Raw genomic sequence first — 72,089 nt, forward strand, 5'->3', positions numbered from 1 at the left:
AACAGCATAAACAAAGACATCTAGGCAGGATTTATGGTCACTTTGGCCATGTCTTGGGCAAACACACCTAAGCAGCAAAATAGGATCATATGTAGGGGTGCCAGGCTGGCTCAGTTGGTATAGTACATGACTCTTGATCTTGGAGTTGTGAGTTCAAGCCCCACACTGTATGTAGAGATTACTTTAGAAAAAAAAAACCACATAAAATATAAGGCCTTTACATATCAATAAAAAACTGAGTATCAATTTTGGAAATGAATGGGAAGCTCTTTAAAGCTTTTGATCGGGGAGTGAAATAGAACCGTAATTTCAGCACATTATTTTTCTTTTCATTCTCCCCCCCCCCCCACTGCCGCCGCATTACATCCCTAGGACTTATTTATTTATTTATTTTATAACTGGAAGTTTGTACCTTTTGACATTAACTTGCATTATCAGCACATTATTTTGACTGTGTTGTTGCATTACCACTTGAGGAACACATGTAATAGTGTGCTGAAGAATTCAGAGGTTCTGAATTGTAATGAGAGAATAGGGAAAGAGGGGCTGATATGAGCTATGAAAGTAGACTTTTTTTTTGAGAATTATTTATTTATTTTAGAACACAAGCATGAGCCAGGGGGAGGGGGAGGGGGAAAGGAGAAAGAATTTCAAGTAGATTCCATGCTTGGTTGATTAGATGGTGGTAAGTGGTGTGTGTAACAAATTGCTCCTGAAATTTAGTGATTTAAAGAAGAATAAGTATTATCTCTTAACATTTCCTGAGAGCAAGAATTTGGGAGTGATTTAACTTGGTGATTCTGGCTTGGATTACCTCCCAAGGTTGTGGACAGTATCCTGAAGACTTGAACTAGGTTGGATACCAATACCTAGTATCCTAGGTTGGATACCAGTATCCTGCAGTATTACTTGACATAGCTGGCAAGTTGGTGCTGGCTGTTAGCGGGAGCCTTTAGCTCCTCTTCAGACATTCCATAGGGCCATTTGAGAATTTTCTCAACATAGTAGCTTGTTTCTTCTTGAGGGAGCGGTTCAGGAGTCTAAAGTGAAAGCTGCATTGTTTTTTACAACCTAGCTTCAGAAGTCTTATCATTTCTACAGAACCCTATTAAAGTCACATAGTCAGCCCTAAATTGAAATGGGAGGGGAGAATGCAGGGAAAAGGTATAGGTACCAGAAGAAGAGGATCATTGGGAAACATCTTGGTGTCTGTCTGCCTAGTGTAATTTTCTTCAGGGGAAGGAATCCTCTACTTTATCTCCTAATATCCTAGCCCAGTTCATTACTGAACTGAAAAATGAAAGATGACTTTGAGATTTTGAGCTTGTATAATTGGGGGAATTTTATACAACTACAGATAAAGAAGCTTAAGAGGAAATATATATATAACTTGGATTTATTTCTACATATTTTCTTTGAGGAGTAAAATGTATTTAATTTTAATCTCTAAAATTTCAAAGGTTAATTGAAAGAGACAAAATTCAACACACTTTTCTATATTCAATTCCTTCCAAGTAGATGAACTACATTGTGAATAACGAATGTCAAGGGGGCACCTCGCTGGCTCAGTCAGTAGATCATACGACTCTTGATCTCGGGGTTATGAGTTCAAGTCCCACATTGGACATAGAGCTTGTATTAAAAAATAAAAAAGGAAATACCATGAATCATTGCTTCATTTTAGATGGAACCTTATACTTTTCAGTAGATATTGAAATATTGAGGATAATTGGAAAATTTTCGGAAGAGCTTCTTAAAAAATGTAGTCCTCGTGGAGATATAAAAGGGTAAAAGAGATTATTTCATTTGCTGTACTATACAAAAGCTGGAAAATTCCAAAAGAAATTATAATAGACTTGTAGTTTATACAGATGGATTTTTCTTTGTCATAAACCCAAATGCCTAATCTCTGACATCATTTTGTAATTATAACTGGTAATATGACTTCATGTGTCTAATCACACAGAGCCAGATCCATTTAGTAACACAGTCTTAGGGCTATTTTTGGCCCTGCTGAATCCCTGTGGGTGCTATTCTTATATTGTGGATTTAAAGCTTCATTATTCCTTTCATTACTTAAGCACCGAAATGGAGATTTTTTTTTCTTCAAATGGAGATTTTTAAATGCAAGTATCAGTGTGCATGGGAGGGAGGATATCCTAGTTTTCTCATATATCTCATTCATTGGAAAGTGTCATGCCACAGTGGTGGTGTAGCAGATGTGTACAGTGCTCATTAATACATTATTTTTGAGAGTTGCAAGATAGTTTGCCCTAAACATCCCACCATCAACAGTAAAATAAAACTCCTTAGGGCCTAATTTCCTACCACTCTCCCTCCTGGATTAAATGACATAAATGATTGATTGCACTATAATATCTATGAAGGGAGGTTTTTAAATTCATACAGAAATGAGCTACATCTTTAGAATATAACTGAAGAGTTGTCTGCTTTCCTCTTTTTACTATAATTTATGCAGAGAAATATTTCTTGGGGGCACCTGGGTGGCTCAGTCAGTTGAGCAGCCAACTGTTGATTTCTGCTTGGGTCGGGTCAGGGTCTTGGGGTGGTTGGATCGAGCTCCAAGTCTGGCTTGTGCTCAGTGTAGAGTCTCTTTGTCCCTCACCCTCTGCTCCTCCCCCTGCTTGTGTTCACACATGTGCTTGCTTGCTCTCTCACTCTCTCTCAAATAAATAAAATCTTTAAAAAAATATTTTATTTATTTATTTGACAGAAAGAGAGATCACAAGTAGGCAGAGAGGCAGGCGGTGGGGGGGGGGGGGTAAGCAGACTCCCTGCTGAGCAGAGAGCCTGATGCGGGGCTTGATCCCAGGACCCTGGGATCATGACCTGAGCCGAAGGCAGAGGCTTTAACCCACAGAGCCACCCAGGCCCCCCTCAAATAAATAAAATATTTTTTAAAAATATTTCTTGGATGGTCCATTTTAGCACAGGATTGATTTCATTTATTTTGGCCAATGATTAAGAACAATGCTGTTATCACCTGCCCAGTTTGCCACTGGAAATAGTAGGTGACACCAATGACTCTTCCAAGTACTGAGTACCTGAACTGGGATACAACCAAGCAGTGGGGCATCCAGGAAATGGTTAACACAGGGGCTGTTTTATCTGAAAGGAAAAGACAAAAACATTGCTATAGGCAATAAGCATAAGGATATTTGGTTTTTTGACGTCCTTTCTTTTCTCTGCACTTAAATATCCAATTTAATGTGTCCTTTTAAGAAGACCATTTTAAACAAAACTCACGTTGGAACCATGCAATTAAGAAAGAAGTGTTGCTGCCCACACACAGTAGTTATTGGTGATACCCGATCCAAGGTGTGTAAAGACTTGCCGGAAGCCGTGTGGGAATCGTCCAATAGGAACTGCGCAAATACTTCTGGAGACAGAGAAGGACGTGTTTTGAAAGAAGTGTGCTTCTCAAGCAGCGAAGTTGTGGTGAGGATCTTGTCTGGCTCCTGTCCACCATTAGCATCTCTCCAAGATCTGTCTGTGACTCCGATAGGGAAATGTGGGCCACAATTTGGGAAAAGTGATCCAGCTTTTATCCTTTTGATGGCTGTAGTTAATGTCAAGGCTGTCAAGGGGCACCTGGCTGGTTCAGTGAGAAAAGCATGTGACTCTTTTGAGTTTGAGCCCCATGCTTGGGTGTAGAGATTACTTAAATAAATGAAACTTAAAAAAAAATCAAGACAGTCAAATTTTAAATTAGTTTTCTTGATAGATTATGCTTATTTTAAGAAATCTCTCCCTAACTTAACGTCTCAAATATATATCCAGCATTTCTTCAGATTTTTTTAAAAATTCATGTTTAAATCCACTTGGAACTGCTTTATGGGTTAGGTATAATGATTCCAATTTAATTTTTTTACATTTGGATAATTAATTTCATATAGATAAATAACCCTTGTCCCACTGATAAATCATTCTGTCTCTGTCATGTGTACAGATCCTATTTATTTTTGTGTAAGCTTCTGTGCTCTTGTATTCTTTGTTGTCTGTTTTTCTGTCCCTTTGCTAAAACCTCACTTTTTGAACCACAATGAATTTTTGTAATGTGTTGCAATATGGTTCAAAATGGTTTATATTATATTATTAGTCACTTTTTCAAATGAGTTTCAAATAATATTCTTAAATTTCATGGAAAAAAGGGAGAACTAGTGTGATTTTTATTTGAACTGTCAAAATTATGGTTTGGGGGATAATGATACCTTCACAATATGGTGTCTTCTCATTTTAGAATACGAGAAGTTATTAAATTCAAATGATTAAATTCTTCTTAGAATCTTAGAAATGTTTGGTAATTTAATCCATTCAATTCTATGTACCATTTGTTGGAGGTATTTATACCTTTTATATTTTTCTGATGTTGGGAGCTGATTCCTTCCTCAGCGTCATCAGTAATAAAACTTAATTTTATTTTTTTTTCTCTGTTAGATTTCTTTGCTTGTCACTAAGTTAGTTTCTTACTTAGGTGAAAGCAACAGGAGTGCTATTCATTTACCTCTAATACCCCAGTCTTGGATCATTGACTGGAAACTTTGAACTGGTATTAGAGGAAGAAGAGATTCATGCTCTGACAGCCTGGGCCAGAGTCATCAGGTTTCAGTGCTTTCCTAAGTCATGTGGGTTTTTTGACCTTGGTGGTTTTTAACTGGTTCAGGCAGGACAAGCCTCAGTAAGCATAGACAGCAGAGCTTCACACTGACTTCACCCTGACCCATGTCAGCTTAGCCTTTTTAACCAAATGGGGTCTGCTGACACAAGGATTAACTGCCCAAAGGAAAAAGCCATTTAGTCCTCGTTAAGGCCTATATGGAAACAAGCTCAGCCTTCCAAGTGTTTGAGCTTTCCAAGCATTTGTGGGTTAGGGAAAAGGGAAAAAAGAAAACTTTTTGTGGTTTTCCCAGCTGGATATACATGCTGAAGTTTTTAAACTTCCAGTAGCAGGAAGAGTCATGAGAGATACAGACCAAAAGTGTGTGTGTTTTGTGCTGGACATAAATAGGTAATGCTCATTCAGAAAGCTCAGAACCTCTTAATGCTTTTGTGGTATTCAGGCCTAATCGTTTATTATAGTAGCAAGAAGTGAATTCTAGAAAATGTTAGAGAGCAAGATCAGAACCTAGGTTTGTTTTATTGGATGTTCTCTTGAGATACTGAATCTTTTAGTGAATGATCAAATATGTGGAGGTAATATTCATTAGAATTACTCTTGTAATGTGCTGTTCTTGTTTCCATTCCATTTTTTGTTATTTTAAATAATTTTTTTAAAGATTTTAAAATTTTTTAAAGTAATCACTATACCCAGTGTGGGGCTTGAACTCACAGCCCTGAGATCTAGAGTCACATGCTCCAACAACTGAGCCAGCCAGGTGACTCTCCATTCCATTTTAGAATGTTGTTCAGGACTCATAGATTCTCAAGTATCACTCTGAGTCCTGACCTGAAGTGTGAAAAACACTGGACTAGACTGTTAGTGATATAGGATTTATTTTTTCAAAATGATTTTTTTTAAAGTAATCTGCACCCAACATGGGGCTTGAACTCATGACCTAGAGATCAAGAGTCACATGCTCTACCAACTGAGCCAGCAAGGTACTCCTGTGATATAGGATTTCTGATGTAGGTTTTCTAGGTTATTCCTCAGAAGTTACCTACTTACCTTTCTTTTCAGATACTGCTGCTGTCAATTCTGTGAGCTCTGCATGAAATGCTGTTAAATTACCTTGCCATCTCAGTTAGTCCAACTCAGTTTCTGCTTATAACTCCGAACTCAAGATGGTTCATAACTTTAAATAGAATAGTGTTATGAGAATGGAAACACAATTGGCACTTTGATAAATTTTCCCCCTTAGAGTTTAAATTATTTTTGCTACCACACAACTTGGAGAGAGGGGCAGGTGATGGGTTTGTGGCAGTCTGGTTTGTGCTGTGCAGTTCAAGAAGTGAAAGACACATTGTTAATCTGTGGAGTTATTACTACAATTAAATCATAGCAAAATCCTTATGAAAAAAGATCTTCAGAAAATAGATTACAGGGGCGCCTGGGTGGCTTAGTCGTTAAGCATCTGCCTTCAGCTTGGATCATGATCTGGGGGTCCTGGGATAGAGCCCCGTGTCAGGCTCCCTGCTCAGTGGGAAGCCTGCTTCTCCCTCTCCCACTCCCCCTTCTTGTGTTCCCTCTCTTGCTCATCTTTCTTTGTCAAGTAAATAAATAAAATCTTTAAAAAAATAGATTACAGGGAAAATTGTTTAAGTAACAGGCTTATTTTTCTGCCTTAAGTATGAATATTTATAAACTTTTAATTTGTAATTCTTTCTTAATGCCATTGTATCAATTATATGTGTAATATATCTCTCATTCATATCTACATGCATATATGTATATAAACACATATTGATTGTTTAGTAACTAATTTAATGATGGCTATGATTTATTTAGTATCATTTATGTGACACATACTTATTATGACAAAGTCTAACAACAAGGTGGACATTCTCCTCTCCATTCACATCAGTACATCAGATATGTTAGAATCTCACAGCTATTAAGTGTCAGAGCTAGGGTTTGCTTTGAGGTCTATTTGATTGTAAAACCTGAATTCTTTCTATCAATTCTTACTATCTCTGGAGCAATAGGAAGAGGGGGTTGAAGATCTGTAAAACATTTATTGATGTATCTATTAATTCACTGTTGTCAACCACTTACAAATTCCCTTTGCATTTGTATATTCTTTTTCACAATAAGTAATACAAAGCTGGTTTCCTGTATGTCACCTCTCTCCATCTATGCCTCTCTAACTTCAGCTCCCTCTCCTTCAAAGTAAAAGTTGCATTGCCCACCTGGTTCAGAATCCCATGTAGCTCCAATTTTATTTGCACCCAGATTTACATCAAGAACTAAGTCTCTGAGGCTTTCTGACAAGTCCACTACTGTTTCCTTGTACAAGTAGCTGCATCATAGAAAATGAAAGTGGGATGTTGAATAAATGTAGTAGAAACTCTGTTATATGGCTTCTAGTGAATATATAATGAGAAATCAGTATGAAAGAAAACGGATCTGGGATGCATTATGATTGGCAGATTTAACATTAAACTGATGAAGCCCAATCTTCAGGGCCTTAACTTGAGCGGGCCACTTCCAGACTCCAACTCATTATAATAATGTCATATCCTTTTTCTTCAAGAGTTCCCCCCACACCAAAAATATATGAGCTTTATGTTCTATAACATCTAGACTCTCTGCTAAGAAATCTGGACAAGATATAGGTATCTCTGGCTCAAATAAGGATCAAGAAAAAGAAAAAGAATAGTAAGGGAATTAATATAGGAAAATAAGAGGAGGAATAAAGGGCAAAATGACAGAGTTGGTTAGGAAAGGAAAGTTTGCAGGTAATTGAGAAATCTCTTGGTGTTGTTAAAAGAAGCCTAGGGAACATAGGATTAGAGGCTAAAGAAATATTTGTCTTCTCTTTTCCTTTGGAAGCATTCTTTGTCAATAAAACTCTCATATCAATCCCTATTACAACAGGCTTCAAATACATTTCAATTTGTTATTAGAAATATTGTACAAAACCTTTAAGCATGAGTTGTTCACCTTCTTGTAATTCTTGGAAACTTACGCAGAAGCTAAACTCAGTGTGTGAGTCCAGGACACATCATAGGTAAATAACAAAGTAAAACACATCAGATAATGCTAGAAAAGTAGTCTTCATTAGATCAGAAGAGATCCATTAAAGAAAATCTTGACTCATCTGAGTTCTGACATTGTTTCCTGTTCTTTTTCCTCTTTACTGAAATTGGAATGACTGGAAATAAAGAAACAACAGAATGACTGCCTTTTACCAAAAACATGATCTTTTGTTTTGTTCTGATTTATGGTACTATTTTGGTTCTTTGTTATTTTCTGTGATGCTTGTTTATTTCTGTGTACATATTATCTCTCTGCTGTTGCTGTAGCTTTCTCTAGTTTTGTCAGTTCCTAAGGGCCTTTGAAAAAACAACAGAAGTACATGAAGATATAATTAATAATATTTACCATACCAAAAATAAAAGGCCTTTTTGAACTGAAAATTTTCATACGATCCAAGATCTTGGATATTTAATGAATCACCTTTCAAAGCAAGAGAGGAAGATTGGATTGGAGAGGAGTTCATAAATCAGGAGTAGATTTATCAGAAGAGAAAAGAAAACAAATCGCAGACAGCCTATATATCTTTATGAGATACAAAGGGTTTGGAAGAGTACAGTGAATTTATGAGCGTATCAAAGGGAAGATTAATTTTCTCAAAATTGCAGAAAGTGCTTAGAACAAGTGTAATGAAGAGACTGAAACTGTTGAGTTGCAGTTGAAAATGTTGAGAATTTTGAGAATGCAGTTACACATCATGGGGGGAAATTGGAGACCCCCATCACCTCTGCAGGAGAGCCGCATAACAAGGCTTTGTATAGACGAGAATTAAACCATTATTGCGTTTAACCCCTCAAGATTTGTTTATGACAAAAACTAATGTTAACCACCCAGATTTTGCCATCACAAATAAAAGGTTGCATCCCTAATACACTGGGTGTTCTTCCTTGACTAGTTCTCTCTCCCTACAAATGAAACTTGAGGGCTTATCTGAAGACTTTAGCAGAGGCACATACACAATCATTAAATCCTGGAACCCCCCGCACCCCCATCCCAAAGTTCTTTTCTTGCTGGGAAGGTGGTACTCCTTCAATAAGTTAGCCACTTCAGTAAAGAAAGAGCTAGAGAATAGGAGGCGTTGGATTGGTCACAACACTTTTTGTTGATTTATCCTAGGAAATGAGTGACACCTATTAAAAAGGAGGGGAGATTGAGAAAAAGATTTCAAAGAGTCACTTGAGTGAATGTCCCCTCAAGGAAGCTTAAGTCCAGGAGTTGGATCACCTGATGGCTTAGCTCAGCTTTATCACCTTCCATTAACTTTTCAACCCACTGAAACCTTGCTTTCTTCAGAGCATTGACATAATTCTGCTCTCGCTAGTATAATCAGTGATTTCTAATTGGCAGATCCTAATGGCACTTTTCAGTCTTAACATATCTTCTCTGCTGTGTTGGTCAACTGCTGACAATCCCTTTCATCTTCAAACTCTCCCATTTTCCACTCTTTCATTTGTTCCAGAGTTTTGGTCAGATCTCAGATATGTCCTTCTCAAGGTCATTCAAAAAGAGTTTTCTCCTCCAGCCACTCAAATGGTCAGTTTAGTTAGAGTGAATTCTTTTTTTTTTTAAGATTATATTTATTTATTTGACAGAGAGAGACACATTAAGAGGGGGAACACAAGCAGGAGGAGTGGGAGAGGGAGAAGCAGGCTTCCCACTGAGCAGGAAACCCAATGTGGAGCTCAATCCCAGGACCCCAGTATCACGACCTGAGCTGAAGGCAGATGCTTAATGATTGAGCCATCCAGGTGCCCCTAGAGTGAATTCTTAATCCCCATCTGCATACAAGTCCATGTTTTAAATTTCCACCTATAAGCCTATAACCCTCAAATGTTTCCCTCCAGCCAACACTGCTCTCTATAGCCCTACGCCCTAACACTGACTATTTCAGATAAATCTACACATTTCACTTTCATCAATTGAAGGGATCACAAATTACCATTTTCTAAACTTCATGTATTATTTTGCTCCCCCAAAACTGTCTTGGCTTTATAACCCAGGCCAAAAAGGCTGAAATCTTAACCAGAACCAACTGGTCACCAGTATATGCATTTTACCATCATAATATATCTCATATCTGTCCCTTCGGTCTTGATTCACACCCTCACCTCACTTAACACCAGCACTAAGTTCTTTCATTCATGGCTGGAGCTATTGCAAAAGTATCTTTATTTATATTCTTTTTTTTTAGATTTTATTTATTTTTTAGAGTGCACAAGCAGGATACGGGAAGTGGGACAGAGAGAGAGGGAGAAGTGAACTCATGCTGAGCAGAGAGCCTGATGTGGGGTTGGATCCCAGGACCCTGAGATTATGACCTGAGCCAAAGGCTGATACTTAACCTACTGGACCACCCAGGCACCCCTATATATATCTTTTATGCTGTTTTCAGCCAACACAAAATCAAATTCTACACAATTTAGAAGAGAAACAGGTTTAGCATGCAAATATAATCATTTATATGATGATAACTTGCTTAAAATATTTTTATCCCATGCTGATAAACCCAGACTTCTCAATGTGTCAAATACCCCTTCTTTCTATAGCATTCTTGAATCTTGTAAATCAGTGGGTCTCAGATTTTTTTCTAGTATGAGGCACTTTCATGAGTGACATATTCCATTTTCCATGCCCAGAACTTAATGAAACCTCCCCAAAAACATTTGGCAGAAGATTTTTTTAAAAGAATTTATTTATTTGACAGAGAGAGATCATAAGTAGGCATAGAGGCAGGCAGAGAGAGAGGGGGAAGCAGGCTCCCCGCTGAGCACAGAACCCAATGTGGGGCTCGATCCCAGGACCCTGAGATCATGACCTGAGCCGAAGGCAGACACTTAACTGACTGAGCCACCCAAGTGCCCCTTGCAGGAGATTCTTTAAAAAAGATTTTATTTAAGTATTTGAAAGAGAGAGCACAAGCAGGGCATACTGGCAGGCAGAGGGAGAAGCAGGCTCCCTGCTGAGGAAGGATCATGATCTGAGCTAAAGGCAGGCATTTAACCGCCTGAGCCACCCAGGTGTCCCTATTTTGCAGAAGATTAAAGAATATATAATCACAGATTGTTTTTTAGTCACACTTGCTTTTCTCCTGATAAAAATTTATTATAAAATCTATTATTGTTATAAGAAAGTGGGGGCTTCTCCCGCTGCCTGCTGTTCCCCCTGCTTATGCATTCTCACTCTCTCTCTGTCAAATAATTAAATAAAATCTTTTAAAAAAAGATGATTAAAAAATAATAAAGGGGGAAGTAAGTAAAATAACAACTTTGGAGTTATTATTAAAATACTCTTGGCTATTAGAGTACTTCTTTCTAACAGTGACATAAAGAAGGATGAATAATAGTTCTGTGCAGTCCCTTCCAGCTCTAACACCATTTCATTTTTCCCACTCAAGAGAAACACCGGAGGCACACAAATCCAAGTAAAGACAGAAAAATAAATTTAAATCCATTCTAAAATTTAGCAAGTGGAAATCACTCACAGATGTTGCTGACAGTGATTTTTCTTTTTTTTCTTTTCTTTCTTTTTTTTTTTTTTTTTTTGGCAAATTACTAAATGACACTTTGGGAACAGATGAGGTAATGGAAAAATGTCGACAACCTGTAAACCAGGCTTTCTCTCCTCCCTTTGTCATCCCTTTACAGCACCTGTAGATATCACTTAACTTTTAGCATATGGTGGGGGTAACTGGCTGGCTCTGTTGGTAGAGTATGTGATTCTTGCTCTCGGGGTCATGGGTTCAAGTTCTGCATTGGTCATAGAGATTACTTAAATAAATTTTAAAAAGTTAGCACGTGGTATTCAAATAATTTGTTGACACAACTGTTTTGTTAATTTACATATTACAGGCTCTTTTAGACTAAGAATGATATATGGTGTTTTTCTCTGGTTTCTAGGAAATTGTACAGAACATGGAAATATCTTACAATGGATGAACAAACAGATACTCTACAGTATTTTTCAGTGGTATTTTTATTTTTACTACTCTTATTTTCCTTTTTAAAAAAAAATCCATGAAAACATCAGATTTATTGGCAGCAACAGTGTCTGGAACTTAACTCTAGTTTTTGTCATAGACAACTTCATATGGCGAAACCCTGCAAGGCGCCACAAGGCAGCAATCTGAAAAGGTTGAACTAATAGGAGACCTCGGAGTTAAGTGACCTTTCTTCTGATACTTTCTTACTTCATGCGTAGGTTTACATTTCTTTGGAGGTCCTTTAAGAAGACAAATGAGCCCTGGATTCCTCCTGAGTGGTAGGGTCTTGATGGTTAAGATAAGGCATTAAGGAGCTAGCCTCATGGCAACTCTGAGCACATCTTCTATGGATGAAGCCAGTACATTTACTTACCGATATAAGCCAGGTCAGTTTGCTCTCAACCTCTTCAGAAACCGTCATTTTCTAAATATCAGTACAGCTTACCAATACCCTATGCACTTCCAGGTTTTTCGGTTAACCCCAAAGGGTGCTAACAGCAATTCTCAATACTCCCTCCTATTTTTGTTCTGAAAAGTAGGATATGGTAACACTCAATTGCTACACAAATTAATGTTTTTAATTGACCTCCATTCTCTTGTGTGACTCATTGCAGCTCCTCAGAAATTTAAACTCTTACTCATTAAACAAAAGGCTACATTTTTCTTCTGTTCCTCTGTCTGTATTTGGCACTGAATATCTCGTGTTCTATGGAATGACTGACCTGGAGCCCCTGAAAAGGACCACAGTTGATGTTTGAACTCATTTCAATGACAACAGAGCATATTGAAGCTTTTTTTGTTTTGTTTTGTTTTGTTTAATAGAAGAGCAACAATGTCCAAGCTAAATTTAGAATCATTTACATTTAGTTCTATCTAGTATAAATTCCTGTATTTATGTACCATTAAATATCATAATTATTTAATTTTTTAAATACTAGCAGGTTGAGTTTAACGTCTCCTTAAAGCTGAAACAAATATATATGCTTGTAGATGTGCGCGCACACACACACATTTTACTACACATTTAAGCAGTAGGCACAAAGGCAGCATGGAAGTTAGAAATGACTAGGAAGCACGTGGTCTAGTCAACTATTGGATCAGTTTGTTAGGAATAAATTGGTGCCCACCCTCCAACCTGGGAGATAAGGTGGAGATTAGCTGTTTGTATGTAGTTTGGGTAAAAAAAAAAAAAAAAAAATCCTTGCAATTCTCAGATGAGAAAAATAGAGAAAAGAGTATAAAAGAAGGAATACTAGGATAATCCAATGCGATACTCATTTTTGCCTCAGTAATGTTTCTTGCTCATTCATTTCAGTCCAGTGACTTGCTTTCATGCTTGCTCGCTCAGCCCTTCTCTCCTTGATGAAGACTGGTTGTCTGGTACCGAGGATGATTATGTAGTAATTCTGACAGTTAGTCTCTAGAGTTGTCTCCTTTGTGTCAGAGAGGACAAGAAACAGCAGAGAGACTTACTGAGGATTGGAGTAGGGGGAATAAATAAGATGGATTTGAGCAGAAAACAGGAAAAAGGAGAGAGCAGTATTAAAGAAAAGAAAAAAAAGGACTCTCAGAACGTTAAAGATTGAGGGGTTTTACAGATCACTGAGTGCTAGCCCTTTGTCTCCATGTGTGGAAACTGAGACTCAAAAGGTGCTGAAGGGATTGCTGAAGGCCACACGAATTTCTGGATGTGATACATTTTCATTTTTCTAAGCTGCCCATAAAACTGGTAGAGAACTATTGTGGTCATCCCAGGTAGTTTCCATATAGCCAGCAATATTATCACTGAGCGGAAGTTTCACTCTCAAGAATATTTTTCCTGTGTTCACTCAAGTGTTCTTTCTCCAACTCTCAGTGATCCATTTTGAGTAATTCTGTGTAATAGCGCTACCATTCTAATGGATTACTGTTGCTTAAGGCACCAGAATGTTACAAAAATACCTCATTCCTTATTTTTATTTTACTCTTCTAGACTTGAGAAAAGGTCATTTGAAACAAATAATATAGTTGTGATTTTTTTGTGTGTGTGTGTGGTTTTTGGCTCTCAGAACAAGACCAAAATTTAATCTCTTTCAACCATAAGAGCACTACTGCTGGAAAACCAGATATATATGAATTCATGTCAGGGCTCAACCTCAGGCATCTGCACTACCACAATCATTTCTTATAGTGAGGGACACAAAACTGGACAGAATTAAATACTGGAACTGTCCAGGCAAGTCCCATTGTACATGACTTCCCAGTCTTTGTGTGCCTGGTTTGATGGGAACATTGAGTCTTTCCAGCGTCTCTCTGAACTCTCTGATCCTTTCTAATAATAACAGTCTAATAATTTTCCTATGCTCACTGGTTATGGAATTCTAGTAAAACTCCTGGATGCTTTTCTGTCTCTGGTTCTAATAAAGATTTTCAAAATGTCTTGCTTGTTTGATCCTGTCACTGGCATTCCCCACCTTGATATTGGCACTTGTTGTCTTTTGCCTTTTTTGGGTGATACAGTTCTGTGAAAAGGTTAATATGTTTTTTCTTTTTAAACTAAGATCCTTTAGGATTAGCACATTAGGGGTGCTCGATTGAGCATCCAACCCTCATTTTTTTTCTTTTTTAAAAAGATTTTTATTTATTTGAGAGACAGTGAGAGAGAGCAGAGAGCACAAATAGGAAGGAGGGTAAAGAGGGAGGGATGGATGGGAAGGGAGAGGCAGACTCCCCACTGAGTAGGGAGCCTGACGCAGGACTTAATCCCAGGACCCTGAGATCAAGACCTGAGCTGAAGGCAAATGCTTAACTGACTGAGCCACCCAGGCATCCCAACTGTTAGTTTTGATTCAGGTCATGATCTCACGGTTGTGAGATCCAGCTCTATGTTGGGCTCTATACTCAGTGGGGTATCTGTTGGAGATTTTCCCCTTCTCCCTTGGCCACCTGCCTCCTACGTGTGGGCATGTAGACACACACACTCTCTATCAAATAAAGAAATCTTTATAAAAAAACACGTTAAAACTTCTTAAATTATGTTGATGGAATTTTTCACTTCAAATTTGGCCCTACTATTCTCTAATTGGAAAATAGCAAGCTCCAGTATTGCGCTATAATTATAGATACTATGTTCTTGACAGATTTGTTAAGGCATTGGGTTTAATTAAAGTAATTGGTTCCTGGTCCTATAATAAAGCATTATTCAAAGTGTTCTGAGACCATCCATTTTCTACCTATAAAGGAAGAACAGACAGGCATACCTGCATTTTCGGGATCAAATATGAGCTTCAAATTATATAGTACTAAAACATTCACTAACTTCTAATTTTGTTATTTATTTCACTAAATAATTGTTTTAATAGAATGAACTATTGAAAATTACTAAAGCAGAGAGCATCTTAGATTGTTTTTCTTCAAACAAATGGATTATCTAAACAGTAAATAATAGTATTATGGATACAGAATAACAACCTATACTATATAATTACAATGATTATAACTAAAACAGAGAACTAAGATTTTTTTTAAGATTTAATTTATTTATTTAACAGAGAGGGAGAGAGATCACAAGTAGGCAGAGAGGCAGGCAGAGAGAGGGGGAAAGCAGGGTCCCTGCTGAGCAGAGCGCCCGATGTGGGGCTCGATCCCAGGACCCTGAGATCATGACCTGAGCCAAAGGCAGAGGCTTTAATGCACTGAGCCACCCAGGCGCCCCAGAGAGCTAAGATTTACTCTTACTATGTTTTGTTTCTTTGAAGATAAGAGATATTTGAAAATTTTGCATTCACAAACCTTTTGCATTTTGATGAATAATTAATTACTTGAAATTTTTGGGAAGGTGTAAACTTTGAGGTAATCTTCCACCATGAAGCCAAAACTTTTAATATTCTATTATAACCTTCAGTATCTCAATCTTACAGCACCAAGGAGAAAATGGCAGTGCACATGACCCAGTTGGGTAAGGTAATTCGTGAAATGATGATACTGTGGAAAAAATGACACCTTTGTTCTCTGAAATGGAATCATGATTCCTCTTAAAGATAGCTAAATTGTATAAAATAAAGGGTAGTTATAGAAGTCCACTTTTTTAAATCATCAAAAAAATATGATTGAATATACAAAGTATAACGATAGAAAGTATTGGGCTCAGGAGTGACCCACAAGGAAAGCATTCTAATATCTGTAGAGTAGGGGAAAAAAAAAACTTTAACTGAAAGAAGTTGGTTTTTTTTTTTTTTTTGTTCTGTTTTTTACTTTGGACCACTATATTTACCTATTTTTCTAGCTTAATGTTTTTCAAAATGGTGGCTTTGAAAATTATATATTTATTTTATTGTCCATTAATTTTAAAATTGTCAAAGCCTAAAATAGGTCAGGTCCCATGATAGACAATATAAATATAAAAATGAATATATCATGGTCCATTCACATCTATGAGGACTTCATATTTTAAGGGAAGAGGAAGCTATGTGAATAGACAAATTTATAATACATAAGTACTGTCGAAAGTCTTCTTTTGCAAGCGCTGTTTGCCCATCCATCAGATAACCTCTCTTTACCTCTTCTTTGTGACTAAATGCTGACTCATCGAGTATTAAGCAGGAATGCCGGGATCTCAGGTTAAGGGTCAAATCTAGAATCTAGGGATAGCATGTATATTAGTTTCCTAGTGCAGCTGTAACAAGTTACTGCAGATTTAGTAGCTTAAATACAAAGTTATTATCTTACAGTTCTGGAAGTCAGAGGTCTGACACAGATGCCATCAAGATACTGACTTCTGTTCTTTTGTATGTATACCGATAGGCGGGATTGCTGGATCATACTGAGTTCTGGTTTTAATTATTTAAGGAACCACCATAATCTTTTCCATAACGGCTTTATCGATTTACATTCTTACTAGCAAGGGATATGTTTACCCCAAATCCTCATCCATACTTAGCTTTTGTCTTTTTGATAATAGTCATTCTAAGAGATGTGAGGGATATATCATTGTGGTTTTGATTTACACTTCCCTAATGATTAATTAAGTTGAGAACCATTTTATAAACCTGTTGACCGTTAGTATATCTTCTATAGAGAAATGGCTATTCAGTTCCTTTGCACATTTTTAAATCAGGATATTTATGTTCTTGCTATTGAGTTGCATGAATTCCTTATATATTTTGGAAATTAATCTCTTTTCAGGTGTAGGATTTGCAAATATTTCCTCACATTCGGTAGGCTGCCTTTTCATTCTGTGGATCTTTTTTTCCTTTTCTGTGCAGAAACTTTTTAGTTTGATGCAATCCCAGTTACTTATTTTTGCTTTTGTTGCCTATACTTTTGGTGTCATTTAAAAAAAAAAAAATCATGGCCCAGGCTACTGTCAAGAAGCTTTTTTCCTAACAGCTTTATGGTTTCAGGTCTATATTTATGTCTTTAATCCATTTTGAGTTTATTTTCTTTTAAAGATTTTATTTTTATGTAATCTGTACATCTAATGTGGGGCACAAACTTATAGCTACAAGATCAAGAGTCACAGGCTCTACTGACTGAGCCAGCCAGGTGCCCCCATTTTGAGTTGATTTTTGCATATGGTATGAGGTAAGTGTCCTATTGCATTCTTCTGCATGTGGACATCCAGGTTTTCCAACACCACTTATTAAAGACACTGTCCTTTCCCCATTGTGTGTTGTTTCCCCCCTATCAAAGATTTATTTCTGGGTTCTTTGTTCTATTCTGTTGGTCTGTATGTCTGTTTATATGTCCCTGCCATACTGTTTTGATTACTAATCTTTGCAATATAGTTTGGAATCAGGAAGTGTGATGCCTCCAGATTCGTTCAGTCTCTGGAGAACACTGGCTATTCAGGATCTTTTGTGGTTCCATATAGATTTAGTATTGTTCTATTTCTCTGAAAAATGCCATTGGAATTTTTATACAGTTTTTTTTTAATCTGTAGATAGCTTTGGATAATATGGATATATTATATATATATTATATATATTATATATATATTATATAGTCTATGAATATGGATTATCTTTCCATTTATTTGCTTCTTCAATATCTTTCATCACAGTCTAATTTTTAGTGTATAATTTTCTCTGGTTAAATTTATTCCTAAGTATTGTACTGTTTTTGATGTTATTGTGAATTGGATTATTTCTCTTTCAGATATTTCATTGTTAGTATATAGAAACACAACTGATTTTTGCATGATGATTTTGTATCCTGCAACTTTACTAAATTAGTTTATTAGTTCTCTAACAACTTTTTGTTGTTGTTGGGGCTTTAGGGTTTTTTCACATATATAATCATATAATGTGCATAGAGAGATAATTTTACTTCTTCCTTTCCAATTTGGATACCTTACATTTTTTTTCTTGTCTCATTGATTTGGCTAGGACTTCCAGTACTATGTTGAATAGACATGGTAAGAGCACGTATCTTTGTCTAGTCCAGATCATAGATAGGGTAAAGCTTTCCATTTTCCCTCATTGGTCATGATGTTAGCTGTGGGATTTTCATGTATAACCTTTATGGAGTTGAGGTGAGTTCCTTCCATACTTACTTTATTGAAAGATTTAATCATGAATGACTATTGATTTTTGTCAAATATTTCTTCTGCATTGACTGAGATGATCATGTGTTTTTTCCCTTTTATTTTATTAATGTGTGGTGTATTACACTGATTTGTCTATGTTCAATCATCTTTGCATCCCAGGGATAAATTCCACTGGGTCATGCTTTTTTAATATGCTGTTTAATTCAGTTTGCTAGTATTTTGGGGGCGGGGTATTTTAGCATCTAGGTCCATTAGAGATACTGGCCCAAAGTTTCTTTCTATTATGGTGTCTCTGTCTGTTTTTGCTATTATCAAGTGAGTTTGGTAGTGTTCTCTCTCCTATTTTTTTAAAGAGTTTAAGGATTGATATTAGTTCTTCTTTGAATGTTTGGCAGAATTCACCAATGAAGCTATTTTGTCCTGGGCTTTTCCTTATTGGGAGGTTTTGATTTTGGATTCATTTTCTTTGTTATTGGTCTATTTAGGCTTTATATTTCTTCTCGGTTCAGTTTTTATGGGTTGTGTATTTCATTTCTTCTAGGTTATTCAATTTGTTGGCATATTATTATTCAGAATAGTCCCTATGACCCCTTTTATTTCTGAGGTATTTGTTGTAATGTCTTCTTTTTCATTTCTGATTTTATTTATTTAGGCTTCTCTTTTCCTCTGTTTTCTTATTTAATCTAGCTAAGGGTTTGTTGATTTTTACTTTTCAAAAAAATCAACTCTTCATTTTTTTCCCTTTGTCTTCAGACACTTTTTAAATTCCCTTTTGATTTCTTCTCTGACCCACTGGTTGTTCAAGAGTATGTTTAGTTTCCACATATTTGTGAATTTCAAAAAAAAATTTTATTGTTGATTTCTACTTTCATTCCATTTTGGAACAGTTTTAACCTTAAATTTGTGAAGACTTGTCCTATGACCTAACATATAATTTATCCTGGAGAGTGTTCAGTGTGCACTTGAGAACAACATGTATTCACATGTTGCTGGATGAAAAATTCTGTATGTCATGTTTATTTGGTTTATAGTATTGCTCAAGTCAACTGTTTCTTACTAATTTTCTATCTGAACGTTCTATCCCTAATTGGAAGTCTCCTACTGTTTTTGTATTATTGTCAGTTGTAAGCCTGTTGTGTTGGTGTAAATGTGGAGGCAGTAGCACCACAGAGAGGAATGCGTGTGTGGGGTGTTTCCAGCTGGAGGAGGTTGCAGAGGTGTGGACTCCAGGCAGCTCCATAAGGTGGGGTCAACACCAAAAAAGATGGGGTGGGGTGGATCTTCTTTGCAGAAGCTCTAAGTGTCCATAGCAGTGAGGGTGCTGAATTTTTTGGTGGTAAGGGGGCCAGGGTCCTCCTGTTCTCTGTTTCCTCCATGGGGGGAGATTGTGGTCAGTGGGATGCTTCTTGGCCATAAACTGTGCTGGGCTGGGGGATAGGATAACCTAGGTAAAATGTTTTCTACACATTTCATTGTAGCCATCCTCAGTTTTTGTGCTCCTTGGGTTGCTGCAGCTTCTGCATTGTACTGCAGAGCTCTCCCAGAGCTATTTCACTGTTAAATTGGTGGGTAATTGTTAAATTGTTTTTGTGGAGGGACAAGAGCTGGGAAGTCCTAGTCTGCCAATCTCGCTGACATCACACAACCTGTAGTTTTAAAATGTGCTTTGTTTTTAGCTGAAGATATTCACATTCTCATTTGTACTGTTGTTGCCTTGTCTTCTGAACTGTCTTTCTCCATTGGGTCATAATAGCTCTCAACTGATGTCAGATTCATCTTTCAAAATGGAGAAACTGACCATGCCTTAACATGCAGCGATTTCCCAAAAGAATGACATTCAGCCTCCTTAGCCTGAGTTTCAGTGCCCTGGCTCTTTCTTGGACCTCATCACCTGCAAGAGCCCAGCTTTCATTCGAGAGTTGAGTCCCTGCCAGGTTCCCCATGTTGTTTGTGACTGCAAACATGTGTTTTATCTCTTCCTGAAATGCCCTCATTCTTTTCTTTCCTGTGTACTGCCTCACATTTCAAAAGTCAACTCAAATACAATTGTATCAACACAGATATTGCTGAGTAGCTCAGAAAATTGTTGGCATATCTTTTGCTGTGGTCCCATAGCATCCTCATACATAGAGGCACTGCAGTCCTAACTGAGTGTACACTTGACCCTTGTACAACACAGGTTTGAATTGTGTGGGTCGACTTATATGTGGATTTTTAGTGATCAGTACAATGCAGAACTGCCAATGTATTTTCTCCTCCTTATGATTCTTTGAAAAAACATTTTCTCTAGCTTGCTTTACTGTAAAAATACAGTATATAATACACATAACATGCAAAAATATGTGTTAATCAACTGTTTGTGTTATTGGTAAGGCTTCCAGTTCAGCAATAGGCTGTTTAGCAGTTAAGTTTTTGGAGATTCAAAAGTTAAATGTGGATTTTTGACTGCATAGGGGGTTGGTGCCCCTAAGCCCCACCTTGTTCAAGGGTCAACCGTACATTATTACATCTCCCTGTCTTGGCTCTCTATACCCCCAACACTGACTTAAAGAAGTGAAAAGTAAAGGATAAAGAGCAGAATAGTGGGAAATTACCTTGGCAAAATAAGTACCTGGGATGATTCAGTGCTTCATCTCAAATTATGCAGATTTCAGAAGTGTATAAATTTAGAAAATAAAGATTATACAGGAGAAGTACTCAGGTTCTTAAAGAGTATAACTGAACTCTTATTTAGTAAGTAATAAGTGACATACATCACCCCCATCAGAATTTGGGAATATAAAACTGGGACCAGCTACAACACCAATATTATAAAGCATGAAAGCCACATTGATGGGTTTGGAGAGCTCTTAAAAGACAGCTGTGGCTTCCTATCAACTTACCATGGTATGCAAATCAATAGGAAATGGCATTTCAGCTTGCACTCTAGCGAATATTAAATATCAAATGCTTCTCAATGCTGGCAGTAAGTGGGACACATTGATTTTTCCCCCCTGGCTCCACTGGTATCCTGCTAATGAAGCCTGCCTCTGTGGGCTTTTACTGTATATGCTAATGGGCACCAAGGGAAAAACGCATCATATCAGAACCCCTAGCCCTGTGAGAGCAGTTTGTGGATAAAGAACATTTTCTCTTAGAACCACAGCCCATATTAAAACATCTGACTTAGGAAAATATTGCACCTGCCACACATTTATATCTTCTCAAAGTGAGTATTTTTGGAAGTCTACATTATGTCAGATCTGTGTCCTCTATAGAAACACAAACCTCCTACAATGGTTTTCCTAATTGTAAACTACTACATAAAGCACTGATTCTCAAACTTGGCTGAGCATTGGGATCACCTGGGGAGTTTATAAACTATGGCTGACTGGACACAACCCTCAGTGATTCCCATTTCATGGTGTGGGCTGTGGCCTTAGCATCCAGATTTTTAACTACTTTCAAAGTGATTGTATATGGGTTGTCAAGGTTGAGCACTACTGATATAAAGAAAATGTGCTATAGTTCAAGTTTAAAGAAGGCATTTTTCCATTGACTTAGTCACTGATTATGATTATAGTTGTTTGTGCCCTGGTTCACCCACATAATTCATATGCTTGATATGCTTACCCAGCTTCTGGTAGTAATAATGTGTGTGCATACACATGTGCATCTTTGGTGGGAGGGGTGCACACTTCCAGAAATCGGGGAAGGAGCTAGTTACCTTATTTTTTGTTGTTGTTCATACTTCACTTGCTAATATTTTTCTGGAAACCTAAAATAAGCATAGAATTTTTCAGCAGATGTTGGCAACAGATGGTCATCACCTTTGTCTCTTTATTATAAAACTGTAATTGATTATCATGTTGAACAGGCTCATTTAAAATAAACAGTTTGGAATAGCACGAAGTCCTTGATCTAATTCCTGGAATTCACAGCCTGAGTGCTCAGCAGACCACAAAGGAAGATGGCCTTGAAGGGTAGAGAGACCCTTCCTACCTATATCCAATGTTATCAAGCCTTCTTTTCTCAGAATTAAAATATATTGCCAACTCAGCTGAAGTTGTAGGAGGGGTTGCAGTTGAATCAAATGAACTGTTTCATTGATTAAATGAAACAAATGTTTCAACACCAAATAGATTGGGGTGGGGTGCAGGTGGGGAAAGAACGTAACAATCTAGCAACAGTCCTTGTATCACAGGGACACGCCACACTGCCTGGGTCATTGTGAGCCATGGGTCAAAGAGGATAGTGTACTCCAGGGACACCCCTTAGGCCACCTTGAATGTGTACCAAATTGTTCCTTGATGCTCCTAACTTGCTCATTGTAACTCCTTCCCCCAGTCTTCTCATTCAACAATGAGCTTTTTATGCTTTCACTTGCCCTCAAACTCAAAGTACTATATCCGGTAAGCAGAGTCAGCCATGGAGCATTATTGACATTTGAGGACATTCCTGACCCATTTTCATTTAATTAAATCACTAATAATTTGATTATAATTATATATGTGTATAGGAGGGAAAAAGTGAAGAGAACACTATATGAAATCAAACTATTCAAAACAATGAAATCAAACTGTTGAAAACAACCTTTCCATAAATGAAGACTTTATGGAGAAAATCCACTGATTTTGAAAGAAAGCAGCAGTCATTTTCTTATCTATATTACATGCAGTATACAGTGTAATCCCCTCTATGAAAAAAAAATGGATGTAAGAATGTTACTGAGTTGCTGATTAGCTAATATTGGGAAAGCTAAAAAAGAGTGAAGCTAAAACCAAGTTATCTATACTTACGTGATACTAACCACGAAGCCTGAATTTATGATTCAGCCTTAATGGAAAGATTTGATCAAAATGCCTCTCAAAATAACTCAGACATTGGTGAAATATCTGTTGCTACAATCCCTGTATACTATCAGTTATTTGCAACACATTTCTGAAAAGGTGTCTGAAATTAGCTCCACTGAGATTAAGGAAATGGCCAATAGGAAGCATCTGACATGCGATTGTTGTGACTCCTATCAACATAAGCCATAATCCCTGACACTCACACATTGCACAAAATTTAGGCCGAAATGTAACAACAAATTATTAAGGATGTTCTGAGATAGATTGTTGGTCACTAACACTTGCTGATTTCTCATTTCATGTTTTACCCTATGCATCAGTTCTAATAACTGGCATTGGATCTCAAAGTTAGCCTCAATCATACCTTCCTAGCTTCTGTTGAGGAGTTACGAAAAGTAAATTTTATTGAAATAAGCCTTCATTTATCTTCTTCATAACTTGAATCATAAGAATTAAATCTTCTGTAGGAACAATGAAGCTAGATAAGCAGACACTTTAATTTTTGAATGTTGGGGGTAAGTAACCTATAGGGAACATACGTAGAACGGAGTATGTTTGGGACCTGGCCTAGGTGATATTATGTAGAGGTGTTATGACTGCGTCACACATTAATGGAAGGATGAAAGTGAATATAAAAAACAGATGATGTCACATCCAGGAAATTTGGGAGCACATATGAGAAAATAAACACTAATAAAAAAACCTGATGATATAATTTAAAAAATGAGTTGTTTAGGCAAAAGAAGTAAAAACTATGGAGTTAGGAGTGAAGTAGGAACAGATAAGAAAATTGTTTGCTCATTTAACCCTTGATACTACTCTGTTTCAACCTCTATATTAGGTATTGAGAATAGCCAATGAAGTTATGGTCTCTGTCCACAAATCCTTGGGTGAGTCTTTTATTTGGGCTCCTGCTTAGAGCATCTCCTGAAATCCAATCTGGGCAATACATTAGAGTCACAAGACCTGCTTCTTTCAAGAGACAAAATGCCTTGGTTCACTATGCAAGAACTTCTCAAAAAATGAATTGGCAATAGTAGTCCCATTGGTGACATCCCTTCTAGAATCATTAGACTTCTTTTTTTGTCGTGGTATTTGCTGTTGATTTTATATACCCCTAGAGAATTCACCAGGTAAAAAAGTAGAGGAAGCAATTTTCTTTACTATACTACAGTATCCCAGGGGAATTCTCCTGATACAATTCTCAGACAATCTTGCAAAAGGAATCTCCTTAGTTGGAAAAAATACTATATTAAATAAGAAAAACAGATACTACATACCTTCTAAACTATAGTGCTCAGATCTCCCTAGAAGGTTGGTCCTCATGAGGTCCTATTTTTCCCCATTTTAATAATTTTAAGGAATTTGAAAGGCTAGTATGAGACATATGGAAAGAATAAAACACTACATTTGTAAGTCTTATTCCTTCATCCATTCCTTCAACTTTTTTTTCTTTAAGCAAGTCAAAACAGTGCTCTACTTGAAAACAAATTCCCAGGATGAAGTGCAGCTCTTGGAAAAATTCAGCAAATCTAGAGAATTGGTGGTTTTATGTGGGTAGGGTAGTTGGCCAGTCACTCTCGGGGTATTTAGACTTCCATTGCATGAAGAGATAACACCGGATGGTCCAATTTTTCCCCTCACTAAAACCACCCAAATTCTTTGCAAAGACAGACACTTGGTATCCGCAAGCTTGATGTACCAAAAGACAAAGTGTGAGATGAGAGTAGAAGAAACAAGAATGAAAAGTTCAGTTCATGGTGTATTTCTTAAGTCACCCAAAAACTGAGAGTTTGCATCATGATTATATTGGTGGTACTCATGTAGTTTATCAGTGAATATTGACCAATAATCATTTATTTTGAGCTCCTCAACTTAATAGTGGGTGTTTACCCCATCTTACCAGAATTTCACTTGGCTACACACACTAATACTGCTCAAATCATAGGCTCAGTCACGTCTAGCTTCTGATCTTGACTACATCTTGACTAAGTCTGGTAACATTAGTCTCATACCCAGATCTGGCAAATATCTCATTTCTCTAATCCTTCCATCTGATGTGCCAAGGGCTTGCCAAGCTTCAAGCCTCCCTATTTTTGAGTTTTATAGACAAGAGGTAGCTTCTTCTCTGCTTTCTTGTTTTGCATGCTAGTTAGTCTTTCTTTAGTTAAGCCCTGATGGACCTTAATTTTCATTTTTCACAGATGGTTGTTCAGCCATGCTCCTATTCACAGCCTGCTTACCTCACTCATTAATGAGGAGATGCTGAGGCACATGAAGGGATGCTTAGGCCATTCTGGACTCTCGAGGTTTTTCTGCAATGTCCCATGGGGCAGCAACCTAAAGGCCCCCTCCAGCAGTCTTCCAGTGGACAGATCTGAAGCAGCATTGATACAGAAGCATCTCACAGAAGAGCCAGACAGAAGGACAGCCCCTTTCCAGCCCCACCCTCAGTCTATGGAGCACACAGGACAGTACACAGGGTTGAAGATTTTCTGCACTGCACATAATTTGCTTCATTTCCTCATTGCCAGGTCTTTCCCTTCTGCTTTTCCCTGCCTCTGCTTAACTCCAAGATATAGTCATTATCTTTTTTGGTTGTAGCCCAAATTTCTATTCCCCTGATTCCTCAACTTCAGCCCATTTCTTCTATTACAGCACTTTAGGAATTAGAACTACTAGTAGTGACTCTCTGGCAAGCCCTACTTCCTCCTCCTATTTCTACCATCAGAGCCAGTTTCCTGCACAGAAAGCTTGTTAGCAAATTGTTGGCAGAGACACAATTCTACTGGTTGGAAAAATGGAAACTTCATTGGGGCAAGCTTGATGGAAAAATTATAAAATGTTAATGGCTGGGCTAAACTATTATTAATTCTTCCAAAGGATCCTAGATTCTATAATTCTAAGTACAGGATTCTGAAAAAAAATAGATGAAAATGTTTTCCAGGAATAAATCGAGAGTTGTACCTATAAATCTGGGATCATTATTTCAGTGTTGAGGATATACATGTTCTTAACACTGAATTTTTGGTAGATATGTTGAAGGTTAGTCAGAAATTTATATCCAACTCTGTGAATTGCTGTGAGTAACAGCATACAGTATCTGAAATGGGAAATAGAAAATGGTTTAAAATTTGAGATCTGCCATGCTTTGGTTTAGAGAAAATCAGTCCAGAAGACTTAGACAAGGGGGTTGGCTTAAAATCTAGCATTGTCACAAGGAAAGATGACTAGATACAGCAATTGGCTATTAATGTGGGCAGGAAGAAATTAAATGTAAAGATGACATCAGGCCTTCAGAATTTAAGATATGTCATTGTAGGTGATCCCTTGAAGATAGAGTAAGGATTAGATAGATGGGAGATTCTGAATCTACTCCTTTATTTGAAAAAATTTCCCCTAAATATATTTAATGTGTTCTCTGTGTTATAGTTATTAGTGAATGTCTTAAAATCTGTATTCTACTAATAATAGCTCAGTTTATATAGCTTATGATGTCTATTTGCCTACCTATTTGCTTTGGATTAATAACACTGTCAGTCTCTGAGAAGGAGAGAAAGCCTCTCTTAAAAGGTGAAATTGACTATAATGAGAAATCCCCACATACCGCTTAGGATGGCCACTATCAAAATAAATAACAAATAGTAAGTGATGGTAAGGCTGTGGATAAATAGGAACACTTGTGTACTATTAATGGGAATGTGATGGTACAGCAACCATAGAAAACAGTATGGCAGTTCTCCAAAATAAAAGTAAAATTGTCTTATGATCCAGCAACCTCATTTCTGAATAGACATCCAAAAACTGAAAGCAAGATTTCAAAGAGCTATTTGCACACTCATGTTTATAGCAGCACTATTTACAATAGCCAAGAGGTGGAGCAACTGAAGTATCCATCCATGGATGTATGAATAAACATCCATAGATGTATGAATAACCTAATGTCCATCTGGTGGCAAGGAATGATTATCCCCACTCACCCCACTTGACTGGGTTTTGAAATAGTTGTACGCTACAAGTGTTTAATTGCACATTGATCACATACTAGAATCACACACATACTCGTGCACATTCAAGGCACCTTAGTGTGGTTAAACTCTGGTTTTATTTCTAACAATGGGAACATGTTAACCCTGTTACCTAATTGTTCAAGACCTCTGTTTCCCCACATGTAAAATGGAGATAATATATATATCTACACATGGATTTTGGTGAAGAGCAGTTAATACATCTAGTACTTAAAACTGATCTGGCACGAAGAAAGCACTTAGCCATTATTATTATTCTTATCATCATCATCGTCAGTGGTAGTAATAGCATTTGTATAATTAAAAGTATTAAAACACATAAAGTATTAGTTAACTGAATAATGAAGTGATGAGTTATAGGTACATCTTTTAATTCTGTTTTTATGCTTCTAGCTTATCTAAATTCCTTAATTTGTCTATATAATCTTAAAAAAATCAATGTGTTACTTTTTTAAGGTAATAACCATTTTAAGTCATTAAATGGTGAGCCCCTCTTGGACCCAAATGATAGCACCTAAGAGATACTAAATAATCATTTTTAAAGTGTTGAATATTTTAATAATTTCCCCATTGTTAAATGTGTAGAACTTACAAAGAAAATTATAAAGACCACAAAATCCAAAGACTGACCCCACTACATTGTTTTGAAGTAAGCTGTGTGCTTAACGTGGGGCTTAAACTCATGACTCCAAGTCAAGTGCTTATCAACTGAGCCAGTCAGGCACCTCCATACTGCTACATTTTTGTGGTCATGTAATTGGAAGAGGCTCCTGAGGGCCACACATGCCTGGGTTAAGTGCGGTGGTGACTACATGGGGGCAATTCTGCCACCTCAGGACTTTTCCAGCAACATCTTCCAGAAGTCTCTCGTGTAAGACTTTACCAGCAATACAGTGATAGACTCTCCAGGCAGAGGGAAATTCTTTCATTCTACCCCTCTCTCAGACTTCTCTTTTTCCAATCACATTTTCCTAATTCCACTTTCCCTCCTTCCCTCCCTCCCTGGCCTTGATCTCTCCATCTTAAAAAATAATAACCAATTAACTAATTTTGAATCAAAGTATGATTAACATACAGTGTTACATTAGTTTCAGGTGTACAATATAATGATTTAATAATTTCATACATTGCTCAGTATTCATCATAGTAAGTGCTGATCTCTCCATCTCTAGATCTTTCTGTTTCTTAATTTCTTGCCTTTTTCTCCCTTCAAGCTATAGGAATAAGAGCCTATTATTAAGTAACAGAATCTTCTCTTCTGGGCATTATTTGAATTAAATTTGAAAATTGTTAATACAATATAGCATTTACAGGTCTAGCATTTACAGGTGTGGTTGTATGAGAGAATTCAGAGGATTTTAGGGAAACTACTGTTTATTGGTCAGAAAAACTGGAAAGAATTGAAGAGATTGCTGCTCAAGTATAGACTTCATAGTTCAGACCTTTTGAAAACTCTATTCTCTATTATAGTGATATAAAGTGCTACCCTAGAAGTGTTAGAATCTAAAACCTGAAAATACTGGAAGAGGTGACTAGCTTGCTGCAGGTCAGGTCAGAGAAGGGACAAGATGCCACTCTACTTTTTATTTTTAAGATTTTATTTATTTATTTGACAGATAGAGATCACAAGTAGGCAGAGAGATAGGTAGAAAGAGAGAGGAGGAAGCAGGCTCCCTGCTGAGCAGAGAGCCCAATGTGGGGATCAATCCCAGAACCCTGGGATCATGACCAGAGCCAAAGGCAGAGGCCCCAACCCACTGAGCCACCCAGGTGCCCTTATATTTCTAATGAACCTCTGGAGAGTGTCCTGTTCTCTGAAGCCAGAGTCATAGCTTCTCTCTACCAACAGTAAAAATGTATAAATAGAATTCACATTTACAAAGAGGAAGAAGGGAAAATGCATTAGCACTGCACTGTTTCAAAAGGCAGAAAAGTCATTTGATCAGATGATTGATTCTCCTCTGTCATGAAAAGCTTTCTTATAGAGAAAAAAAGAATCTCACTATGTTTCTAATAGTAAAATGGCAGATTCTCATTTCCTGCCTAATGAATTATTTACATACTCCACCCAAGGCCATTTATACTCAATCTGCTGTTAGGCAATGCTCCAGAAGACGGTGCCCTCGTTTATAAGAGGATCTTCTCTGAATTCAATATATTCTCTTCATTTAGTCTGTGAAAATGTTGGTGTGCTCAGCCACAGACACGAAGATCCATGTTTTGATATATCTGTTCTCCTAATATCACAGAGCAATGGGGCTAGTGAATTTTCCATTGATGAATGGAAACAGACAAAATAGATAATTCAGGGCCAAGTAGGAAGGAGCCATTGTTACTCTAAGGCATGGTCCAGCCCCTTATCCAGTATGTCTTAGAGTCCTGTTGCCATTTCCCAACTCTCCCCTACATTTCTATTCTGACCAGCTCCTCCACTTGTAAGCACTTAAACTAGTACATGTTCTAGGGGAGAGAGCAGCTTCTGAGAATGGTGCTTTTATTAATTAATTAATAATGTTTTTAAAAAAAGATTTTATTTACTTATTTGACAGAGAGAGACACAGTGAGAGAAGGAGCACAAGCAAGGGGAGCAGGAGAGGGAGAAGCAGGCTTCCCACAGAGCAGGCAGCCCAATACAGGGCAATGTGGGGCTCTATCCCAGGACCCTGGGCTCATGACCTGAGCCAAAGGCAGAGGCTTAACGACTGAGCCTCCCAGGTGCCCCGGTACTTTTAATATCTTAGGAAACTTTCTAAGTAACAGATTAGTTTGTTGTTTTTAGGTTTCCTTCTCTCCTAAGGCATGTATTGACAATACCTAGCTCATTCATATATAGAGTACAGCTATTCTGAAAGATGTGTCGTGAAAGCCCTGCAAACTCCAGTGCTCTGCTCCTTATTCCAGAGATAGACTGGGTGTTAGGGTCCGTGATCAAAGGAGCAAGACATACAAAGCAAAGGTCAAGCAAAGCTTTATTTCGCGCCAAGCATCGAGAATCAAACCGACCAGTTGGGGCCACCTCTTACAGAGAGAGCGACAACTCCCAGCCTCACAGACTAACTTTTATAGAGCAAAGGCCGTGTGGTTGAGCCTGGCCACACACAGGTGGCCAACGAGATTGCAACACACAGAGAAAGCTGCACAGTCATGCTACATCACACATAGGTGGCCAACTGAATTACAATTCACCCCATAGTAGCTATTTGAACTAGCCTATCACCTTGGTCAGAATTGGCACCCAAAAGGCACCCAAAAGGTGGGGCCCACACTCCTTGGTAGCTAGGGAGACAGTATGCATGCCCCACTGATTGGATGTCTCCACCTGGCCTGACTCATCCCTGCATTCGGGCTCTGTTATCTCCACCTGACCTGACCTACCCTTGTATTTGGGCTCTGTTATCAGGGACTGGTAAACCATATTTTACTGGTTTTCTGGACTTGCTTTTAAGTAAGTTCCCCTGGGGTGGGGGCAGGGTCAGTTTAAGTTTTACTGCATAAACAACAAAATCGCTGCTTAACCAAGATGAAATCACTCTGGCTAAGTAGGCCCTTACACTGGGAACCTTAAAATAAAGAGTAGTGGTGGCAGACGGGTCTCTGGCCACAGGTCCCAGTGCAACAAGGGTAAATACATATGAAATGGAGACCAGCTGTGTCTCAAAATGCTCAGGATGTATTATGTTTCTTATTTAACGTTATCAGCAATGTTAATTTCCCCATTAACACATCAACTGAAAAATGTATTTTTAGCTACTCAAGCAGCTGCTTTTGGGCAGCTTTCCTAATTTTAGAGTGACATATCACTTCCAGTTATCAGTTTCATATAGGCACTGAAATAGAATGCATCTCTGTGGAGCATAAAGATGTGATAGTGAAGCTAACAGAAATATGGCAGCAGCATGAATACTTAGCTGAATTAATGCATTGCAGTGATGAATTATAGTTCATTATAATTTCCTAAAACCAGAACCTCGTTAGAAGTAAAGTTGGGCACATTTAAATGTCTAAGAATGCTAGCTCTCTTTTGAGGATTTTATTTTAAAATTTGCCATTTCATTGACAAAAATGGCCTCTAACTTATTAATTCTGTGGTTTTCTAGCACTAAATATTTTCCAAATAATAACCAAGTTTTGAGATTGTGTCCATAAAGTTTTGCTTTTTAAAAAAAAGATTTTATTTATTTGAGAGAGAGAGAGAGTGACAGAGGGCATGAGAGGAGAGAAGGTCAGAGGGAGAAGTAGACTCCCCGTGTAGCTAGAAGCCTGATGCGGGACTTGATCCTGGGACTCCGGGATCATGGCCTGAGCCAAAGGCAGTGGCTTAACCAACTTAGCCACCCAGGTGCCCTAAAGTTTTGCTTTTTATTATCAATAGTTGGTTGGGTAATTTTGAAAAATCTCACTTTTAGACTTCCTGGGATGTATGAGATAACTTTAAAATTACATATTTTAATAATATATATTGAAATACATACTATTAATATAGAAAATGCATATATGTACAGTTTTAAGAATAATTATAAAGTAGAAAATTGTGTAAATCCCTTTGAAGAAGACAGAACACCAATTAGCACATCTCTCTCTTTCTGCTTGAGTTAACCTCTGACTCTTGAGTTCTCTCCTTGCTTTTCCTTATGGTTTTACCACATACATATGAAACCATAAAGAATATGCTGTTTAATTTAGCCTGAACTTTATATACGCAGAATAGAGCTGGATGTATCCTTTTCTGTCTTGCTATCTTTGAAAAATGAACTGAATCATTTCTAATTTCCTATGTGTATGATGTACATTGACATAAAAGAAAAATAATACATGGAACATACTTATAAAAACTGTTGTTTATCTAATATCTATGTTATATATCTCTTTCATTAATTCTATTTCCCTGATTGTTTGCCTCTTTAACAATTTCTTGTTTTACTAAGTTTGTTTGTAAAATTCCTTGCAGTTACAGGTTTCTTAACACTGTAGCATAGCTTCTACACTGGATGCCGTCAATTTATTGCATAATGAGAGCATGCATTCAGTGTTAAGCATTGTCAGCCTATATACAAAACACGTATTGGCATAAAGTTAACAATCTGAGAATTTTTCTTCTAACCACTTGATATAATCATGACATTTGCTTTTCCATTCTTCGAGATTATGTTGTACCAATCGATCAACAAATTTTTGCATTGTTGTCTATTGACAGAACATTGTCATCATTTCTTGAATTCCTTTCTTTAACATTAAACATGATGATTTCAGTTGTTCCCATGCTGGAAGAGTATATAGTAATATCTGTGTGAAAGAATAAAATTCTTCTATTAAATCCATTGCAAAATATAGTCACAGCAAGTACAATAATAATTTTCCACTTCAAGTCAGAATAATTTCTTTCCTATTCATGGGTAATGTCCCTTTTAAGAAAAGCCTTGATATTTAAAGGGATGAAGTTTTTGTCAATTATTTTTTTACCCGTTCAACAAGTTCCTTTAAGCAATTGAGCGCTTCAATAATCCTGCTCTTCTTTCACTTTGCAAAATCCTCTTATAAGAGAGATATTGAAAACCATGAATGAGAAATAAGTAGGCTTCACTCAATGGATAATTTAAATTTTTTTCAATGGATAATTTTAAAAGTCAAGAAAAATTTGGGGGCTATTTTCTTCAGTATTTCAATAAACTGAAGAGGTGTTTAACCATAATTGTTAAGGAAAGCCAATGGCTTTCGGAATGGGAGAGGGTTGAAGAATATTGGATGCCAATAAAATCACGAAAATGATCTTTTAAGTGTAAGCCATACAAATGCTGAAGTAAAAGGACAATTTTATGCCAATTACTTTAATGTTGATAGAAAGGACATCAGATGCGCTTTGAGTAGAATTATGTAGAATACAAGAAGTACAGCCAATGTTTTCCATAGAATCATTCATGTTCTGCTTCTATTTTTCATAAACTTTACACCTATATACAATTATGCAACAAAATTTGTACTCGTTTTATCTCTACAAAAAGCAGTAAATTTTCCTCATTCACTCCTAACTTAAAAAGAATCTGCAAAAATCTTCAGTTTCTGAAGTTTCATCTGGAAGGGATTTTATTCATAATGGCAAGCTTTTTTTTTTCATATGAAAACTATCATTCAAGCCAAGAAAAAAAGTTTTCCTGCAGTGTTATCACTTGGATCTATAGTTATGTCATAAAAAGGTTTAGATATTTCAGTGTGTATGATTTAGAATTAACATTCTGATCTTTGATAATCTCTGTGACAGTAAATGGAATTATTACATTTTTTAAATAATTTCTCTTTGGTACTTAGAAATTTGCTTGCAATTTTGGAATCAGAAAATACTTCCGATATTAGTACAGTCATTTGAGCTGAAAGACTGGTGTCTTTTATATAGTGTAGAAGGCCATTACAACTTCTGCTGTGACTATTTTATCTTCCTGTGAATTTTTTAATAAAAAAAAAAATAATTTTTTTTTCACTGTCTTTGGTACCAATCAAGGAAATCCTGCATCTCCCATGCTCAGCTCTTAGCGTATACCAGTTTATATCTGGCTTTCCATCATTTTCTATATTGAATGAAGAGTTGCATACTGCACAAAAAGCTTTGAAGGGACTTGTTCCTCATTTAATAAATGTCCACCGTTCATAAAATTTGTTACAACATTTACACTTGTGTTGGGCATTTTGAGGTTCCAACATATACAAATAAAAACATATAAACAAGCATTGCAAGAACTGAAAAGGCTGAATTTGCACCTCTCTCTGCCACATTAGTCAGCGTGACTGTCATGAACCAAGTCCGTAAACAGGGGTTGAATGAAGGTCAGAAGGGTTTTGACCTTGTGAACTAAGAACAACTCGAACTCATTGTTTGATCCAAAAAAGGTGAACTCCCCGTTTGGCTGAATGGAGAACTGTACTTGTAAAGCGCAGTCTTTCTGAACAAAGTCACAGGTGACCCTCTATGAGGTTTGGCTATGTTGGGGGATTCAAGGATTGGCTGACATTCAGGAGCAGAGAGCTTAGGGACCGACAGACATTGAGGGGTGTTCCTGTGGTCGCTAGAGTAAGGCTGCTACCTATAGGCTGACTTTCAGAAGCATGGCCCCTGATTGGATGCCGTCTGGAATGTGAGGTTGTCGCTGATTGGCTGACTTTCAGAGTTGGGCGTATCACTGATTGGCTGAGTTTCAGAAGCCTGGAACTGTCGTTGACTTGCTGTCTTGCAGAAGTTTAGTTCCTATGGAAGAGGCAGTCATCAACAGTCTCATTATACACGTCGGAAGTTACATGTCGTTAATGGTGGTTGCTTGTTCACGACTTAGGACGATGGCCAAAAATATACTTTCTTGAATATTTCCTTCAATTCTAAGTCCACCCTCTTGGAACTTCCTTTAGCCAAAAATGTGGAGACACCAAATCTTTATGTGTGGAGGTACAATTTTCAATTAGTAATCACAAATTACTATGATTTAATCACCAACTACTGTGGCTGAAAACTAGCTCTAAATGCTGAACTTTTGCAACTTACTGAAAAAAGCTGAATACAGTACCTTTAGGGTGTCCTTACAGTCACTATAGAATGCAAGACAAAAATCACAAAGACTACATGTTCTTTGTGTTCAGGCTGGCTGTAAACCCTAGATGAAGCCCATATCTGAGGCAGGGTCTTCCTGAACTAAGCTTCCCCAGCAGTGGTCTGAGGGCACCCCAGAGTTCTGTGAGCATCAAGACCCACTGCCCCCAGAAGAAAGAAGGAGCTGAGTGGACAGGACTCTGGGCTTGCAGTCCCCGTTTTACTCAGATTGCTCAGTTTTCCTTATGTTCATGGATTGAATTTATGGGGAAAGCTGCAGTTGGAATAATCAGTCACGTCTAAAGTTTTGACAATCACTATGACTATATATGTATATATATTAGATTAATGCAAACTGATTGCAGCACATTCTATTAATTTATTTTTCATTTTAGTCCATACTGTTTCATCAGTATTTTGTTTTCCATGTGTCCTTCCATTCTTATTCAATTTCTATTAGGTTAATGCCTAGAAGAGGAAATGTAGTATCAAATGGGTTTCATGTTTATAACTTTAAATATATCTTGTCAAATTTTCATCTGTCAGTATGTTATGAATTTAAAAGTCCATGTAATAGTATAGGAGAGAGCTTGGTTTCTTGTAACACTTTGAAACCTAAGTAAACATTCAAAAATGATATATTTTTCTCAATGTGGATAGCTGTATTTTTCTGAAAAGTGTATATTCATCGAAAACAGTCAGAAAATAATGAAGTCTTCTTCCAGAATTTTCTTTTTGTTTCAGTACACACATACATATATACCATCTAAGCAGGAGCGAAGGCAAAGAGGAAGAAGGCATTGAAGAAATACTAATGGACTTAAAAAGAGAGTCTTCCTTAGAATGAAGTTTGAGATCTTAGAGGTTATCTGGATCAGTAAGTGAAAGAAAAGTATTTTCTTTCTTTCACGTGCCCTCATTTAAAGTACACACACACATATATATGTATACATATATATGCATATTAATAGGTATCTTCTTATATAATTTCTATATAAATACAGATTTAAAGAAATTATATATGTATTTGGAAAGGAGAAATATATGCAAAATTTCTATACTTACAGAAATGTAAGGAAATTTTTATATATAAAAATATTTTTAGGGACACCTGAGTAGTGCTGTTGGTTAAGCATCAGACTCTTGGTTCCAGCTCAGGTCATGATCTCAGGGTCACGAGATTGAACCCCACATCGGGCTCTGTTGCACTGAGCACAGAGTCTGCTTGGATTTCTTTCTCTCCCTCCCTCTGCTCCTCCCCCCAGGCATGCACACACACGCACACACACACGCACACTCTTTCTCTCTCTCAAATAAATAAATAAATAAATAAATCTTAAAAAAAGAAATTTTATTTATTTATATTTCTATGTATGTGTATTTATAAAATATTTATATAAAGTTATAAAGAAAATTTTATTTATTTATTTATTTTTATTTTTTATAAACATATATTTTTTTTCACCAGGTTTACACACTTCACAGCACTCACCATAAGAAAAGTTTATTTTTAAAATAGATCTTTATATATTTTTAAAAATATATATATATTTTTAAAGATTTATTTATTTATTTTAGAGAGAGAGAGGGTGAGAGCACAGAAGCAGAGGGAGAGGCAGAGGGAGAAAGGCAGACTCCTCGCTGGGCACAGAGCCCACCAAGGAGCTTGATCACAGGACCCTGAGATCATGACCTCAGTGGAAATGAAGAGTGGGAGGCTTAACCAACTGATCCATCCAGGTACCCCAAAGAAAATTTCTATAAAAATATGCATGTAAGGAGAAATCTATTGTAATTTCTATATTTATCTATTTCTTTAAATGAGGGCAGGGAGAAATGGATGCATTTCAGTTATTAGTAAGTCAAGGTCATAACTAAGGCCTGGATATATCCAGAAAGGAGGAAATTATAGATACCAGAGAGTAAACAGAAATGATACCCCAGAGGAATACTGGGTCTATGAAACTGGTGAGAGTTGGCCTCTAGATGTAATGGAATGTTTATGAGAAAAGTTGCAGTTTATTCACTAAATGACTAGTGCAACCACACAGGTTATAGCAATCAACTTGGTCAGAACAGAATCACCAATTTCCCTTGTCTCCCCAGTCTGCTCTTCTATTGAGCAAGTTTTCCCTATTGCAGAAGTGGCATCACTATCCATCCAGATTATCTGGCCAAATTTTAGGAGTCGTCACTGATAGTTGTTCTTCCCTCATGACCTTGCAGCCATTCAAATTTTACCAGCTGAGGACCCAGATAGGAAGAGACAAGCCCTGTCTAAATTCCAGGTGTATAGAATCTATGAGCATAATAAAATAGTGTTTCACAACACCAAGTTAGAGAGCAGAATCTGATTGCAGCACATTCCATTATTTTTCATTTTAGTCCATACTGTTTCATCAGTATTTTGTTTTCCATGTGCCCTTCCATTCTTATTCAATTTCTATTTCATCCTTCAAAACCTTATATTCTATATTTCATTCCAAATTCCATTCCATCTTTTTCTTTTCCATCTATTTTCAAATCTATAGTGCATGTTTCATAGTCCATTTATTTCATGTCATTGCATTTTCAGTTCCATTCTATATTCCTTCCTATAGCATTTTCCTTCTTTTTCTTTAAAACTTTATTTCACTCTATATTCCATCCTATTCATTTTCTCATAGAACATTATCTCTTTTTTTAAAAAAAGATTTTTATTTATTTATTTGACAGACAGAGATCACAAGTAGGCAGAGAGGCAGGCAGAGAGAGAGAGAGAGATGGAGGCAGGCTCCCTGCTGAGCAGAGAGCCCGATGCGGGGCTCGATCCCAGGACCCTGGGATCATGACCTGAGCTGAAGGCAGAGGCTTAACTCACTGAGCCACCCAGGTACCCCGACATTATCTCTTCTATTCTGTGTGCCATTAGATTTTTATTTTCATTCTCCTTTCCATTCCATTTTCCCAGTATATTCCATTCAATTTCCATCCTCTTCAGTTTTCCATTTTGTATCCTGTTGAAGTCCATATTCTATGCCACATTTTATTCCAGTTTCCTCTGCAACCAGTTTTTCATCCCACTCTGCATTACATTTAAAATCCATTTTCTATTCCTTATTATTTAACACTCCAGGTACCATTCCATTCTGTTTTGTATCATATTTCCAGCTGGTCAGCCATTCCACTAAATTTCTTATTCCATTTTGTTAAAATTGTTATGACAATGACTTTCAGGAGATCTGCTTGCCAACATTTTTACCAAAGAATTAGAAATGTGCCTGGCCTTATACCAAGAATTTCCATTTCTGGGAATTTATCTATAACAAGGATAAACTTAGGATATGAACGTATTTTAGCAAGAAGGATGTGACTCACAGTGATAGAGTACAAGTTGAAAACAAGATAAATGTTGGCAATCTAAGAATGTTTGAAATTGTAGGCCTCCTCTATAAATGGAATGTTTTCTAGTTACAAAATGGCCTGGTTTATTTATTTACATGGAAAGTGTGTTTTCTGGATCTAAAACAGAGGTTACAAAACTGTATGGATAAATCCATTTTTGTAAAACAAAATAACTATAAATACATGTAAATGGCCATTCTGCCAGTATATAATTTTCAGTAGTTACCTATGGTGTGTGTGTATGGGTGTGTGAAAAAAAATTTATTTTCCTATGGGTGTGTGAAAATTTAAGTGCAGGTTTGTGGGTTTTTTTGTTTGTTTGTTTTTGTTTGTTTTTTAGTATTTCCTTTTCTGTTTTGGGTACTGAACATGCAACCCTTTTGTAATAATGACTAAAATGTCCAAATACTAAACTTCAAGTCTGTGCATCATAACATAATGATATTAGCAGAAATTAGACATCTGTGGCTAAGAATGAAGACTAGATCAAATTAAGTACCATGCATTCATTACTAGATTACTGTGTACCTTACACAAATATTAATGTTTATTTAAGGGCAGTACCACTATTTTTTTAAAAAGATTGTATTTATTTATTTATTTGATAGAGAGACAGGGGGAGAGAGGGAACACAAGCACGGGGAGTGAGAGAGGGAGAAGCAGGCTTCCCACAGAGTGGGGAGCCGGATGCAGGGCTGGATCCCAGGTCCCCGGGATCATGACTGAGCTGAAGGCAGATGCTTAAGGACTAAGCCACCCAGGAGACCTGGGGCAGTACCACTCTTAATCCTATGAAATTCTTGCTGTGCCCCTCGGCATAGGGTGATTCAGATGTGTGGAGGGGTCCCTTCTGGGATAATCCATGCACGCAGTGGCTTGACGTAGATTCCATAACAATGACCTAGCTAGGAGATTATCTCTTTCTGACCAGTGTGGTGTTTCTTTCAAGTGATTTCTTTCAAGTGATTTCTTGTGAATCACCGTGAGAATGGTGCTGACACACTGATTTTGGGTCATTCCTGTTGTTTATACAGAGTCTCACCATCTGATACACGCACAGTTGTAAAGGGCTGTGTTTAAAGTTGAGGAAATTGACATTATCAACCACCCCTCAGCCCACCGCAGAGGGTCAGGGAACACCCTCCTGTTTCCTGCCACGTGTCTTGGGTTGGGCCACTCAGGAAGATGAGGGGATCATGTGATACCCAGCCCACCAATCAGAAGTGAAGATTTTACTAAGCTCCACCCACCTTCCTCGTTTGTCTCTTCCTGCCTCTACTTCAGGTAGTGTTTGCCACGGCGTTTCTCTTTGTGAGGAGCTTCCTTGCCTTTTGCGCAACCCAGTCATACTCAGAGGAGGAAGAGAGAAGCAGCAGCAGTTTGAATCCGTGCAGGGCGGCGTAGCCGGGGGTGGGGGCCTAAGAACGAAGTCGCCTTTACCACTATCGATTCCGGCCAGACTGGAAACCGAGATGCTGCTGCGCAGGTGCCCCTTCTTGAGCGAACCCGGCTGCACCGAGCCCTTAGGATTGCTAAGGTTTGCACCGGAAGCTTCCTTTCCCTTCGTTGATGAGGGCCCTGACTTGCCCGGCATAAACTGTGCTGCCAAAGAGGCATGCTGACCTTCCAGGCTTCCAGAGTTACTATTCAGACCTTACATCTGTGGTGGCTGAGTAGCACGAGAATCAAAGACGGTGCACTCTGGCAGCTAGCCGCCCTGGGACAACCCACAAGGGGGCATTGGCACAATCAGTGGATGATCTCAGACCGATGCTTGGAAAACAACAAGCCCCAAAGCCACCCCAGTTGGAAAAGTCTGCCTAGACACACGCTTCTCCGTGGGCTGTTTTCTAGAGCTTCCGGGACTCCGAGGTCTGAGCCTTTGCTGCCATCTTCTCCAAAGCCGTAGCCCCGCAGCAGGCTCCAGGCGCCATCCGCAGGCTTCTGTCTGGAACTCAATATCATGGCCAGGCCCTGCTCTCCAGCAGAAATCTCTGCTGGGCCCTGCTGGTGGCAGCCACACCCCTTAGGCAGGCTCTGCTTTTGGCCTCAGCAACAGCAAAGCCAGGCCCATCCCGTGGAAGCCATGCATCCTCACCAGGCCCAGCTCTTCTCAGTCGCCACCGCATGCCAGGCCTGATCCTCCCAAGCCATGCCACGCAGGTAAGAAGGGTGCTCCGCCGCTGTCCGGCTCCACCTGAGCCCACTGGCCTTCATCCTGCTTCCCCACCTAGGTTCACATCAGGAAGGCTTGGCTCCCATAGTCCTTCAAACTCCTGATGGCCACGGTTCTATGCCTTGCTTCCCAGCCTGGCAGTAATGCCACCTACATTAGTGCCTCCTTATCCTGGTCGCCAGGCACCTTTTGCTTTTATTTTGTGGGGCAACGTGGTGGGAGCTTCCTTCCCTAGGTTTCTTGGCGTGAGCCCTACCATCCCCATTGGGTTTTCTGGCCTGACTTTTTCTTCGTCCTACCATGATGATGATGATGATGATGATTTTGCCTGAGCTCCAACTCCAAGCCTAGCCCTCCCAGAGTTAGGCCAGCCTTACTGCCTGAACTTGTTGCCCCCGAGTCCTGCCAATTTAGAAAAGGTCAAAAGAGAGAGCACGTAGCCCCTATGGTATCACCTTTTCTGTCTCAGCAGTCTCCAAAGTGAAGTTGTAATGGACATTCATCCACTGTGATGAATGGGCTTACCTGCTGGGTTACCTGTGAGGTTTCCAAAAGTTCTGCCAGTCACTAACCATAATTATGAGCAATTTTTTTTTTTAAAGAAGGAGCCAGTGAGGGGGTGGGAAGGGCAGGAGGTTGGGGGAGAGAATCTTAAGCAGGCTCCGTGCCCACCAGGGAGGGCTTGATCTCAGGACCCTGAAATCCTGACCTCAGACCCCTGAGATCATGACCTCCGCCAAGATCAAAAGGGTAGCTTAACTGACTGAGCCACCCAGGCGTCGCTCATTCTGAGCAATTTTAAAGCCTCTCCTCCTTGTGACTCCACCCTGGAGTGTTTAATCTGCTGTTGAACCTTGATTCCAGGCCCCCTGCTCCTTCAAATGGTTTGCCTTTATTCCTGAGCTGAAATTTCTCTTTTCCAAGTGGCCATTTACAGAATGAATTTTTTAAGATGGTATCGCGTTTTAGCTTTTCTGTAATTACACATAAGTGTAAATACTTTTTGTTGTTTTGGGGCATTTATGTTTCTGTAAAATGCCCATTTATACCATATGTTTATTTTTTTCATTGTCTTAAAAATATACATTATGAATAATAACCCTTTCTCTGGTTAATATGGTACAAATACGTCTCCCAGTTTTTTGTCTACTCCTTAGTACTACTCTCGTTTAATAACCAAAAGTTTGAAAATCATTATGCAGTTGATTTTGACTATCCTTTGCAAATTTTGCTTTTTATATTATAATTAAGTCCTTTACTAGCCCCAATAAATTAGTCTTAATTTTTTTCTGTATACTTTAACTCTTGCTTTTCACAGAATATAATCCTCCTGAAATTTGTTTCCATGTATAATTTGGTGAAGAAGCTCCCATTTTATTGCCATTTTCCATATAGATAATCTATTACCCATTAGAATTTTAAAATTTCTTCCTTTCCCCATGATCCAGCATGATAGCACTGAAATGAAATAGGTTTTAATTTATACATGGATCTAACTGTAGACTCTTTTCTGTACAACTGGGTCATTTGTCTCTGTGTTTATACTACTCTGTCTTATTTTAAAAAGGGCAGGTGTCTTACTTCATTCTCTTTCAGGAATATGTTCATATTTTCCACAGTTCATAGCCCTATACTTTTTCATATTATATCTTAGAAGCAGCTTCTCATAGTGCATGAAATATCCTATCGGGTTATGGTTGAAATTGTTTTGAATTTATAGATTACTTTGGGAAGTCTGTATTATTGTAATAGTGAAACATCTTGTCTGTGAAAATAGTGTGTCTTATTTATTTAGGGATTTTTTTTGTCTGTTTCATTCACATTTTTATAATTTTCTCAACAGTGTTAGTCTATCTGTAGGTGTGGTTTTTGTTGCGTCTGTCTTGCTTGGTATCTTCAGTCAATTTTGAAAAATTCTAGGCAATTATATCTTCATAGAATGAATTTCTTAATAAAAATATTTTCATTTTTAAAAAAGAAATTTGAATAACTGTCATCTTCAGAATTGTTCACTTTGGAGGATTAAAAGAAAGCATGCTAGTTGACTCTTTAGGAGGGACAGAAAGTAATCATTTATTGTCTTTATTTGAAATGGAGTTATGACCATAAATTTCCTATTTAGAATTCATACCTTTCTAGCATAGGTCATTTACAACTTGGATAAGAGAAGTAGAGTTAACCCCAAGATAACTGGAGAAACAGAGGCGTGACGGATGTATCCAGGTCAGGATGATGGAGCGTGTGCTCAAATGTGGTGGAGACAATAACCTAGATGGGAATAGGGAGAGCAGGGAGGAAGAATCAGAAGAGAAGGAGATAGCAGAAGTCAGAAGCCTGACAGGGGAAAGCCTTGGTTTTAATTATTTATTTATTTATTTACATTTGTGTGTGTGTGTGTGTGTGTGTGTGTGTGTGTGTATATTTTTTTTAAATTTTTTTTAATTTTTAATTTTTTTAATTTCTTTTCAGTGTACCAGAATTCATTGTTTATGCACCACACCCAGTGCTCCATGCAATACATGCCCTCCATTATACCCAAGACCAGGCTCACCCATCTTCCCACCCCCCGCCCCTTCAAAACCCTCAGATTGTTTTTCAGAGTCCATAGTCTCTCATGGTTTGTCTCCCCCTCCAATTTCCCTCAACTCCCTTGTCCTCTACATCTCCCCATGTCCTCTGTGTTATTTCTTATGCTCCATAAATAAGTGAAACCATATGATAATTGACTCTCTCTGCTTGACTTATTTCACTCAGCATAATCTCCTCTAGTCCCGTCCATGTTGATACAAAAGTTGGGTACTCATCCTTTCTGATGGAGACATAATATTCCATTGTAAATATGGACCATATCTTCTTTATCCATTCATCTGTTGAAGGGCATCTTGGCTCTTTCCACAGTTTGGCGACTGTGGCCATTGCTGCTATGAACATTGGGGTACAGATGGCCCTTCTTTTCACTACATCTGTATCTTTGGGGGAAATACCCAGTAGTGCAATTGCAGGGTCATAGGGTAGCTCTATTTTTAATTTTGGGGGGAACCTCCACACTGTTTTGCACCAACTTACATTCCCACCAATAGTGTAAGAGTGTTCCCCTTTTTCCACATCCTCTCCAACACTTGTTTCCTGTCTTGTTAATTTTGGCCATTCTGACTGGTGTAAGGTGGTATCTCAGTGTGGTTTTGATTTGAATCTCCTTGCTGCTAATGATGATGGACATTTTTTCATGTGTCTGTTAGCCATTTGTATGTCTTCTTTGGAGAAGTGTCTGTTCATGTCTTCTGCCCATTGTTTGATGGGACTTTTTTTTTTTTTAATAAAAACGTGGAAACATCATAGGGACAACATTAAAATAAATGGTATTAAAAAAATAAAACTACTAAAATGATCTCCCTCTTGCTCCTTTCCCATTATTTCTCCTCTCTTCCCTTTTGCTTTTCTGGTATGTGGCCAGTACTGGCATTAGAGCTGCTCAAGAGAGGCTCTAGTGCCCAGGGCCCTGCTTAGCCCTCCTCATGAGTATTTCATGCCAGAGATAAATGTCCACAGGGACAAGGAGATGAGGCCCCCAGGTCCAGACACTCTACTAGTTTTGTAGAAAATATATCTGGTATGGGGCGCCTGGGTGGCTCAGTGGGTTAAAGCCTCTGCCTTTAGCTCAGGTCATGATCTCAGGGTCCTAGGATCGAGCCCCGCATCGGGCTATCTGCTCAGCGGGGAGCCTGCTTCCTCCTCTCTCTCTGACTGCCTCTCTGCCTACTTGTGATCTCCATCTGTCAAATAAATAAATAAATAGAATCTTTAAAAAAAAAATATATATATATATCCAGTATCTTAATTTCCTGAGGATACTTTCAGAGCCAGCACGGAAGGAAGACCTGGGCCTGTGGGGTGCTCAATCAGGGCAAAAGAAGTGGCCAAGTGGTCACTGTTTGTGGGAGCAGGGGGTAGACAGAACTTGGAAGTGTGGGTTATAGTGCTCCCACAGTTAGGTGTGAAGCATTGCATGTTGTAGGACATAGCTGGCCATGGGGAGAAGAGATCCAGGATGTGAACCAGGGGCCTCCATTTGTACTTTTGCCATAGGCACCTCGGAGGTTAGTGGTGGACCTGTATGTGTCATTAGCTCTGTACCTAGCAATATATATTTAAGAAGCTACACTTCATCCCTGGAGGTAGCCTTGACCACAGAACACCTCCTCATATCCCAGAGGCTGAGGAAAGCAGTGTTTCAGACTTCAGGTTTGTTTCCTTCCTTCAGTGAGGCGGCATTGCAGGCATAATTACAGATCCTACCAGCCTACCCTATCCTAGGGTTTTAATGAGTCTCCTGTGCATTTGATCTGCCTGAGTGTGGACCCTAATTCAGTGGACCCTAATTCCTAAATTCAGGCCTGCCACATCAAAAGCTACATAGCCCTAGCTGGCCACAGGCTCTTTCTCTCTTTGACCTTGAGTCCTTCCCATATTCCCTCCTTCAGAATGTACCAAATATCATCCATCTCATAGGAGACCTCCACACTGCAGAATCCTGTGGAAACATATTAGACCTCATCTTCCTTGAACTTTGGAAGCATTTGAAATGGTTGATCACTCCTTTTCCTTGATACATGTTCTTCCTTGGTCTTGAGAGATTTCCCTCTTTATGTTCACCTAGTATTCTCCTAGACCTTCCTTATCTTCTGTACCTCTGTGTGTTGGTACAAAGATTTTAGTGTTTGGTCATTTTTCTCTACACACATTCACTTCCCAGGAAATCCCATCTGATCTTGAGTTTTTAAATGTCATTTTAATTCAGTGAATTCCAAATATGTATGTTTCTTCATACTCATTCCCTTGTACTCCATTCATGTATATCCAGCTGCCTAATTGACTTTTCCATTTGACCTGTCTAACATGGACCTTCTTTTTGCTTTTATTTCTCTTGTCAACTTTCTGTTGTATTGTTTTCATCCCAGGTGTTTCTGTTGATCATGCTAATCATGGGGTCCTGTTGTATAAGGGAACTCAGGCATCAGTTTTGAAAGTTCACAGGTGCTATTCTCCACTACCTTTGGTCCTTCTTGAGTTATGTTCCTTGCACTTGGCTGCTTTTGGAAAGGCTAAACCATCCCAATTTCAGCTGCTCTTTCCAGTAAGTACCTGTTGGCTAGTTTGCTGTTCTCTGTAGTAAAGTTAGTCAGGTACTGTGCCATTGCTTCTTTTTTACCCTCATGAGGACAGTGACACCATGTAGGAATGTGTCTCTTGATGATTTGTCCTCATCTACTTGAATCTTGGGGTTTTGGGGAAATGTTTTATACATTCACAGTGTTGTGAAATTATCAGTTCTAAATAATTTCAGGACATTTTCATCACTGAAAAATGAAACCCATACTGCTTAAGCACTCAGTTCTCATTCCTCCCTCCTCCAAGCCCTGGCAACTGCGTATCTGCTTTCTGTCTCTATAGATTTGCTAATACTGGATATATCCTATAAATGGAATCATACAATATATGGCTTTCTGTGTTCTTTCACTTAGCATTATGTTTTCAGGTTCTTCTAAGTGGTTCCATGAATCAGTACTTCATACTTTTTTATGTCTGAATAATCTTTCATTGAGTGTCTCTATCACATTTTTTTTTATCCATTCATCAGTGAACAGACATTTTTGTTATTTGGATGTTTGGACGTTTTGACTATTGAGAATAGTGCTGCTATGAACAGACATTACAAATTTTTGTTTGAATACCTGTTTTCAGCTCTTTGGGTTTATATCCAGGGGCGTAAAGGCTGTTTCATATGGCAATTCTATGTTTAACTACTTGAGGAACTACAAAACTGGTTTTACAGTGGCTCTACCAATTTACATTCCCCCAAGAAATGTCATGAGATTTCTCTATTCTCTACAGCCACACCAAACTTTACTATTGTCTTTTTAAAATTTTGTGGTCATCCCAGTGTGTGTGAAGTGGTATCTTATTTAGCTTTTGCATTGTATTGTATCTTATTTAGCTTGCATTTTCCTAATCACTAAGGTATTTGAGTATTTTTCATGTGCTTTTTGTGTATCTTGTTTGGAGAAATGCCTATTCAACTCCTTTGCCAGTTTTTAAATTGGGTTTTTGTCATTTTTGTTGTTGAGTTATAAGCCTTGATTATACAGTCTGGATATAAGAACCTTATTAGATAAATGATTTGCAAATAATTTCTCCCCACTCTGTGGGTTGTCTTTTCAATCTTTTAGTAGTGCCTTTGATATGCAAACATTTTAAATTTTTATGTAGTCCAATTTAATTACTTTTCATTTTGTTGTTTGTGCTTTGGATGTCATAACTAACAAACCACTGCCAAATTCAAGGTCATGAAGATTTACTGCTATATTTTCTTTGAAGGGTTTTTTTTAAATAATTGTGTAAAGCACACATAAGATGAGATCTTCCCTCTTATTTTTAAGTGTTCAATATAGTATTGTTATCTATAAATACAGTGTTGTACAACACATCTCTAGAACTCATTCACCTTGCATAACTGTAATATTATACCTGCTGATTACAGACTGCCCATTTCCCCATCACTCCAGCTCCTGGCAACCCACTGGTTTCTTCTTGGCTTCTGTGAGAATTATTTGCTTCTTTGACTATTTTAGATACCTGATATAAATGGAAACATGTAGTATTTGTCCTTCTGTGAACTGGGTTATTTCATGTAGTATAATGTCCTCAACATTCATCCACCCTATCACATATTGTAGGATATCCTTCCTTTTTAGTTCTGAATAATGCTACATTATATGTATATAGTCCATTTTTTATGCATCCATCCACCGGTGGACACTTAGGGTATTTTTACATGTTAGCTATTATGAATAGGACTCTAATGAACATGGGAGTTCTAATGTCCTTTGACATCCTGATTTCATTTCTTTTGTATAAATATCCCAATGTGGGATTTGTGGTCCATGTGGTAGTTCTGTTTTATGTTTTAGAGGAAATGCCATGTAGTTCCCCATAGAGGCTGTACCACTTTACATTCCCACCAACAGTGTACAAGGATTCCAGTTGTTCCACTTCCTCAACAACACTTGTCTTTATTATTATTATTATTATTATTTTTGATTTTTTAAAATTTTTTCTTATAAACATATAATGTATTTTTAGCCCCAGGGGTACAGGTCTGTGAATTGCCAGGTTTACACACTTTACAGCACTCACCATAGCACATACCCTCCCCAATGTCTATAACCCCACCACCATCTCCTGACCCCCCTCCCCCCAGCAACCAGTTTGTTTTGTGAGATTAAGTCCCTTATGGTTTGTCTCCTTCCCGATCTCATCTTGTTTCATTTATTCTTTTCCTACCCCCCAAGCCCCCACGTTGCATCTCCACTTCCTCATATCAGGGAGATCATATGATAGTTGTCTTTTTCCAATTGACTTATTTCACTAAGCAAATTACCCTCTAGTTCCTTCCATGTCGTCACACATGGCAGGATTGCATTTCTTTTGATGGCTGCATAGCATTATATATATATATATATATATATATATATATATGGCACTTCTTTATCCATTCATCTGTTGATGGACATCTAGGTTCTTTCCATAGTTTGGCTATTGTGGACATTACTGCTATAAACATTTGGGTGCATGTGCCCCTTCGGATCACTACGTTTGTATCTTTAGGGTAAATACCCAGTAGTGCAATTGCCGGGTCATAGGGTAGCTCTATTTTCAACTTTTTGAGGACCCTCCATGACGTTTTCCAGAGTGGTTGCACCAGCTTGCATTCCCACCAACAGTGTAGGAGGGTTCCCCTCTCTCTGCATCCTCACCAGCATCTGTCATTTCCTGACTTGTTAATTTTAGCCATTCTGACTGGTGTGAGGTGGTATCTCATTGTGGTTTTGATTTGTATTTCCCTGATGCCAAGTGATGTGGAGCATTTTTTCATGTGTCTATTGGCCATCTGGATGTCTTCTTTGCAGAAATGTCTGTTCATGTCCTCTGCCAATTTCTTGATTAGATTATTTGTTCTTTGGGTGTTGAGTTGGTAAGTACTTTATAAGTTTTGGATACTAGCCCTTTATCTGATATATTGTTTGCAAATATCTTCTCCCATTCTGTCAGTTGTCTTTTGGTTTTGTTAACTGTTTCCTTTGCTGTGCAGAACCTTTTGATCTTGATGAAATCCCAATAGTTCATTTTTGCCCTTGCTTCCCTTGCCTTTGGCGATGTTCCTAGGAAGAAGTTACTGCGGCTGAGGTCAAAGAGGTTGCTGCCTGTGTTCTCCTCAAGGATTTTGATGGATTCCTTTCTCACATTGAGGTCCTTCATCCATTTTGAGTCTATTTTCATGTGTGGTATAAGGAAATGGTCCAATTTCATTTTTCTGCATGTGGCTGTCCAATATTCCCAACACCATTTGTTGAAGAGGCTATCTTTTTTCCATTGGACATTCTTTCCTGCTTTGCCGAAGATGAGTTGACCATAGAGTTGAGGGTCTATTTCGGGGCTCTCTATTCTGTTCCATTGATCTATATGTCTGTTTTTGTGCTGGTACCATACTGTCTTGATGATGACAGCTTTGTAATAGACCTTGAAGTCTGGAATTGTGATGTCACCAACTTTGGCTTTCTTTTTCAATATTCATTTGGCTATTCGAGGTCTTTTCTGGTTCCATATAAATTTTAGGATTATTTGTTCCATTTCTTTGAAAAAAATGGATGGTATTTTGATAGGAATTGCATTAAATGTGTAGATTGCTTTAGGTAGCATAGACATTTTCACAATATTTGTTCTTCCAATCCAGGAGCATGGAACATTTTCCCATTTCTTTGTGTCTTCCTCAATTTCTTCATGAGTACTTTATAGTTTTCTGAGTATAGATTCTTAGTCTCTTTGGTTAGGTTTATTCCTAGGTATCTTATGGTTTTGGGTGAAATTGTAAATGGGATTGACTCCTTAATTTCTCTTTCTTCTCTCTTGTTGTTGGTGTAAAGAAATGCAACTGATTTCTGTGCATTGATTTTATATCCTGATACTTTACTGAATTCCTGTACAAGTTCTAGCAGTTTTGGAGTGGAGTCATTTGGGCTTTCCACATATAGTATCATATCATCTGCAAAGAGTGATAGTTTGACTTCTTCTTGCCGATTTGGATGCCCTTAGTTTCTTTTTGTTGTCTGATTGCTGAGGCTAGGACTTCTAGTACTATGTTGAGTAGCAGTGGTGATAATGGACATCCCTGCTGTGTTCCTGACTTTATTGGAAAAGCTTTCAGTTTTTCTCCATTGAGAATGATATTTGCAGTGGGTTTTTCATAGATGGCTTTGATAATATTGAGGTATGTGCCCTCTATCCCTACACTTTGAAGAGTTTTGCTCAGGAAGGGATGCTGTACTTTGTCAAATGCTTTTTCAGCATCTATTGAGAGTATCATATGGTTCTTGTTCTTTCTTCTATTAATGTATTGTATCACATTGATTGATTTGTGGATGTTGAACCAACCTTGCAGCCCTGGAATAAATCCTACTTGGTCATGGTGAATAATCCTTTTAATGTACTGTTGGATCCTATTGGCTAGTATTTTGGTGAGAATTTTCGCATCTGTGTTCATCAAGGATGTTGGTCTGTAATTCTCTTTTTTGAAGGGATCCTTGTCTGGTTTTGGGATCAAGGTGATGCTGGCCTCATAAAAGGAATTTGGAAGTTTTCCTTCCATTTTTTGGAACAGTTTCAGGAGAATAGGAATAAATTCTTCTTTAAATGTTTGGTAGAATTCCCATCTGGCCCTTGGCTTTTGTTTGTTTGGAGATTTTTTTTTAAAGATTTTATTTATTTGACAGAGAGATATCACAAGTAGGCAGAGAGGCAGGCAGAGAGAGAGGGAAGCAGGGTCCCTGCTGAGCAGAGAGCCCGATGTGGGGCTCGATCTCAGGACCCCGAGATCATGACCGGAGCTGAAGGCAGAGGCTTTACCCCACTGAGCCACCCAGGCACCCCTGTTTGGAGATTTTTGATGACTGTTTCAGTCTCCTTACTGGTTATAGGTCTGTTCAGGTTTTCTATTTCTTCCTGGTTCAGTTGTGGTAGTTTATATGTCTCTAGGAATGCATCCATTTCTTCCAGATTGTCAAATTTGTTGGCGTAGAGTTGCTCATAGTATGTTCTTATAATTGTTTGTATTTCTTTGGTGTTGGTTGTGATCTCCCCTCTTCCATTCATGATTTTATTTATTTGGGTCCTTTCTCTTTTCTTTTTGATAAGGCTGGCCAGGGGTTTATCAATCTTAATTCTTTCGAAGAACCAGCTCCTAGTTTCATTGATTTGTTCTATTCTTTTTTGTTTGTTTGTTTCTATTTCATTGATTTATGCTCTGATCTTTATGATTTCTCTTCTCCTACTGGATTTAGGCTTTCTTTGTTGTTCTTTATCTAGCTCCTTTACGTGTAGGGTTACGTTGTGTATTTGAGACCTTTCTTGTTTCTTGAGAAAGGCTTGCATCGCTATATATTTTCCTCTCAGGACTGCCTTTGTTGTGTCCCACAGATTTTGAACCATTGTGTTTTCATTATCATTTGTTTCCATGAATTTTTCCAATTCTTCTTTAATTTCCTGGTTGACCCATTCATTCCTTAGAAGGATGCTGTTTAGTCTCCATGTACTTGGGTTCTTTACAAATTTCCTCTTGTGATTGAGTTTTAGCTTCAGAGCATTGTGGTCTGAAAATAAGCAGGGAATGATCCCAATCTTTTGATACCGGTTGAGACCTGATTTATGACCCAGGATGTGATCTATTTTGGAGAATGTTCCATGTGCACTAGAGAAGAATGTGTATTCTGTTGCTTTGGGATGGAATGTTCTGAATATATCTATGATGTCCATCTGGTCCAGTGTGTCATTTAAGCCCTTTATTTCCTTGTTGATCTTTTGCTTGGATGATCTGTCCATTTCAGTGAGGGGAGTGTTAAAGTCCCCTACTGTTTTTGTATTATTGTTGATGTGTTTCTTTGATTTTGTTAATTGGTTTATATAGTTGGCTGCTTCTACGTTAGGGGCATAGATATTTAAAATTGTTAGATCTTCTTTTTGGACAGATCCTTTGAGTATGATATAGTATCCTTCCTCATTTCTTACTGTAGTCTGTGGCTTAAAATCTAATTGATCTGATATAAGGATTGCCACCCCAGCTTTCTTCTGATGTCCATTAGCATGGTAAATTCTTTTCCACCCCCTTACTTTAAATCTGGAGGTGTCTTCGGGTCTAAAATGAGATTCTTGTAGGCAGCATATTGATGGGCTTTGTTTTTTTATCCATTCTGATACCCTGTGTCTTTTGATTGGGGCATTTAGCCCATTAACATTCAGGGTAACTGTTGAGAGATATGAATTTAGTGCCATCGTATTGCCTGTAAGGTGACTGTTACTGTATATTGTCTCTGTTCCTTTCTGATCTACTACTTTTAGGCTCTCTCTTTGCTTAGAGGACCCCTTTCAATATTTCCTGTAGAGCTGGTTTGGTGTTTGCAAATTCTTTTCAGTTTTTGTTTGTCCTGGAAGATTTTTATCTCTTCTTCTATTTTTAAGGAAAGCCTAGCTGGATATAATATTCTTGGTTGCATGTTTTTCTCGTTTAGTGCTCTGAATATATCATGCCCGTTCTTTCTGGCCTGCCAGGTCTCTGTGGATAAGTCTGCTGCCAATCTAATATTTTTACCCTTGTATGTTACAGACTTCTTTTCCCGGGCTGCTTTCAGGATTTTCTCTTTGTCACTGAAACTTGTAAATTTTACTATTAGGTGACGGTGTGTGGACTTATTGATTTTGAGGGGGGGTTCTCTGCACCTGCTGGATTTTGATGCTTGTTCCTTTTGCCATATTAAGGAAGTTCTTTCCAATAATTTTTTCCAGTATACCTTCTGCTCCCCTCTCTCTTTCTTCTTCTTCTGGAATCCCAATTATTCTAATGTTTCGTCTTATGGCATCACTTATCTCTCGAATTCTCCCCTCATGGTCCAGTATTTGTTTGTCTCTCTTTTGCTCAGCTTCTTTATTCTCTGTCATTTAGTCTTCTATATCACTAATTCTTTCTTCTGCCTTATTTATCCTAGCAGTGGGAGCCTCCATTTCTGATTGCACCTCATTAATAGCTTTTTTGATTTCAACTTGGTTGGATTTTAGTTCTTTTATTTCTCCAGAAAGGGCTTTTATATCTCCCGAGAGGGTTTCTCTAATATCTTCCATGCCTTTTTCGATCCTGGCTACAACCTTCAGAATCATCATTCTGAACTCTAGATCTGACATATTACCAATGTCTGTATCGATTAGGTCCCTAGCCTTCGGTACTGCCTCTTATTCTTTTTTTTGTGGTGAGTTTTTCCTCCTTGTCATTTTGTCCAGATAATAATATATGAAGGAGCAAATAAAATACTAAAAGGGTGGCAAAGACCCCAGGAAAATGTGCTTTAACCATATCAAAAGAGACCCCAAATCATGGGAGGCAGAAAGGGGATAAAAAGAAGTTCAGAAAAAAATTAAAAAAAGAAAACAAATAAAGAAAAAATATAAAAAAGAATATATATATGTATATATATATATATATACACATATACATATATATATGCACATATATATATATACACATATACATATATATATATATATGCACATATATATATATGTATATGTGTATATATATATATTAGACTGGTGACTAGAACAGGGTCACCCATTTAATTTTGGGAGTATTTTGGTCTCTTAGAAGAAACTACCTCCCAAAATTTTAAAGAACGAAAAACATATATAAGGGTAAATACAATGAAGGGATGGAATATGCCTATAAAGATGAAAAAAAATTTTTTTTTTAAATTTCTAAAAAGGGAGTTGATAAATTAAGTTGGTTGGGAGAATAAAGAAAAAGTGGAGAGAATTTGCTCGGGCTGGAGACTAGAACAACCCTGGAGCTAGATTTAGGGTATATTTTGATCTATTAGAGGAAGTTGAACCCCAAATTTTTTAGAAGAAAAAACCCTATGTGTATACAAAAAATAAAGTTAGATACAATGAAGGATAAAATATGACTATAATAATGAAGTTTCAAAAAAGATTATTTTTTTATGAAAGGTATTGTTAAGATAAACTAGTTAAAAAACATTAAAAGAGGAAAGGGTAAAAGTTTAAAAAAAATTAGCAGAGGAAAAAAAATAAAATTAAAAAAAATTAACTGCAAGACTGAAGAATCATGGGGAGAAAGCCATGAATTCCATGCTTTGCTTTCTCCTCCTCTGGAATTCCGCTCTTTTCCTTGGTAAGTGAACTTGGTCTTGGCTGGATTTCTTGTTGATCTTCTGGGGGAGGGGCCTGTTGTAGTGATTCTCAAGTGTCTTTGCCCTAGGCGGAATTGCACCGCCCTTTCCAGGGGCCAGGCTAAGTAATCCGCTGGGGTTGAATGTCAGGAGCTTTTGTTCCCTGAACACTTTCCGTAGAGTTCCGGAGGATGGGAATGAAAATGGCGGCCTCCCAATTTCCAGTCCAGAGGAGCCAAGAGCTCGGGGCCCCACTCCTCAGTGCGCCCTCAGAGAAAAGCGCTCAATCACTCCCGTCTCCCTGGCCTCTGGCTGTGCTCCGAGCTCACCCAGCCTGTGACCAGTTCAAGGTAACCACAAGTTGAGAGCTCACTCCTCGGCTCTGCCTCTGTAGCTGGCTTCCCCACTCTAATCCCTGTGAGCTCTGCAACACTCAGATACCCCTGATCCTTCTGTGACCCCACAGGATCTGGGGCCACGCTGATCCCATGTGGGCTTCACCCTGGTTTAGCCTCTGGAGCGATGTCCCTCAGTGGAGCAGACTTTTAAAAGTCCTGATTTTGTGCTCTGTTGTTCTGCCGCTTGCCAGGAGCCGGCCCCTCCCGGGTCTATCGTCCAGTCTATTGTCCGGTCGCTTTGGATTCACTTCTCCGCTGGTCCTACCTTTCAGAAAGTGGTTGATTTTCTGTTTCTAGAGTTGTTGCTCTTCTTCTCTTCAATCTCCTGTTGGATTTGTAGGTGTTCGCAATGGTTTGATAAGCTATCTAGCTGATCTCCTGCTACCTGATGTCATCTCAGCCTGCTACTTCTCTGCCATCTTGACTCCTCCTCTCTTTATTATTATTTTTTAAAGATTTTTTTATTTGAGAGGGAGAGAGCACAAGCGGGGTGGGGGGAGGAACAGAGGGGGAGGGAGAAGCAGACTCACCGCTGTGCAGGAAGCCCAACGTGGGGCTCGATCCAAGGATACTGAGATCATGACCTGAGCCAAAGGTAGACTCTTAACCAACTGAGCCACCCAGGTGCTCCTCTCCTGGGTACTCCTGTACACTCACTGGACCTTCCATCCATGTACCAATAGGTGTGTTCTCTAGGCTGGATGCTCTCTTCACCCATATATTTCACAAAGTGTATTTTTGTGAGCTGAACTCTCTCTCCACCCATCAGATCTTTTAATTATGCTCAAATTGCTAAAGAAACCATGGACAAAGACCTAAAGAAAACCAGCAGAATGATGTTTCACCAAACAAATAACAGTGATAATGGGACAGAAATTAGTTAAGGGAACCAAATATAAATTCTAAAGTTGAAAAGAACAATAACCAAAATGACAAATTCACCAGAGTAGTTTAATAGCAGATTTTATCAAGCAGAAGAACAAAAATCAGTGAAATTGAAGATAAGCAACTGAAATTAACAAGTCTGAGAAGAAAAAAGAAAAAAATAATGGAAATCAATAAACAGAGTCTAAGAGACCTGTGGGGTACCAACTCATATACCAACAGATGTATGGAGTTCTAGGAGACTAGGGGCAAGAGATATGAGCATAAATTACATTTGAGAAAATAACAGCCAGTAGCTTTCCAAATTTGATAAAAGATATGAATCTTCACTTCGAGAGGTCAACAAACTCAAGTGGAGTAAAAGCAAAGAGATCAATACTGAGGCACATCATAATGAAATTGTCAAAAACCAAAGAAAAACAGAAAATCTTGAAAACAACAAAACTACTCACTTATAAGGGATCCTCAATCAGATGAGAAATTGGCTTCTCCTAATTATCCTCCTCCAATTTCTCATGAGAAATCATGGAGATAAAGCAGTGGGATGATGTATTTGAAGTGCTGAAAGAAAACCTTTAACCAAAAACACTAAATCTTGTAAAACTACCCTTTAAACATGAAGGAGATTGACAGAACTGAAAGGAGAAATAGACAACACAATTATAATAGAAGATTTCAGTACCCTGCTTTCAGTATAAATAGAACAACGAGACAGAAGATCAATAAATAGAGAACTTGAAAAATGCAATAGATCAGTGTATCTAACAGACATATACAGAACTGTCTACCCAATAACAGCAGAGTATATATTCTTCTCAAGTGTATGTGAAACATTCTCTAAGACAGACCGTATATTAGGCCACTAAGCAAGTCTTCATATTTTCTTAACACTTAAGAAACTTGGAATGATAAGAAGTATTTTCTCTGACCACAATAGAATGAAACTAGAGATCAACAGCAGAAGGAAAACAGGAAAATACACACATATGTGGAATTTAAACAATGTACTCTGAACCACCCAACGGAATAAAGAAGAAATCAAAAGGGAATTTAGAAGATATATAGAGACAAAAAAGAAAAAAAGAATTTTTTTAATTTTAAAAAGAAGATATTAAGAGACAAATGAAAATGAAAACACAGTATACGAGAACTTATGGAGTGTTGTGAAAGCAATACTGAGAGAAAAGCTCACGAGGTAAATGCTTACATAGAAAAAAAAAGAACTAAAATCAACAACTAATTTTATACCTCAAGGGACTAGGAGAAAAAGAATGAACTAAACCCCCAGTTAGCAGAAAGGAGGAAATAATAGATTGGAGCAGGTATAAATGAAATAAAAAGAGAAAAACATCAATGAAACCAAGAACTGAATTTTTAGAAAGATCAACAAAATTGATAAATCTTAAGCTAAACTAAAAAAAAAAAAAGAGAGGACTCAAATAATAAAATTAGAAATGAAGGAGGTGGGGCACCTGGGTGACCCCATTGGTTAAGGGTCTGACTCTTGATTTCAGCTCAGATCATGATCTCAGATTTGTGACACTGAGCCTCATGTCAGGCTCCATGAGCCTGCTTAAAATTCTCTCTCTCTCATACTGCCTGGGTGGCTCAGTTGGTTAAGGGTCCGACTCCTGGTTTTGGCTCAGATTATGATCTCAGAGTTGTGAGATCGAGCCTGCTTAAGATTCTCTCTCTCGGCATACCTGGGTGACTCAGTTGGTTGAGGATCCGACTCTTGGTTTTGGCTCAGGTCATGACTTCAGAGTGGTGAGATCGAGCCCAATATAGGGCTCTGTGTTCAGTGCAGAGTCTGCTTGAGATTCTTTAACTTTCTTCCCCCTTGCCTTTTGCCCCTTCTCCCACTCGCATGTGCACTCCCTCTCTAAAATAAAATTAAAAAAAAAAAAAGATTCTCTTTCTCTTTTCCTCTCCCACTCTGTCCCTCCACCCTCCAGACACACATTCTCTTTCTTAAAAAAAAAAAAAAGGAAGTGAAAAAGGTAATGTAAAAAACTGATGTCACTCTCTTCTTGGCCTTTTGGCTAAGATCAAGTGCTTCTCCCTCTCCCTCTGCCCCTCCCCCCACACTTACGCTCTCTCTCTCTGTCTGAAATAAATAAAATCTTTAAAAAAAGGAGTATCCAGAAGAAAGTGCATTGGTAGAGGAAACATCCAGCCTAGAGTAGTCTCAATGGGAGATATACGTGGAGCATTCAGCCAGCATTCAGCCAGAGGAGGGTATGGTAGGGTGTTCCAGGGTGCAGTGTGTAGGTAGACAATGGCTAGAAACCAGCAGAAGGTTGATGAATGGAGGATGCAGCCAGTGTAATGGTAGAGGTAATGAAAGATGCATTGCTACAGAGTACAGCCAGCCCAAGGTAGAACCCTGTGGGGCATGCCTATTTGGAGGGAGAAACCAGCTTAGGATAGGATTTATCAGGATTTGTGTGTGTGAAGGACGCATCCATCATAGTGTAGGAATTGGCAGGAGGTGACTGGGACCCTGGAGGAAATCAACAAATTAGAGGAGTACATTTTAGGAGGTTCATGAATGGAGGATTCATCCAGCCTAGAGAAAGACATTAATGAAGAGGCATGCATTGAGGGATCATCTGCTCTATGGAGAGGAATCTGCAGGAAGTACATAGGTGGAAAAGACATACATTCTAGGAAAGGACACAGCAGGTGTGTAGGGGTGCAGGGTAGAGTGAGCCAAGTGGAGAATCTGGCAGGAGGGGAGGACTCAACAGGGAGTACTTGAGTGTATGGAGCTTTTAGCTGAGGGAAGAAGTAAGGGGATGTACTTGAATGGAGGGTGCACCCAGGCTATAGAAGGTTCCAGCAGGAGGTACATGGTTGGAGAGAACATCTCACCTAGGAGAGATCTCCCAGTGATGTGCTATAGTGGAGGAGTCAGTCAACCTCAGGCAAGACATGGAAGGAGATGCATGAGTGTAAGGTGTAGCTAGCTTAAGTTAGAATTGGCAAGAAATTGAGCATTCAGCCCATTGGAAGATGTGACAGAAGGTACATTGGTATAGCATTTAGCAAGCTTAGAAGGTGACCATTATGAAATGCGTGGTAGAGAGTAAACTCAGACTAAGGGAGGATGATGAGTCATCCATGGATGGAGAGAACATTCAGTATAGAGGAAAAAGTCCAGACGTGAATGAAAAGAATGAGCATCCAGCTTAGATAAAATTTTGGCAGGTTGTACATTAGAGAATGGAGGATGCAACGTATGGTAGTACCATTCATACAGTGTGTGGTTGGAAGGAGAATCCAGACTAGGGTAAGACCACCAGGAGATGCGTGGATGGAGGAAACACCCATCCTAACAGAGGATATACCAGTAGGTATAGTACTGGAAGGTGTAGATATCATAGGGGAGACCTTGGTTTAAAAAAAATGCACAACTGGGGCATGTAGATGTGTACATGGAGGTTATAGGCAACCTAAGAAGGTGGCAGGAAGTGCATGATTAGGACATGTGGACAGTCAAGGGGAAAAAATCCAACAGTAAGTACAGAGGTTGAGAGTGCAAGAATACTAGGATGGAACTTGTCAGCATGTACTTCAATGTATAGTGAAACTAGCCTAAGTAGTTACATGGATGAACCTAGCATGTAGCCAATGGAGTCACTGAAGGGAGTTATATGCATGGGTTTGGCCTCATTTGGGAGAAGATCCAGCAGAAGTGTGGAGGGAGCATCCAGGTTAAGGATGGTCTTGGCAGGTGTATATGTGGAGGGTTGAAGCCGCCTGCAGGGTAGGGATATAGAAGGTGGTGTATGGCTGGATGGTGCAGTTATCCTAGGACTTGCCTGAAATGAATGCAGAGATAGGGGCAGGGGATATGACAGAAACTGTATATGTGTTGAATGCAGCCAGCCCAGAGGAGGTCCTATAGGAAGTGCATGGTTGGAGGCTACAGCTAGTTGTGTCAGTGGCAATGGGTGGATTGTTTGAGGGAGTATCCAGTCTAGGGCAGGACTCAGCAGACACTGAATGGGGAAATTGTGCAGAAAGCTTATGGGAGAATCCTGCTGTAAGTGAATGGGTGGAGGGACTATCCAGCTTAGGGGAGGACTAGGCAGGTGTTGTGTGAGTAGAGAGAGCACCCAGTCTTGGGGAGGGCATGGCTTAAGTTGCATGGTTGCAGAGTGTAGCCAACCTCTTGGAGGACCTGTTAGAAACTGCAAGGGTGGAAGTTGTAGCCAGATTCCTATATGGAAGAAAGAACATGGGTAGAGAGTACAGCTAGCTGGAGGGAGAGCATAATACAAAGTATGTAGGTGGATGGAGTATCCATCCTATTTGAGAACTCTGCAGGAGATTCATGGGTGGAACATGCAACCGACCTAGGTCAGGACTAGTTATATGGTAAATGAATGTGGCATGAAGCCATCCTAAGTTAGGACTCCAGAGGAAGAAATATTTATTCCATGAAGAATCATGGCATGACATCCATTAGTGGTAGGAGCATCCACTCTAGGGGAGGGACATGTCTAAAGATGCATGGATATATGTTTCAGCCATTTTACACGAGGAAATGGCAGGTAGTGCACAAATGCAGAATGCAGCTAGTCTAGAGGAGGGTCCTGCAGCATGTTTGTTAGTGTATGGTGCAGCCTGCCTAGGGGAGGAGTCAGTAGGAGGTAGATATGTGGAAGGAGCATTCCTCCACAGGTAGATGCAGTAGGCTATTCATGGGTAGGGGGATGATCCTGCCAGTTTAGCAGAGAGCCCAGAAAGTACATAGGTGGAGAATATAGGTTAAAGGAACACCTTAAGGGTGTACGTGGGTAAAAGGAATAACTAGACTGGGGGAGGACTTGGCAGGTAGTAGAAAATGGAGTGTGCATTGATCATAGAGGAGAACATGGTTGACATCCATTGGTGCAGGGGACAGCACTGTTTGAGGAAGACTCAACATGAGGTACATGAGGTTTTGGCTTTTGAGCCTAGGGGAAGACTAGGAGGACATCCATGAATGGATGAAGCAATCATCCTAGGACAGGATCAGATAGGAATTGGATGGGTAGTAGAAGCATCCAGCCTATGGAGGACTCTGCTGGTAGTGCATAGATGGAGTGTACAACCATCATGGGGAGGATATGGAGATAGTTTCCTGATTTCAGGTTGTGGCCAGCCTAAGGGTTGACTTGGCAGGTGGTATATGGTAGACAGTTCTCTTAGTCTATTAGAAGACATGGATGGGGGTGCATGGATGCATGGTCCAGCCATCCCAATTTATGACCCAGAAGGAAGTGCCTGGGCAGAGAGAATATTCAGCTTTGGGAGATTGGCGGGAGGTGAATGGTTAGAAGAAGCATAGAGCCAAAAGGAGGACTCTGTAGAGATGGTTATGTGGAGCATCTAGCCAGCCTATTGTAGGTTATGACCTGCAGCTTTTGAGTGGAAGGAACATCTAGCTTAGGTGAGTGCTCTGTAGTAAGTGCATGAATGGATGGGATATCAAGGCTAGGGGAGGACTTCCATGGTTAGGCAGTTCAGGTAGATTTGTTATTGTCAAAAATAAAAATAAATGCACTTCTAGGCATTATTAATGAAAGAATTGCAAGAGTCTGTTGTATCGGGAGACCCTCAAAGCCTAAGGCAGGAACATCTTGTGGAAGGGTTGGACGAGCAAATCTTTTACATGGAGAGATACTGGATGTGGAAAGAGAAAGCAGGGTGATAAACACAGGAGAGTTCTAGAAACCCAGTGAACTGCATCAAACATTACAATAACAAGAAAGTCAAGACAGAGAATGTTGTTTTCTCTAAGGCACATAAGGCTGGTGTCTGGGCCTGAAAAGGCGAAAAAGTGTGGAAGTTCACTTAAAGAGTTTAAGGTCAATCTGTCTTATTCAAGCCAGCCTAAGGTTATGTCAAGTACAATGCATGATCAGAGAGACTGTCCCTGGACAACTCAAGGATAAGGGAAGTCTGAAGTAGGGAACGGGTGAGTGAAATAGTCATCAGGTCCAGAGCGCAGTCAATGTTGTTTGTGGAGAACCAGTTGCACCCTCTGTTGAACATGCTGCTTAAATGGTAGGTGCCGAATGGTTCTGTTGTTGAGGCATTTGATTGAGGGGATACGTATAAAAATAAATAGAAGGAGGTAGGTAACAATTAGTGGATGGGTAAGAGATTAAAACCAGGACTTTACATTAGAAGGCAACCTTTCTAATGGGTTCCAGAACATGGATGAAAAGCATTTCAGGTTGGTGGTGTGAGGGCAGGTGTGGTAGTGCAGTCAATGTCCCAGTTTGTGATCTGAATATTTAGTGATGACACAGATGTCAGAGAAGTTCTAAGGAACATACTAATAGCAGTTACTTCCAACTACTATGTAAGTGTCCCCTGGGGAAGCCAGATCATTTCTGTGATTGTGAAGGACTGCTTGTTAGTGTTCTTCGAATCCTCTGATGATGATGGTAGTGTAGGTCAGATGTCCACAGTTGTTGTTACCTCCTGGAACAAAGCATGGAAAATGGGGGGATTTCAGTTAACTTTGCATGTGGAATACAGTGGTGGTCCAAGGAATAAGGGTGGTCCACTCATGATCAAGGATTTTAGGGTAAGCTTTCCAATTTTAGTCAGATGTGTTTGCTTTGATTTTGGGACCTTCCTTCAAACCTCCAAAAAACAAAGAAGGACACATTTTGGAACTGAAACCAAGCTTAAGACTGTAACACATCTTGTCCCTTTTAGATTGTTCAGATCATCTGGAGCCTGAAAAACCCAAATCAGAGGTCACATAAAAGTTAATATGAAAGAAAAAGGCTATCTCATTAAAGATTTAGGAAAGGTAGGGGCACCTGGGTGGCTGTCGGTTAAATGTCTGACTCTTGATTTTGGCTCAGGTCATGATCTCAGAGTTGTAAGATCGAGAACCACGTTGGCCTCCACGCTGGGCTAGAACCTGCTTAAGATTCTCTCTCTTCCTCTCCTTCTGCCTTCCCCTCTTCCCTGCCAGCTCATGTTTTCTCTTTCTTTTAAAAAAAAAAAAAAGGTAAAGGCAAAGACTGAGTAAGGACCAAAAAGCCTTGGTAGCAGGATCAAATTTATTTAGCAGGGAAGATACCAACAAATGTAAAATTCATCTCACTGGGGCCACCCTGGAATCATGGGGTTATTTGTCCAATGGATTTGCATTTTTGTCTTTATTGGAACTCTTAAGACAGAGACGTAGATTATCTGCTGGGGAAGAAGGAAGTCCTGGATTTCGTGTTCACAGCAAGGACAATCCCAAACACAAAGTGAAGTTACTTTCATTTGGGTCAGGGTCAATTAGAGACATATAAAAAGGCAGAGAGTATATATTATGTTTGCCCCTGGTGGTAGTGTAAATATTGGGATTGGGAACTCTGGGAGTCTTGTTCTAGCATCTTGGCTAGAAGCTGACTACTGTTTTTTTTCATCATTCTTGAGAAAGTTGCCTAAGTCATGATATCATCTGTTTCTCTATATTCTTAGAGGAGTATATTTAAGGTTCCAAGTCACAGTGGATTCCCATGCAGAATACAGATCTTGCTTGACTTTATGATGGGATTATGTTCAGATAAACCCATCAAAAATAGAAGTTATTGTAAGTTGAAAATGCATTTGATACACCTAACTTACTGAACATCATAGCTTAACTTAGCCTGCCTTAAACATGCTCAGAACACTTATTATTAGGCTACACACAAAACCTATTTTAGAATAAAGTGTTGACTATCTCGTGTAATTTATTCAATACTGCACTGAAAGTGAAAAACAGTTGTTGTGTGGTTATTGGTGTGGTTACCCATATGGTTATCATATGGTTGTCAGTGCATTGGTTGTTTACCCTTGTGATCACTCGGCTGACTGGTAGCTTTGGCTCACCGCTGCCCAGCATCATAACTGAGTATCATACTGCGTATTGTTAGTCCAGGAAAATACCACAATTCAAAATCCAAAGTGTGTTTTCTACTAAATACATATTGCTTTCATGCTGTTATGAAGTCAAAAAATTTTAAGTTGAGCCATTGTAAGTGGGGGACCATCTGTACATACTATATTTTTAAGTTGAGGATTATAAATCCAGGGTTTGATTCCATGAAGTTTGGTTGTGTTAGTAGTTATGAGAAGGGCTGTATAAGATTCTTTCCATCTAGGTTCAAGATTAATCTTTGGATGATGTATTTCCAAAAGATTTTATCCTCTAATTGAAGACTGTGAAGTGGGTAGAAAGACACATCAGAAGGAAAGGCAGTCTTAAACCCTTGGTGATAAGTATGGGTATACTTAATAAGTCCTTTATAGTACATAAGGACATCTGGCTATATTAGGTTGAATTATTGAGTGTCCAGGTAGAAGAAGAAATTCTCATGGGCCTTCCAGTTATTATTTCATAAGAAGCTGCATTAATTTTCTGTGTCTACTGTAACAAATTACCACAATCTTGGTGGCTTGAAATAACAGAAATGTGTTATCTCAGAGCTCTGAATGCCAACAGTCTGAATCAAAGTGTCAGCAGGGTTGTGATCTCTCCAGAGGCTCTGTAGAGAACCTGTATCTTGCTTCCTCTAGCCTCTGGTGGATGCCTGCATTTCTAGTCCTTTGGCTGCTTCATTCCAGTCTCAGCCTCTGTTTTTTCATTACCTTGTGTGTGTGCATGCATGTGTGCATCTGTGTGTGTGTGTGTTCTGTTCTGTTTGTGAAATCTCCCTCTGCCTCTATCTTATAAGGACAGATGTGATGGCACTTAGGGCCCACCTGGGTGGTATAGGGCAATTTCTTTATCTCAAGATCCTTAACTTACTCTCCTCTGCACTGACTCTTTTTTCAAGTAAACAAATGTTACAGGGATCAGGACTTGATATCTTAGCCATTATTTAACTTACTACAGTGTGAATTAGTAGAAGAGTGATCTCAGAATCAAAAAGGCTAAAGGAAGAACATTGGGCAGGGAAGATAATTATTTAATTGATAATAGGGCTAATTTGAGGTTAGCATTTTGTTCAAACTTTTAACATTCCTGGAGGATTGGGCGTGATAAGGACAGTAGAGCTTCACTGAAAGGAACAATACAGGGGTGCCTGGGTTGTTCAGCCTGTTAAACATCTGACTCTTGATCTCAGCTCAGGTCTTAATCTTAGAGCCTGGCATTGGGCTCTAAGTGAACCTATGTTTGGAAAAAAAAGTTTAAAAAGGATCAATACATGTTGGCTGTTATGAATCACCCTGCCAGTGATAGGAATTTTTGTACCACAAGAAAAGAAACATGGGCAACCCTGGATAGGGAAGACAGTTTCAAAAAGTACCTTTGTCACTGTGGTTGTAGTGGTTTGTCTGAAAAAGAAGGCTTCTAGCCATCCAGAAAATAAGCATAAATGGTCAGTAGGTAATTTTCACCTTGGGAGTTGGGATACTGGATAAAATCCATTTGTCAATGCATGAAAGGGACATCAGGAACAGATTTTTATCCATGTCTCACATTTATAATCTATCTTTGTGCTTTTGGCAGATGGGACATGTCAAAGTGATCTGTTCTATAGTTGAAGTAAAATTTACCACCAGTGTTTAGAGAGAAGATATTGCAAGGTATTTCTCCTGTGGTGGTCATTTTCTGAAGGTTATGGCCTTGATTTTTCATGCCTATGGAAAGACCAGGGGACTGTGGGTGTCTCCAGAGTATGGTCTAGGTATATAAAATATCTAGTTTGTTTCCATTTAGCTTTCTTTTTATCTGGTGCCAACATTGGTTTTACCTTGAGCTATTTCAATAAGGGTTCTTTCTGGTAGGAGTTTAGCTACCATAAGACTTGGTGACATTTTATTAGTGGGGGTATATGTGCCTTGCTGTGTAACTAGCTTTATAGGTTTGTCAACTAGTGTGTTACCCTTAGATTCACGTGTCTCATTTGAGGTATGAGTCTGAATCTTAAGAATTTTTGACTGTTAGTTTACCAGTGGACCATTTTTATGGGTGCCTGCAGTTATAAATTCTGTTTCCATAACATTCTAAGGTCACGCATAATACCAAAAGCATGCCTGCTGTCAGTGTATTAACCTTTTTGTCTTGGGTAACTAATAGACTTGTGTAAGAACAGTGAATTTGGCTACCTCAACTGATTTGGCTCTTGTAAAGGGCCAGTTTTCAATTGTTAAGTAAAGTCTGTGCTAGCATGGGCAACCAGAAATGTACTTAATTTCCTCAGAAATACATTTATCTACAAATAGTGAAAGACAGGGGACAAGAAGGAGTATTCTAGAGAGATCTGGATAAGGAAGGAAAGAGACTGAGTGGCATGTATGTAGTTGTTGGGTTGTCCATTAATAGGAAGAGATGGAAGACTAACAAGGTTGGGGGTTTGGCATCTATGAATAGTAACTTGGGAAGGATATAGTGGTAAGATTTTGTAAGAGGTAAGTCTGGATGTGGAGAAATGTCAAATATTTTCAATGAGGAACAGAGTTTGGATATCACGAGGTACATAAAGTTCTAGAGGATATCCTAAACCATCTCAGCACCAGCTTGAAAGCATAGGTAGCTGTGGTGACTATCCCTAGACAAGGAGTCACTGGATCTAAAGTCAGGTTAATGTAATTGATGGGTCAATGGATTCTGTTGTGTTATGGGACAGTCTCATGAAGGTTATCCGTTCCTCAAATAGAAAAAGGTGGAGAGTAGTTAGCCCTAAGTTACAGGCAGAGGCAACAGCAGTTTGAGGGTCTGGAAGTCCATGTGAAGGTAGGATATTCCTATTGAAGGATCTCTGGAGTGATTTTCCTTTGTCAGGTTATGTACTGGACAGGCAATAGAAAGAAATTTGGGACCCATACCTAACGGTATCCAGTTAATGCCCCCAAACCATAATCTGCCTTTTTGTTTTATGTAGGGGATACTCAGGAATAGTTGAGATGTGCTGTGGAGGTGATGTTTTGCCTTCATGGGAAATGCCATGCCTATGGTAAAGTATCTGAGGGTTACAGAGTTTCATCTTATCCCTAGATAATTTATGACCTTTTTTTGAATAAGGTCTGGAGTAAATATTAAAGTGTCCATGATGTGATGATCAGAATTAGAAACATATAACAGAAGGTCATTGACATAGTAGATCTGAGTAGATTTTCTAGGAAACATGAGGTTATTAAGATTTACATTGAGAACAAGAAACATAGCTAGGGGCTTCAATGATAATTTGAGGTATAACTGTCCATGTGTACTGTTGATGTTGCCAAGTAAAAGAAGACAAATGTTGAGAGTTGAAAAATGCAGTACATAGACCTAAAATAGATTTGGGAGTGAAGGGAATTGAGGTTTAATAATCTTGTTGTGTCCTGTGTATCTTGGACTAGCCCATATTGTTTTTCCATTTCTTAAAAATAGCATAGAAGTATTACAGGGTCTAGAGGTTGGTATGAATAATATATCAACTAATAGTTCCTGGTTGATGTGCTCTGGATTTAAGGGTTATTATATCAATCTTGGAAGTGGTATGGAAGGATCATGTGCCATCTTTAAGGTCCCTGCATATAAAATTTGGCCAATATAAGTAGGTCCAGAGTTCCAAAGGCTTCAAAAATGTGAGAAAGCATTTTAGTTATTTTGGAGTTTAGTGGAGTCCTTGAAAGTTTAAGGAATGCAAGGAAAGCAGTATGATCTGTGAGAGCTATGAGGAAGCAAAAGTGTATATTAAGAAGAAGTAGAGGGGCACCTGAGTGGCTCAGTCAGTTAAGCATCTGCCTTCAGCTCAGGTCATGATCCCAGGCTTCTGGGATCAAGCCCTGCAGTGGGCTCCCTTTTCATTGGGGAGCCTGCTTCTCCCTCTCCCTCTGCCTGCAGCTCCCTCTGCTTGTGCTTGCTTTCTTTCTTTGTCAAATGAATAAATAAAACCTTTTTTTTAAGAAAAAAGAAGGAATAGGGAATTTTATAGTGAATTATTTGAAGGGAAGAACTTATGTGAATGTTCCAGATGGAGAGAAGGTCTCTTTCCAAGAGGTTAACTGGTATTGTTCTGCTAAGGAGAAAGCTGGTTATGAGTATAGACACCCAAATGAGATGTTTAGTGGTTGGTATCGTGGCAAGTTGTGCTGCGGGTGGTCTGATTCCATCACAGAAACATTTTGTGTATTCTGAGGAAGGGTTGTAGGAAAAACAGAAATGTTTATGATAGAGTAAGAAGCCTTTGTGTCCACTAAGAGGTGGTTGAATTTCCATTTATAGTCTAGTGGATATTTAAAAATGTACATATTTTCATATATCTTTGTCAGTAGAGGGTTTCCAAAAGGAATTAAGGCCATATATATTAAGTACCATTCTTTATAGTTGTCTAAGTTGATGAACCATGAACTTGTGTTGATTCAGATTTTTCAAGTATGGCATCCTCATGATGTTGAATTAAAGCATGAATCCAGAGAGTGAATCTGTATGACAGTTTATGTTATGCTTTTGTGTGATTTCTCAATTAGGTACTTTAGTCCATTAGCAAAACTGGTGATTCAGGCTAGAACTGTGTATGGTCATTTATAGAGAGACCTGAAAAATCCTTCCAGATATGTTAACCTATGTTTAAATTTGGAGACAGATTTGTCTCATTGTTATTTAATTCTTATATTTGTGACCAATCAAATTTGGAAGTGAAAACCAGGGAGATAGAAACAAGAAGGATGTTACCAATTTTCTTGGCTTTATGAAAATAAATCATGCTAATTGATCCACCAGAATGATCTTGTTTGTGGTATCTTACCTAGCCCCTTAAAAACAAAGGGTGACATCTCTTGGATACACAAGGACATTGCCCAGTTGGTAAAGGTCAGGAGGCTTTGGTGAGCAGGCTGTACGGAATAGTTCAGACTGAGTGGAAAATTCCTCTTGTTTCGTTCAGTGATCCAGAAAATATTTAATGAGGGCAAGAATATCAGAGTGAGACTAGGGTTTGAAAATTGCAGTTTCAGTTGGTTAATCTTGGATTCCTTGAGCTCCTTAAGAGTCCACAGTGGGAGGATGGAAGCCTAAAACTTAAGTGACTCTACGGATCTAGGGGAAAGACTGGGAAGGAAAAGATCTGATAGGGGTGGAGGAGTTAGGAGAGTTGAAGGATGACAAAGTGAAGGATTCAAGGGAGCTAAAAGGAGGAGATAGGATGGAAAGTGAGAGGTCTTAGAAGACTGGGTAAGGAAGAGATGGTCTTTGAAGGAAATAATGGCTCCTGAAAAGATACTGTTGGGTATAAGTATTTCTGCCTGTTCATACTAGACAGAATAAGTAGAACATTGTTTTGATGAGATCTTGTGTGTGGAGCACCTAGTAAACAAACCAGTTTGGAGATAACCCAAGATCTCCAAAGAGGATGCCCAAGCTCTGTGTTTTCTTTAACAAATTTTTTACTCTTAGAAATTTTAGTTGGAAGTAAAACTGGACTGATGGAGCATGTATGCTGTGCAGGAGCATTCTAGGAGATATCATGAGTTTGATGGTTTTCTGGGATAATGAAATGAACACCTCTCAGTGCTAAAGGTCTTGGTCTTAAACACAAGATGTGATTTACCATTAAAGAGTCAGGGTCAATGATCTCACTCAGAAACAGACAGGTAAGACAGAGAAACAGGAGAGTAAGAATGTAAGGAGAAAGTAAAGTCTTTACTGTGCTGAAACAGACAAAATCCTTTGCTCCTTTGTCAGAGAAAAGGATATGGAATTGCAGTTCACCATGTATCTCAATTTCCCCAGCCATGAAAGGGCTCAAAGGGTCCTGGAGACTAGCATTATTAACTGTGTGAAAATGGTGGATCTAATGAAATAGTCACAACTCCATCCAAGTCATGTCACCATAGTGTCAAGATTAAAAAAAAAAAAAGCAAGCCCAAATACTAGTAAAGAAAGACTTTATTAAGGACTATTGCAATAAAGAGATACTCAAAATTTAAGGCAATAACATCTCAGAGTGGGGGAAATAACCAAAGCTATTGTATGTAGAGATCATGGGATAGGTGGCTCTGGAAAGAGGAAGGGCATGCTAAAAACTACTTATTTCTTGCACATTGTGAAACAGGAGATCTAGGCAAGAAATGTTTGTACATGCAATAGACATCTGAGCTCTGAGATGGAGATAAATTACAGTTTGAGAATATCACATAAAGTTGAGAGTCTAGCTGTTACAGTCAAACCAGGCTAAACTTCTATCAGGTACAACGTTTGATCAGTCTTGTCGAGAAGGACCTTGAGGGAGGTGCTTGCCTGCAAAGTGAAGCCCGATTTGGGAGATAAGGTAGCAGGAAGTGAATGTTTTGAGAGCTTCCAACTTAGGGGAAGACTGGAAGGATATGCATGAATGAAGTTTGCAGGAATTCTAGGACAGAATTCAGCAAGAAGTAAATGGTGTGGGGAGTGTCCAGCTTAGGAGATAACTCTGGCTAGGTGTATGAATAATAGGTACAGGCAGCCTAGGGGAAGAGATGGTGGGATTTCCCTGGGTAGAGGGTTGGTTCCAGCTTGTGGAAGGCATGGCGGAGGGTGTGTGGATGCAGAATATAGCCAGCCTATGGGAGAGACCTGAGGAGTTTCATGGATATAGGATTCAGACAGCTTGCATAAGACTTGACAAGATTTGATGGTTGGCAGACGTATGTGGCCTAGAGGATTGCTCTGCAGGAATTGCATGTGTGAAAGGCACAACTGGCCTTATGTAACCTCTAGTAGGAAGCGCATGAGTGGAGGGAGCATCCAGCTTAGGACAGCAGACATTAGAAGAAGCATGGGTAGGGATATCATTCCACCTAAATTAGGATTCAGCAGGAGGTGCATACCTATAGGGTGCAGCCAGTCTAAGCAAGGAAGTTCATGTGTGTAAGAGTTTGCAGCCTATGGGAAGACTCTAAAATAGGTGTATGGATAGAGACTATAGCCAGACTAATGGAGGTTGGAGAAGGAGGTGCATGAGTAGATAGAGCATCCAATCTAGGAGAGGATATTTCAGGAAGTATATTGGTGGACTGTGCAGCCAGCCTAGGAGAGGTTTCAGTAGGATATGCCTACAAGGAAGGAACATCCACCATGGGAGAGGACACGTTGGGTGGTGCATGAATGGAAGGTACAGCCATCATAGGGAAGCATATGGTAGAGGTGTATTGGTGTGGGGTGCAGCCCATCTAGGGTTACACCTGGCAGGAGGTGTGTAGGTATAGAGATCATCCAGTCTTGGGAAGGACTTGGCAGGAGGTGGAGTATGTGGTCAGATTAGCATAGGACCCAGCAGGAAATACTTGAGAGGAGAGCACAAACAACCTGTTCATAGGATATTGAAGAAAGTCCCTGGTGAATAGAGCCAGCCCAGGATATATCTGGAAAAGAGGACTTAAGTGGAGAGGGCACTCGGGATTGTAGATGATGCGGTGATAGAGACATTCAAAGAGGGAGTATCCTGTCTCAGAGGAGACCTAGCAGGAGGTTCCTAGGGTTGAATGCATCCAGACTAGGGGAGAAAACTGTGGTTGGAATGTTTGTGTCCTCCAAAATTTACATGTTGAAATCCCAGTGCCCAATGTGATGATATTAGTAGGTGGGGCCTTTAGGAGGTGTTTAAGCCATAAGGGTGAAGCCCTCATGAGTGGAATTTGTGTCTTACAAAAGGGGCTCCAGCAGGATCCCTTGTGCTTCTGCCTTGTGAGCATACAGTGAGATGTCTGTGACCCAGAAAAGGGCCCTCATCTGACCATAGCTGTGCCATGATATTGGACTTCCAGCCCCCATGACCGTGACCAGTGAATTTCTGTTATTTATAAGCTACTCTGTTGTATTTTTTTAATAGCAGCCTGAATAGGCTAAGACGGAGGACTTGGAGGAAAGTGCATGGGTGGAGGATTCAACCAGTTTTGGCGAGGTGCAGGCAAGGATATGACAGTAGGTGCATAGGTGAAGAAAGGCTGTGAGCTGGGGATAGACTCTAAAGGATGTGCATAGACATAGGTTGCAGCCAGCTTAATGTACTTTCTGACAGGAAGTAAACGGATGGACGAAGAATTCAGTCTAAAGGGGGATTCAACTGGAATGCATAAGTTGATGCAGTCAGCCTAGGAGAGTTCCAATAAGAAGTACATAGGTGAAGGGTGCAGGCAACCGATTGGGAATGGCAGGAACTACATGATTGGGAGGAATAGCCAAGCTAGAAGAGTATTCTGTAGGAAGTTCAGGTTAGAGAGTATAAGCTAGAAAGAGAAGGACATGGTAGGTGGTACATTGGTGCAGAGTACAGCCAGCTTTGTGGAGGACTTTGCAAGATGTTCTTGGGTGCAGGGCTAAATTAGTCTAGTCCAAGGGTACAGCCAGAGCAGGTAGGACGTGGCCACTGGTGCAAGAATTCTGGATAAAGGTGATGTGTGAGGGATCTGGAAGCAGGTGACGACAGCCTTGGGAATGACCAGGTAGAATGTGAGTGGATAGAATGGCAGGAGGTGCATGAGTGTTTGGTCCTCAGTCTAGAGAAGAATCTACCAGGAACGTCAAGAGTAAAGGAAGTGTCCCACCTAAGGCAGAATTCAGCAGAAGTGCAGGAATATGGAGGGAAGCCAGCCTTGAGGAGTCACCAGTAGGCACTTGGGTGAATATGAATGCTTGTAACAATGCTACCTATTAATAAAAGTGACAATATAATATTTAATAAACACAATATTTAAATAAACACAAATCCTTAATATTATTAGAAATGTATGGTATTTGTCTATTTTAAGGAGCATAATTAGGATGTGTAATTTAGAAATAAAGTATACAGTATTTTGGTGCGATAAGAAATCTCTGCTTCTGAACAAATTACCAAATGGTATGAAGAGTGAACTTTCACAACCTTTTACTAAGAGCAACTTAGTTCTTAGCAACTTAATTCTAGCAACTTACTTCTCTTTTAGTAAGAGAAGTCCTCCAAGGAAACGTCATTTTTACAGAGAGAAAGCTGAATTCTAGGTTTGCATTACTCTAATATTTGATTCTAAGGGAACCATAAGCTTATTTTTATAATCTTATGAATAAGCCCATCAAAATGGAGACAGATTTGGCAAAATTTTAACACGGATTCATGTTTCTTTTTATATTATCTTGTCTGGAACTTTCCTCAAGCTGCAAAATCTTATTACTATGATAATAAAAGATTGTTTGAATAATGGTTCAACTTTATTAAAAATAAATTTCTATTTTTATAGTATTAATAACTAGAAGTAATGCTACTGTGCTTAATCAGTAAACCTGTATAAGTTTAGGAAAAACATACCCAAGTAGAAAAAAAAAGTTTATATTATACTTGACACTGATAAATCAGAGAAGACAGTTGCTTAATCCCCA

The sequence above is a fragment of the Lontra canadensis genome, unplaced genomic scaffold (genome assembly GCF_010015895.1).
Source record: "Lontra canadensis isolate GAN:19392208 unplaced genomic scaffold, GSC_riverotter_1.0 scaffold86, whole genome shotgun sequence".
Classification (NCBI taxonomy): Eukaryota; Metazoa; Chordata; class Mammalia; order Carnivora; family Mustelidae; genus Lontra; species Lontra canadensis.